The 72,089-nt window shown below is 41.6% G+C and overlaps 1 pseudogene across 1 annotated transcript; it reads left to right on the top strand.

Moving 5' to 3' along the window:
- The first annotated feature begins 26,737 nt into the window (after window positions 1–26,737).
- LOC307101983 (serine/threonine-protein phosphatase PGAM5, mitochondrial-like) lies at window positions 26,738–54,525 on the top strand (annotated as a pseudogene). Its single transcript has 4 exons — window positions 26,738–26,742; window positions 33,725–34,345; window positions 53,993–54,183; window positions 54,271–54,525. The product of its transcript is annotated as a serine/threonine-protein phosphatase PGAM5, mitochondrial-like (transcript).
- The last annotated feature ends 17,564 nt before the right edge of the window (window positions 54,526–72,089 follow it).

The raw sequence follows: 72,089 nt of genomic DNA, 5'->3' as shown, positions 1-72,089 counted from the left end.
AAAGAGAGAATATTAAAAGCAGCAAGAGAAAAACAGTTAATTACCTACAAGGGAGCACCCATATGACTGTCAGCTGATTTCTCAACAGAAACTATGCAAGCCAGATGCGAGTGGCAAGAAATATTCAAAGTGATGAATAGCAAGAACCTACAACCAAGATTACTCTACTTAGCAAAGTTATCATTCAGAATTGAAGGTCAGATAAAGAGCTTCACAGATAAGAAAAAGCTAAAGGAGTTCATCACCGCCAAACCAGTATTATATGAAATGCTGAAAGGTATTCTTTAAGAAGAGGAAGAAGAAGAAAAAGGTAAAATAAAAATTATGAACAACAAATACATATTTATCAACAAGTGAATTTAAAAATCAAGTGAAAGAAAATCTGAGGAACAGAATAAACTGGTGAATATAATAGAATCAGGGGCATAGAAAGGGAGTGGACTGACAATTCTCAGGGGGAAAGGGGTGTGGTGGGTGCGGGAAGAGATTGGACAAAAATCATACACCTATGGATGAGGACAGTGTCGAGAAGGTAAGGGCAGAGGGTGTGTGTGTGTGTGGGCGAACCAGGTGGAGGGGAGCTATGGGGGGAAAAAAAGAGGAACAATTGTAATAATCTGAACAATAAAGATTTATTTTTTTTTTTAAAAAAGGACCAACACAAATTGCATCCATTCCAACCAATCAAATTCATTTTAATGCAACATTTATTGAACATTTTCTAGCAGTCATTTGCCAGTCAACAAAAGGAAAATAGGTTACAAACATGATTCCTGTGCAAATTGTTCCAAAGCTAATGATTTTTTCTGATTGTATTCTTTGTTTGCTTCTATTTCAGAGAAAAAAATTTTTCAGGTCAAGTGGCTGTCTCAAGGTCACACAACTTTTAAGGGCTGGAAGTAGGAGTCAAATTCATTTTAGCATATACCTTTCAGACATGTTGACTTTTATATATTTATAAAAAATAACATCAGAGTGTGCATTCTATTTTGTAGTTTCAGTCAACATACTTTTCACATATCTTTTTAAAAACACCTATATTTTTGTTGATTTCAGAGAGGTAGAGAGAGAGAGAGAGAGAGAGAGAGAGAGAGAGAGAGAACACATCAACAAAGAGAAAGAATCATTGATTGGCTACTACCTGCATGCCCCACACTGAGGATAGAGGCCACAACTCGGGCATGTGCCCTGACCGGGAATCGAACTGTGACACTCAACCACTGAGCCATGCTGGCCAGGCTCACATATCTTTTCATTTCAGCAAATATGCTTCACAAAAAGCCTCTTAAGTAATTCACACACAAAACACTCTCTATTCATACACATTAAAATTTTTTATCAATAAAACGTTTATATTTCTAGTTAAATCTTTTTAAAAAATCTTTTTTAAAAATTGACTCTTAGAAAGAAAGGAAGGGAGAGGGAGACAGAGAAACATCGATGTGAGTGAAATATGGATTGGCTACCTCCTGCACACTTCTCACCAGGGATCAAGCCTGAAACCCTGACATGTGTTCTTATCAGGAATTGAGCCAGTAGGCCACTTTTTGGGACAAAGGATGACACCCAACCAACTGAGCCACAGAGGCCAGTTAAATCTTTTAACTTTAGTTAAATCTTTTAAAAATTGTTTGTTTGGAGGGGAGCTTTCTAAATAAACCAGTTTTCTCAGGCCCTCTGAACAGTGTCTAGTTCAGTAAATATGTGCTATGCCCATTGAGTCATAGCACTCTAAGGGCTTTTTGGAAGGAACAAATGCTTTAATCTGTAAAAGATCATTTAACAAGCTAAAATAATTGCTTACAGTTATGCACATGGAAATGCCAGTTTCTTCACAATGCCTCCTGCTACAAAAGGGTTATTTAGAGAGAGAAAAATGGCAGCCAAATAGGCAGTGGTGTCGTGCACCTCCTCTTAGGGCCAGGCCAGAAAAGCAACTAAATCAGAGAACATCTACCCTGAATTAACAAATTAGACACAGCTGAGGAGACAATTTTCAATAAGGAAGGGCAGAGGACACCTAGACAACACCACTTGCCAACCATAACCCACATGGAACCACCACCGTGCCTCAGCAGTGAGGGGTGCAGTCCCTCCCAGCAGGATCCCAGACATGTGCAGGAAGCATGTGCCATGAGAGTGAGCTCTCACATCAGGCTTTCTCACCAGCCCACTGGGACCCAGTGTCTTAGGATCCAGCTCCAAGACCCAGCAGTAAGTGCAAGCCAGGAAGAACTCTGTGTCCCACCCCTTCCTGGGCCCCAGAACTGTGTTGCTAGCTTGACCCAAAGCCACCTGGCACCTGTTCCACTCCAGCACTGGGACCTGCTGTCAGGGCAACCTGGAGCAACCCAGAACATGCCACACCCACTCCACCCAGAGCCCAGAGTCTTGCTGCTGGGGCAACCTGGAGTAATCCAGCATGCGAGCTGAACTCAGTCCACATGGGAGCTTGGACTGAGCAACCCATGGCAACCTGCCCCTGTTCCACACTGAGAAGGGGTGAACTGGAGCAACCCAGTGTATGTCTCACTCTGGGCTACAAGAAAGTGGAGACTGTGCATCCCACAGCAACCCACACCCACTTCTCCCCAGCCCCTGGTACAGTCCAACAGGGGCTATCTGGGGAAACCCAGCACACACATCACTCCAGGCCATAGAAAAGCACTGCCGGGCTGACCCAGAGCAAGCCAGTGTGCCTAGCCAGTGGCTTCAGGACAGTGTCACAGTGTGCTGCCAGAGGGACCTAGGGTGCCACCCTGACACAGGTGCCGGGTCGCACAGCAAACTGCATGCCAGAGGACTCTGGGCCCTCACAGGGAGTTGCACATCAAAGGAACTGTGCACATGCTCCCTCCACCCTGATAATCTGAAGCAGACAACGGAGGGACCAGATCAGTGGGAGAAGGGAATACAACTCAGAGCAGAGACAATAAAGGCATGAGACTCAAGGCAGACCCTGCCTCTGGGCTAACAATTTCTGTACCATTGCCTCGATAGGGTCTTCAACCTCTCAACCCCTAAGCAGGGTACACAAGGCAAAAAAGAGACTGCAAAAATGCGGAGACAAAGAAACAACACACAAGGAACAAAAGGAGAAATCGCCAGAAAAGGAACTAAATGAAATGGAGGCATGCAATATGTCATAAAAAGAATTCAGAGAGGAGACAAAATGGCAGCGGAATAGACGGATGTGTCCTGAGCCTTGTCCTGGAGCAAATAGAGGGAGCAGCTGAAATGAGTGGAATCCAGCCCGAATTGGTGAAGGAGACACAGCTGGTGAGACAGTTTGCAGCCGGGATGGGTACAGATCCCCTGGATAAAGGTAAAATCAAGGATCTGGGCAATAGAATATGCCGGACCTCTATGCCCAGAGGAAAAACTACATGGCGCCAAGCCACGTCCCTGAGGACAGGCAAAGCATCTGACTGTGAGAAAAAGGGTCCACAGGACTGTAGGAGGTAGTAGATTTTAGACCTTGCAGTCTGATTTGGGATCTGAGCTCAAAGGCAGCCCTGAAGAGCTATCTGCCCGACCGCGCAGTGCCGGCAAGAGAGGAGCTTGTAAAGATGTGGTCCCTCCTTGCACTGGGGCCTGCGTCTTTCTCCACTGAACCTAGTTCGTAGGACCTTTCAGATACAGACACTTACCCATGGCTGAGGTGCAGGAGAAGGGGTGGAGTTGTGGAATCTAGAGAGAATAGGCGGCAGACGGTCCAGGAGAGGTGGAAGCCCACCTAGTGCTGAGTCATATCTGGTCCCCAGTCACCATTTTCTCCTGAGACATAGCCCCTCCCTCCAGTCTCCAGGCAACTAATATAGCCACACCCAGATTCCACCCTGATTAACACCATAGAATCTGAATACTTCCTGAGGCCATAGGAACTGCCTGAAAGAAAAATCTTTAGAAGCTAGGCACCTCAATTATGTGGTTAAAATGCCAGGGCCCTTCAGAGTGCTTCAGGGTGCCTCATTGGCAAACTTACCGCAGGTGCTCCTGTGAGCCGCCACTGTGAGTAAGCACCTATCCACCACAGGTGCAGCAGAAAAAGCTGAGTCTGCCCACCCCACAACTACAAAACTCTGGGCAACACAGTCATGCCTTTCCAGAGTGCAGGCCCCCTGAGCCACATCACCCTGACAGATGGTTCCTTGGTGCCACTGTGAGTCCCCACTGGGCATGCGTGATTTCAATTTAGGGTGCAAGACAGCAAAAATTGGGATACTTCCCTCCATGACTGCTGACTTCTGGACACCGCAGTTGTGCCTCTCAAGCTCGCAGGCCTACATCAAGAGAACCCAAATAACTCAAGTAGGGAGCTACACTAGATTACCAAGCCCAGGAGAACTGAGAGATTACACCAGTAGCACCATTACCAAAAGAACCTGGGTAGCAAAGCAATTGGATCTACAATTAAAACATTACAGCCCTGGCTGGCTTGGCCCAGTGGATAGAGCATGGGCCTGCGGACTGAAGGGTCCCAGGTTTGATTCTGACCAAGGGCACATGCCCGGGTTGCGGGTTCGATCCCCAGTAGGAGACATGCAGGAGGCGGCTGATCAATGATTCTCTCATCATTGATGTTTCTATCTCTCTCTCCCTCTCCTTCCTCTCTGAAATCAATAAAGATATATTAAAAAAAAACATTACAGGAAAACATGGGGAGTCAAAAAAGCAATCCCCAAAGGAAAGAAAAAGAGGAATCACCAGAAAGGGAGTTAAATGAACTTGAGTCTAGTAGCTTAACAGAGAAAGAATTCAGAGTAATGGTTATAAGGATGTTTAAATGGATGGATGACAAATACACACAACTCAATGAGAACTATAAGGAGCTGAATGAAAATGTCACCAACACGAAAAGAAACCAAGAGGAGATGAAGAATGACATAGCTGCAATAAAGAACACATTGGAAGGCTTAAACAGTAGACTAGAAGAGGCTGAGGATCGCATCAGCGAATTAGAAGACAAGGTAGGAAAAAACACACAAACACAGCAGCAACTAGAAAGAAGACTTAAAAAGTAAGAGGAGAGCCTAAGGGAGCTTTGGGACAACACAAAACGAAACAACATTCAAAAAATAGGGATACAAGAAGGAGAGGAAGAGAAGCAAGGAATAGAAAACCCGTTTGAAGAAATAATCACAGAAAACTTCCCTTATATTGACAAGAAAAAAAACTATGCAAGTCCAAGAAGTACACAGAGTCCCAAACAAGTTGAACCCCAAAAGACCGACACCAGGACATATCATAATTAAATTGGCGAACACTAACGACAAAGTAAGAATCTTAAAGGCTGCCAGAGAGAGACAGAAAGTTACCTACAAGAGATCTCCTATTAGAATATCAACTGATTTCTCAACAGAAACATACCAGGCCAGAAGGGAATGGAATGAAATATACAAAGTGATGCAAAGCAAGGGACTGAATCCAAGAATACTATACCCAGCAAGGCTATCATTCAAAATTGAAGGTGGAATCAGGAGCTTCACAGACAAAAAAGGGCTAAGAGAGTTTATCACTACCAAGCCAGCAATGCAAGAAATGCTAAAGGGACTGCTATAAAAAGAAGAAAGAGAAAGTCAAGAAGAAACACAAACACTAAGGAAAAATATGTCAACAAACATGTACGTGTCAATAATAACATTAAATATAAATGGATTAAATGCACCAATCAAAAGACATAGGGTAGCTGAATGGATAAGAAAACATGACCCATATATTTGCTGTCTACAAGAGACCCACCTCAGAGCAAAGGATTCACACAGACTGACAGTGAAGGATGGAAAAACATTTTTCAGGCAAATGGAAATGAGAAAAAAACTGGAGTTGTGATACTTATATCAGATAAAATAGACCTCAAAGTAAAGGCCATAACAAGAGATAAGGAAGGCCACTACATAATACTAAAGGGAGCAATTCAACAAGAAGATATAACTCTGGTAAACATATATGCACCCAATGCAGGAGCACCCAAATACAGAAAAAAAACTCCTGGAATATATCAAGGGAGAGATTGACAACAATACAATCATAGTAGGAGACTTTAATATACCACTGACATCACTGGATAAATCCTCTAGACAAAAAATCAGCAAAGAAACAGCAATTCTAAATGACGCACTAGATCAAATGGACCTAATTGACATCTTCAGAGCATTTCACCCCAAAGCCACGGAATATACGTTCTTCTCAAGTGCACATGGGACATTTTCAAAAATAGACCACATATTGGGTCACAAGCAAAATCTCCCCAAATTCAAAAAGATTGAAATCATATCAAGCATTTTCTCAGACCACAATGGCATAATATTAGAAATAAACTATAATAAAAACCTGCCAAAAAACTCAAACACTTGGAAGCTGAATAGCATGCTATTAAACAATGATTGGGTGATCAACGAGATCAAAGAAGAAATTAAAAACATCCTGGAGACTAATGACAATAATAACACAACAATGCAAATGCTATGGGACACAATGAAAGCAGTACTGAGAGGGAAGTTTATAGCTCTACAGGCCTACCTCAAAAAACCAAGAAAAAATGGCAATAAATCATTTAACCCAACAACTCAAAGAATTAGAAAGAGAGCAACAAGAAAAGCCCACCGTGAGCAGAAGGAAGGACATAATAAAGATGAGAGCAGAAATGAATGACATAGAGACCAAAAAAAAAAAAAAACAACACAAAAAACAATACAAAAGATCAACAAAACCAAGAGCTGGTTCTTCGAAAGGATAAACAAGATTGATGAACCTCTAGCCAGGCTCACCAAGAAGCAAAGAGAGAAGACCCAAATAAACAAAATCAGAAATGAAAGAGGTGAAAACAGACCCCACAGAAATCAAAGGATTGTTAAAAAATACTATGAACAGCTGTATTCTAACAAACTACACAACCTGGAGGAAATGGACACATTCCTAGAAAAATACAACCTTCCAAAACTCACTCAGGAAGATTCTAAAAATCTCAATAGGCTGATAACTATGGTAGAAATTGAAGCAGTCATCAAAAAGCTTCCAGCAAACAAAAGTCCAGGGCCAGACGGCTTAACAGGGGAGTTTTACCAAACATTCAAGGAAGAACTAAAACCTATCCTCCTCAGACTATTCCAGAAAATCCAAGAGGCAGGAACACTTCCAAGCTTCTTCTATGAAGCCAGCATCACCCTAATACCAAAACCAGATAAAGATAACACAATGAAAGAGAATTACAGACCAATATCCCTCATGAACATAGATGCCAAAATCCTCAACAAAATTCTAGCAAATCGGATCCAGCAGTACATCAGAAAGATCATACACCATGACCAAGTAGGATTTATCCCGGGGATGCAAGGATGGTACAATATTTGCAAGTCAATAAACGTGATACAACACATAAACAAATTGAGAGATAAAAACCACATAGTTATATCAATTGATGCAGAAAAAGTATTTGACAAAATCCAACACTCTTGATAAAAACTCTCAGCAAGGTGGGAATAGAAGGATCATACCTCAACATAATAAAAGCCATATATGACAAACCCACAGCCAACATCATACTCAATGGGCAAAAACTAAAACCATTTCCCCTAAGAACAGGAACAAGGACAGGGATGCCCACTCTCACCACTCCTATTCAATATAGTGCTGGAAGTACTAGCCATTGCGATCAGACAAGAAGAAGAAATTAAAGGCATCCAAATTGGAAAAGAAGAAGTAAAACTGTCCTTATTCACAGATGACATGATACTGTACATAGAAAACCCTAAAGACTCCATCAAAAAATTACTAGACATAATAAATAAATTCGGCAATGTAGCAGGATACAAAATTAACACCAAGAAATCTATGGCATTTCTATACACCAATAGTGAACTTACAGAAAGAGAGACTAAAAAAGCAATCCTATTTACCATCGCACCAAAAAAATTAAGATACCTAGGAATAAACTTAACTAAGGAGGTAAAAGACCTATACGCGGAAAACTACAGGACACTGAAAAAAGAGATAGAGGAAGACGTAAACAGATGGAAGAACATACCATGTTCATGGATTGGTAGAATCAACATCATCAAAATGTCCATACTACCCAAAGCAATATATAAATTCAATGCACTTCCCATTAAAATACCAATGACATATTTCACATGCCTAGAACAAACTTTCGAAAAATTTATCTGGAATAAAAAAGACCCTGAATAGCTGCAGCAATCCTGAGAAAGAAGAACAAAGTAGGTGGGATCTCAATACCAGATATCAAGCTGTATTACAAAGCCACTGTTCTCAAAACAGCCTGGTACTGGCACAAGAACAGACATATAGACCAATGGAATAGAATAGAGAACCCAGAAATTGACCCAAATCACTATGCTCAATTAATATATGACAAAGGAGGCACGAATATACAATGGAGTCAAGACAGTTTCTTCAAGAAATGGTGTTGGGAAAACTGGAGAGATACATGCAAAAAAATGAAGCTAGATCACCAACTTACACCATACACAAAAATAAACTCAAAATGGATAAAGGACTTAAACATAAGACGGGAAACCATGAAAATACTAGAGGAATCCACAGGCAGCAAAATCTCAGACGTATGCCGAAAGAACTTCTTCACTGATACTACTCCTAGGGCAATGGAAGCTAAAGAGAAAATAAACAAATGGGACTACATCAAAATAAAAAGCTTTTGCACAGCAAAGGACACCATCAACAAAACAACAAGAAAGCCCACTGCATGGGAGAACATATTTGCCAATGATATCAAAGATAAGCGTTTAATCTCCAACATTTACAGGGAACTCATGCAGCTTAACAAAAAGAACATAAACAACCCAATCAAAAAATGGGCAACTGATATAAATAGACACTTTTCGAAAGAAGATAGGAGGAAGGCCAAGAGACATATGAAAACCTGCTCAAAGTCACTAATCATCAGAGAGATGCTAATTAAAACAACAATGTGGTACCTTCTCACACCTGTCAGAATGGCTATCATTAACAAATCAACAAATGACAAGTACTGGCGAGGATGAGGAGAAAAAGGAACCCTCATGCACTGCTGGTGGGAATGCAGACTGGTGCAGCCACTGTGGAGAACAGTATGGAGTTTCCTCAAAAAACTAAAAATGGAACTCTCATTTGACCCAGTGATCCCACTTCTAGGAATATATCCCAAAAAACTAGAAACACGAATCTGAAAGGATATATGCACCCCTATGTTCATAGCAGCACAATTCACCATAGCTAAGATCTGGAAACAGCCTAAGTGCCCATCAGCAGATGAGTGGATTAAAAAACTATGGTACAGGAGAAACCAAGATGGCGGCATAGGTTAAACACTTAACCTACAGCCGGGCACAACAATTTCAAAAACACAACTAAAAATCAAAACGGACATCATCCAGAACCACAGGAAAGCTGGCTGACTGAAATGCCCACAATTAGAAGGAAAGAGAGGACCACAAGGAAAATCAGGGAAGCCATAAAAGCTTGAGGTATGGAGACACGGGCGGAGACACGAGCCTGCACGCGTGCGGGGAAGACGGAGCCGGAGAGGAAGGGGCGGCTGACGGCCTGGCTGGCGTTCTCTGGCGGGAAGGAGATAAAAGCGCCAGATTGTGCTGAACCCCAGCTCCGACTGCACTGAACCCCAGCTCCGGGCGAAACCCTGGGAAGCCGGGCTCATGCTGGGGGAGTCTGGGCTGTGGGGCGGAGACATGGAGGAGTTGCGCCGGAGCCGCGCACGGGAATGTGCGCAGAGGAGGGTCTGTTGCCTGTGCCGCTGGATTGCCCTAGCGGGAGGGAGACAAGGGCTCCGGACTGTGCTGAACCCCCAGTTCCAACTGCACTGAACCCCAGTTCCGGGAAAGACCCGGGGAAGCCAGGCTCATACTGGGGAAAGCTGGGCTGTGGGGCAGAGGTGCAGAGAGGCGGCGAAGAGCAGAGCACCGGAGGCGCGCAGGGGATAGTGCGCGGAGGATGGGCTGCTGACTGTGCCGCTGCGTCGCCCTGGAGGGAAGGAGACAAAAGTGCCAGACTGCGGTGAGCCCCAATTCTGACTACATGGAAACCCAGTTCTGGGCGAGAATCTGGGAATCCAGATGCAGTGGGGGAGAGACTAGACTGTTTGGCAGCGCGCGAAACTCCAGGGCGCTTTTCTCTCAGAGGTGTTTGCTGGGAGTACAGAGGGACACAGGAACCTCATAGGGCGGGGCTGACGGGAAGCCAAGGCGGTAGGCTCTGCCCTGTAACTCCGTCCCATCCAAGCTGAACACAGAGGCTTTTACAATTTTGCAAGTCTAGTTGAATGGGGCTGTCTCCCGGCATAGACACAGCTGATCCTCACAGCCAATTGGACTGGAGGTCACATCCTCCCAGTGTACCAACAGCAATCAAGGCTTAACAACACCAAGACTTTGCACTCAGCCCACAAAGGGGGGTATCAAGAGCGACCACCTAGGGAGATTGGGGAAGCTGAGCGATAGGGAGGCAGCCAAAAGGGGAAGACACTGAAACAGGTCACGAATATAAGGGCTGCTGTAATTCATGCTGAGGGGCCACAGGCAGTAGCTGACCTACACTCCATTGGAGACCCAGAAACGAAGGCATCTAGTGGTCGGTGTGAGATGACACCAGATTTAAACCACTACCATAAGGGACACATTCAAGAGGCAGACGCAGTGAGCGCCAAAGCCTTGCTGCACCAAGACCCGGCAAATAAACGTGTCTCCCGCACAGCAACTCTTCCTTTATAGACACAGAGGGTCCGCACGACCAATTGGCCTGGAGGACAATTCCTCCCAGTGACACCAACAACAATCAAGACTTAACTATACAAACAAGGACCAAGATGGAGGCATAGGGCAGAAGCCTGATTGCTGCCTACCACAACAATTTTGAGACTACGACGGGAGAGCAGAGCAGACACCATCCAGAACCACCGGAGGGCTGACTGAGCAGATGCTCTACAACTAGAATAAAAGAGAGGGGTACACGGGATGAAGCTGATGCCAGTGACCCAAAGACCATACTTTAAAAACTACGGCTCAGGCGACACAATGGCAGCCTGGATCGTGCTCGGCGCAGTTCCCCCAGCGGTCTCCGGCTGAGGCGAAGGCTTCACTCGCTGCCGAGCACGGACAGACGAGCCCCTGGGAGACATGGGGTGGGAGACTACGCGCTTGCTGACCTCCGAGTCCTTCAAGAATCTCAACGCCCCGGAAGCGGCCAGGTGCGCACGCTTGGCGACCGGCCACCGCTGCAGACCCAAGGGCCGACGCAGCCACCCCGGACCAGCCCGCCGCCGTGCACCGGGCACACCGGAGCTTCGCCGAGCCTGCCGCCCAACGAGTTCTGCGGTGGCTGCCCTGGAACTCTGAGAAAATGGCCGAAGGAATTGCTGAGAGGGAATTGACCAACAGGAATTGGGATCAAGACGATGAAACCCCGCTGGGTCCCGGATCCGGGTGAAGCCGCGTGCCCCTGGGTCCGGGTGAGGCTGGGAACTGGGTCAGGGTGAGGCTGGGCCCCGGGTCCGGGTGAGGCCACGTGCCCCTGGGTCCGGGCAAGGCCATGCGCCCCTGGGTCCGGGTGAGGCTGAATCCTGGGTCCGGGCGAGGCCGTGTGCCCCTGGGTCCGGGTGAGCCTGGGTCCCGGGTCCGGGCGAGGCCGTGTGCCCCTGGATCCGGGTGAGCCTGGGTCCCGGGTCCGGGCGAGGCCGTGGGCCCCTGGATCCGGGTGAGCCTGGGCCCCGGGTCCGGGGGAGGCCGCGGGCCCCTGGATCCGGGTGAGCCTGGGCCCCGGGTCCGGGGGAGGCCGCGGGCCCCTGGATCCGGGTGAGCCTGGGCCCCGGGTCCGGGGGAGGCCGCGGGCCCCTGGATCCGGGTGAGCCTGGGCCCCGGGTCCGGGGGAGGCCGCGGGCCCCTGGATCCGGGTGAGCCTGGGCCCCGGGTCCGGGTGAGGCCGCGGGCCCCTGGATCCGGGTGAGCCTGGGCCCCGGGTCCGGGTGAGGCCGCGGGCCCCTGGATCCGGGTGAGCCTGGGCCCCGGGTCCGGGGGAGGCCGCGGGCCCCTGGATCCGGGTGAGGCCACGCGACCCTGGGTCTGGGAGAGGCCACGCGCCCCTGGGTCCGGGTGAGGCCATGCGCCCCTGGGTTCGGATGAAGCTGAATCCTGGGTCTGGGCGAGGCCGTGTGCCCCTAGATCCGGGTGAGGCTGGATCCCGGGTCCGGGTGAGGCCGTGGGCCCCTGGATCCGGGTGAAGCCGTGCCCCTGGATCCGGCCGAGACCAAACCCGAGGGAGTCGGACCTGCATTACCACCATTTGTCCACCATCCAGAGCTGAGGGGTCAGTGCCGACATGTACTCATAAGGAACTGGTGGACATTGATATTGGGTCTCAAAAGAACTGTTGGACCAGAAAGAAACTCACTACAGACTGATTCATTTGCCTGTCAGCATAACTATTATTGCTCGTCGCACACTCAATTCTTATAAGTATATCTCTAGTGACACATGATTTCGCTCATCTAGGGGAAATGATGAACAACATAGACTGATGAACAAGAACAGAACCAGAAACAAGGAGGCATCGATCGGACTATCGGTCCTCAGAGGGAGGATAGGGGAGGGTGGGGGGAGGGGGGAGAGATCAACCAAAGGTCTTGTGTGCATGCATATGAGCCTAACCAATGCTTAAGTTCAACAGAGGGTTGGGGCATCCATGGGGATGGGTGTGGGAATGGGGGGATGAGGACAAATATGTGACACCTTAATCAATAAAGAAATTAAAAACAAAAAACAAACAAACAAAAAACTATGGTACATCTACACAATGGAATACTACGCTGTGGTAAAGAAGAAGGAGTTCTTACCATTTGCAACAACATGGATGGAATTGGAGAGCATTATGCTAAGCGAAATTAGCCAGGCAGAGAAAGATAAATATCACATGATCTCACTCATTTGTGGAATATAATGAACAATATAAACTGATGAACAAAAATAGATCCAGAGACAGAGAAACATCAATCAGAACGTCAAACCTCAGGGAAGGTGGGGGTCAGTGGGAGTAAGGGGGAGAGACCAACAGAGGGACTGTGTGCATGCATATGAGCCTAATCAATGGACACAGACAATAGGGGGCTGGGGCATGAGTGGGGGGTGAGGGGTAATGGGGGAATAGGGACACATATGTAAAAAATAAAAATTAAAAAATAAATAAATAAAATATTTATAAGAAAAACATATATTAAATCTAATCTATACAAGTGGTCACCATAACCTTAAGAGAAATTGTTTCATCTGACAAAGATTTTTAAATGAAACTCTTTGTAGCCTGAAAATTATCTTGGAAGGAAATAAAGAGAGGTTTCCTTCAAAAGTCGTAAGGATTGTAATTGAAAGTCAATGTATTTGGCCTCTTGAACTAAAGTAAATAATTTGTGTGTTTGCCTCCCTGACAAAGTTTATATAAAGTTACAAAAAGAAATTGACAGCCAGTTTGAAATTGAATTGCCATGGCCTAGAGCAAAGAATATCCTTACATGATATTATCCTACAATGTCATTATAATTTTTGATATTTTACAACAGCATATTATTACCCCCAAAAAACGTACAAACTAATGCTCTGAATGTTTGGCAGCAATTTAAAAAAGGACATGAAATGCTTTAATCCCTTTAAGAAGGAATTAAGGCACTGGGAAGGCACTTGAGCATTCTACATTGGCCCCTCTTGCCCTTTTGGCCAAGAGGGACCCTCTTTTTATAATCCAATTGCCCACAGCTGTTGCCTGCTCTTTCTGTTCATGCTGAGGTTGAAACCTCGTGGTTGGCTGGTACCATGGGTCTGTCTCTCTCCCAATGGTGTGAGCTGGGCCCTCCCTGGAGAAGAAACCTGAGTCTTCCAAGATATGTGATCAGTGCTGGGGTCCACCAGTAGGCGAGGGGATCTCAAGACAGGAGCTGGGTGAGGAGGCCACGGGGGCATAGGCTACCAAGGAGACAGAACTGAACCTCAAATCACCCTGCTTGGCTCCGGAGGATGGCTGGTTAGCCAGAGACGGGTAAGATTCCTCAGGGAAGGAACAACCTAAGACAGGCACAGTCACAGAGGGGCCATCAGGAGAGAACGTGGAGATCAACAGAGGTGGAGCACAGACCCTCACCCCCCCCCCCACAACCTTGCAGGGACCTGAACCCTCACCCCTTCTGAGCAAAGTCTCCTGCCCCCATGGCTGCTTCTCTTTCCATGCCCAGCTCAGATCGAGACCCAGGTAACAGACAGAGACTTGGCCCAGCTCAGATTGAGACCCAGGTAACAGACAGAGACTTGGCTGACAGTAGCTGCCCTATATCTAAATCCATCCTAGTAGCAGGAATGCTCAGGGCCTACTCAAGAATGCAAATAATCCTTTCCACTAATATTTACAGGGTAAACTAAGATTGTTGTTAGAGTATTAAATTTGACAGTAAAATAGTAATAAAGTCAAACTCAAAGGCTAAAACGGGCCAAATAAATAAGGTTTATGTTTATGTGGGCCGCAAAACCCAAAAGCTTCAATTTTCATAGAAATGTAGGTTTATTTCGATAGAGACATGCTGAATACAAGGGGCTGAAATAAATGAGTAATCATTAACATAAAATAATAGAACATTTTAATAAAAATTAATATTTTTTCTTGAACATTAACTTACCAGACACTGAATAACTGCACAAATTAATAAGCGTAATGCAAATAAACCTATTTTTCTTGTTCTCTGAAAGCAAAATATTCCCTGTTGCGCACACCAAACAAGGCAGTCCAAGACTAATGACGTGGTAATCGGCTGTTAAAATATTCGCTGCTGGTATTAGTGGAGAGAAATGGTGTGCCTGAGCATAAGGTGCATAAGGGAAATGAATGCAGCACGATAGTAATAATCAGTTATCAGTGAACGTTGTAGTTAATCTCTCTATATAAAAGGCTAAGCGACTGGCTGGCCAGCTGACTGGCAGGTAGGTCTGATGCACACTGACCACCAGGGGGCAGACGCTCAATGCAGGAACTGCTGAGCAACAGCAACTTTGCAGAGTGCCCTCTCGCACTCTAGGACCACTCAGGGGATGTCAAACTGCCAACTTTGGCTCAATCCCTGCAGGCCAGGCCGAGGGACCCCCACCTGCCAGAGGGACCACGCTCACTCTGCAGACATCCTTCGAGCCCCAGCACCACCACATGTGTGGCCACCAGGGAGGGATTGCAGGAGGTTGGCTCCAGGGTGTGTCCAGCCCGTCTCTCCCAGTCCCGCCCCACTGGCCACCTAATAATTAATTTCCTTTCAATGTGCACAAATCTGTGCACCAGGCCTCTATTTATTAATAATTATGTATAACAGGATATCGTAAAAATGAAGTTATTAAATTTTTATTAAAATGTTTCTTACATACTGTTATATTGGCTGTGCCGCAAAAATATTCATTGTGGGCCGCATGTGGCCTGCGGGCCATGAGTTTGACATGCTTGTTGTTCAGTAACTCTGGTTTGTATACTTAGATTGCTGGTTTGGATATTTAGATTGGATAACAGATTGCTGAGGTTTTATACCTTAGTTCTTCTCCCAAAGTTAGTATGAAGTACTAACTAAAAAATCAGCCTTTCTCATTTAAAAACCAGGAGCTGGAAGACTTGTTTAGAATTGAAAGGTGAGTGATGTTCCTTTCTTGCCAATAATTTTTGACTAATACTAATAAAGGCTTCTTTGAGTTGCATTAATAAGTATGATATATAAAAATAACAAACGAGTATATAAAAAGTATTTCTTTCCCACTCACCCTTTTTAAAATAGCCAGTTCCAGTATCCCAATGGAGTATTTCTTTTCAGAGAACTACTGAGTTTCTTAAAGTTCATAATGAGTTTTTTCTCTAGACGTTCAAAGAGCTCAGTGACATATGCCCTTCAGTTGCTTTAGGTCTCAGTGGAGCCCAAAGTAATATCCATTTTTCCTCCCTCTGTTAAAAAATAATAAAATGTAACTTTCCCATTTACACTATTACTTTTCATTTATTACATAATCATTTTTATTTTCTAGAATGATGGACCATTCTCTCTGAACACATAAAACTAAATAGAGGCTTTTTGAGTCTGAGAAGTTTGAAAGATAATGTTGTTCCTCCTCATTTGAGCAGTCAGTATTAGTCCTGAGTTTAAACAATACACGCATTCACACAGAAGTCTCTCAGAGTTATTGATAGACTTGTCATTTTTTACATCATTATAGGACTTCATTCAAGTTCCCCAATGTCTGTCAGTATTTCCCCAATCTAGAAATGTCCCATTTGTTTTATGGCATTAAGCTGTGCTGTCCAATATACTAGCCAGTAGCCACATGTAGCTATTTAAATTAGTTAAAATGAAATAAAATCAGAAATTAATTTTTCAGCCACACTAGCTACATGTCAAGTGCTCAATAGCCACATGTGTCTAGTGGCTGCCGTACTGAACAGCACAGATATAGAACATTTCTACAAAGTTCTATTCAACAGTGATGATTAGAGAATATGATTAGTTTTTTTTCAAAAGGATAGTCAGGGAGGTAGTACAGGTTAGAGGGGGCCACATTTTGGTGATGGATGGATATTTGACTTTGGGTGGTGAACACACAATGCAATATACAGATGGTGTATTATAGAACTGTATACTTGAAACCTATATAATTTTATTTACCATGTCACCCCAATAAATTTAATAAAACATTTTTAAAAAATCAAGGTGTTATTAACTACTTTTCTTGTTCCCTCAATCCTTGGGGGACAGATATCTGTGCACCGGGCCACTAGTAAAAAATACACTATTAAAATTTATGAATGCATTTATAATAATGTAAGAAAACTTACTAATGCATTTATAATAATGTTAGTTGTGTAACTCCATCTATATGATCATTAGCTATTCAATTTTTACCATGTGTTGAGAAGGTCATGTTAACTAATTTGAGTCAAAATTAGTAACTTTCCATCAAAATTAGAATCAACAGAGATGGTTATCAACAACACAAATGACAAGAAAATTAATGGATCAGCGACCTCAGATTTTTGATAGGAAATAACTTAGGTTGAAGAAATTAACGAAGAGGGTAAGCATCACGTCACATGATCTTTCTATGCCCAGTGATAGAAAGTGCATATAAGAATTGTTTGAAAAACGCTTACAGATATTGAAATTCAGTGCAAATAATCACAGGATCTTTAGGGTCTTAAACTAATTGGAATTGAAAGACACGACTGTGGTAGAGAACAGTACTGATCCTTCACTATCTGCTCTCTCCCCTTTTCTTTTATAATAGGCCCTTTGAATTTCAGCTGGACACATGGGAACCCAAAATAAAGATAAAAATTACTAGCCTCCAGTGCAGGTAGTGGTGGCCATCTAAATTTTGCCAAGAAGACACGAGTGAGCAGGAGTGATGTGTGCAACTACTTTTTTCTTCTCTTTTCCTGCTTGGTCAACCGTGTGGGTGACGATGACGCAAGTACTGGCAGAGCAACCAGAAAGAAGGAACCTGAGGCTGTGACACAGTACTATTCCTCAGTTGCTTATGCTCAGATACTTCCTTAAAGGATAAATCAACCTCGATCTTATTTAAGTCTCTATTATTTTGAGTTTTGTTTTAACAGTTAATACAATGGAACAAATACAATGATCTATAGAGTACTGGAATATAAGGGGAACAGAATGGGAAAATGTTCACATTAAAAAGTGCATCTACCCTCATTGTTCCATGTGGATTTTATTAACCAATTTATGAAAAAACACACATTTCATCATGTGCAGTTTCCCGTGCAAAGGTCTATTTCCTCTCCTATCAGGGTTAATGGATTCTATTTATGATAATACTAGAGGCCCAGTGCACAAAATTTGTGCATATGTGGGGGGGTGTCCCTCAGGCCGGCCTGCACCCTCTAACAGGGGATGCCCGACTGATGGCTCATCCTTACCGCTGCTGTGGCCACGGCACTCGCTAGCCGTGAGCCTGGCTTCTGGCTGAGTGGTGCTCCCCCTGCGGGAGGCACACTGACCACCAGGGGGCAGCTTCTGCATTAAGCATCTGCCCCCGGATGGTCAGTGTGCATCACAGCAACCAGTTGTTCCACTGTTTAGTCAAATTGCATATTAGCCTTTTATTATATAGGATTTACAGATGTAACTTTTATAATTTGAAAAGTCACACTTAACATCTGTTATTTTAGTTATTGTACAAGTTTGATAAAATGTAACCATTTCCTTAATTTTATAGACGAGGAAACAGAGACTCAGAGAGTTTGAGTGACTTACAAAGTATATATAGCCCATAACTGGTAGGGCTAAGTGCCAAGCTCAGAGGTGAAACCCACTATGAATACAATTAATATATAATTACATTTGTGTTATTTATATAAAATTTATGACTTTAAATGAAAGTGTTATTGAATTGGTGTTAAAATAGGGCACTTTCTAATGTGGAGATGATGGCTTCTATCCCAATAGCTAGTGTTCCTGAAAAAGTTCCTTGGTGAGCTAGTGACTATTGTAAAAGGGATTGTTTGTCAGTTGTCTAGAGAAAGCTGCAAACTCTATTTCTCTCCAGAAGATTCATAATTCACATGTGTATATTAAAGGCCCTCAGCAATCCCACTGTAAAGAGGCCTTTCAAATTTAAACTTGGACTTTATCTAATGCATTCACTACAGAACTCCCTTTTAATGAACATATGAAGGGAGAACATTCTTTAGGAAGTTCTGTCTTATTACTAGACAGTTCAGTTTCTGATAGAGATGTATAATAGTGGTCTAAAACTTGAAGATTTAGAAACAATGATTTAATGAGTTTCTTAAAACACAAAATCATATGCCCACAAAGATGCTTGGGGATTTGAGGTATGTGGGAAGCGGACAACTCATTCATTCTTGGACTTTTATGGACCCCGATTCTTGGGAAGTTCTTTTTATGGATTTGGCAATACAAGTTACTCCTCAGGGAGGTTGTGTCTGCTCCACATCCCATTCTGGGTTACTAATGTTTTTGGACTTCTCTGACTCTAGGCAAGGCAAATACATTTAAGGTTACTTGCTGGAAAAGTCTTATAATGATATGCTTGCTACATGAGACAGGACACTACAGTGGTTAGAAGAAATTTTAAAGATTGCAAAAAAAAATCTATCAGTTTCACATATATCCTATATAATAAAAGCCTAACATGCAAATTGTCCCTTTGACTGGGAATTTGACAGGGAGTTCAACCACTCACTATGACGTGCGCTGACCACCAGGGGACAGCGCGAAACATGGCGGGCGTCGGTGACGCAGTGCTGGCAGCGGGCAGCAGTGGAGGCGCTGCCGGCACTGATGGGCCCTGACGAGAGCGGGACCATGGTGGGATGGTGGAGCAGGTGAGTGCACGGTGCCTGCCGGAGGCTAATTCCAGCAGGTCATAAATGCAAGAAGTTTCATCAAAAGGTTGATGGAACCTTGAGGCTTCAGCAGGGCTGAAGATACATATTATTGCCTGTTGGAATGGCCGAAGGCATTTCCCCAAACCTAAAGATCTGCATACATTATTGCCTGTTACCAGACAGCTGAGGGCATTTCAATTTACATGTTATTGCCTCCTGCTGGCCAAACACCTGAATAGCTGAAGGAAGTTCCCCCAAAACTGACAATGGATTACTATATACCAAACTAACCTTTGATATGTATATCTGCTTTGCCTTAGGACAATTTGTGTTAATAAAGAGCAAGGGGTCCAGAGATTCAGAGAACTTGGTTCCTACAGCTAAGCTTCCCCTATGGATTAAAAATGTATATTATATTGCTAGTCTCTTTATTAATTTACGCCACAGCACCATCTCTAGGTTCCTGAACCCTTCCCGATGCTGAGAAACACCCACTGGCATTAGGCGCCAGGCCAAGGCCGGTGCAAGCAGGGCCTGATTGCCCCACCAATTGCCTGGCAGATGGTGACCAGCAGTGGGTGGGGGGGCTGCTGCCCGGCTCCCAGGTACTAAGGGCCCGATCACCCTGCTGATCGCCCTGCAGACAATAAAGTTTTAAATACTTTATCACAAGGGAAAGTTATAAATACTTCATTACAAGGAAAATTAGTCAAGCACTCTGAAAGTGTTTTTACTCTTAATGTAGTATACAGGAAGATAGTAGAATAAGTTTACTCAATTTATCAGTCATTGTTTTTTTCAATGTTGTTTTTATATCATGTTTTTGTTGTTCTAGCATGCTGTTATTGTTTATTTATTAATAAATTTATATATTATTTTCATATACATTTTACTAATTTTCTTTCATCTCTGACACTTCCAGAGAAAGGGCAAATAGCAATATTAAAATATTTCTTCTAATTATTTTTCTTTCAATGAGCACGAATCTGTGCACCAGGCCATCCTACCTAATAATAGACAAATATGCAAATTGACCGTACCTTCGCTATGCCCGCGATTGGCCAGGAGGTGCGGGGGGGGGCGGGACTTGGGGTGGCCGGGGTGGCTGATTGGGCCGGCGGGACGCTGAGCTCGCATCGCCAGCAGCAGCTCGAGCTCAGCGTCTGCACCATGGCTGTGCTGCGGCACAGAAGGGGCCTCTGGGGCAGCGAGCTCATGTCCCACCGCGGACCATCAAAAGCGGGGGAGCTGGGAGCCTGTCCGCTCAGGCACCAGGCCTTTCAGAAGCCTTCACCGCGCTGGAGGCTTCTGAAAGGCCTGGTGCACCAGCGGACAGGCACCCAGCTCCCCCGTGATCGAAAGCGAAAGTGTGTAGGGAACCCTACACGTGCATGATTCAATCATGCACTGGGCCTCTAGTTAGTATATATACAAAAAATAAATAAATAAAAGACTACTAGTTCCTCTCAAAATTCCCCAAACTGAGGAATGATTATGTTTGCTTTAGATTTTTAGCTAGTTGATATATATTATTTACATATTAGATCATTTGCCACCAAAGAAGGATGGAGTTTCTCAATGTTCATGTTGGATACTGAATATTGAAGCCAACCTGAATATGAAGCAAAAATAAAGATAAAACCAAATTATTATTATTTATTATTTTCATTCACTTTTTAAAGGACAGTACATGACAACAGCCATGTTTTTTAGGGCTAAAGAAAAGACTGTAAAATGTTCCCTGGTAAGTTTCAATTTAGGCTTATAGATGAATACAAATAGTTCTGAATTAGAGTAAGATGATTAAAGGTTCAATGCTGGCACGGATGTCTAGAAGAGCAACTACATATTTTAAAAAATCTAATTCTATGTAAAATAATTCTAATATAAATCTCAATAGACTTTTGAGGTGTGAAAAAATCATTTCTAAAATCATCAGGAAGAATAAAAAGAATTTTGTGTGGGAACTTTTGATGTCCAAATATTAAAACATATTATAAACTTCAGTAAATAATGTACAATATTATTGACAAGAAAATAAGTTATATGTATAGATCTACAAGAAATAGACTCTAACATATATAAAATTTTATACCAAGATAAAGGTGGCATTTCAAATTGCGGTAAAAGGCAAGAATATTTAATGAACAAAACAGTGGACACAGTACCATCATTTGGACAAAAACATTTCCCCTCATACCCTTATTAAAGTGAATTCCTGAACGTCTAAAGAGTTCAAAGTAATATCAAGAAGCTATAAATATACAAGTGTAAGAGATTTTCAAAGCTTAAAAGCAAAAGAAAAAACAAAAGTGAAATACTCATAGATTTTACTACACAAAAATTTCAAAATTAAAAGGCATGCAAACTAGGAAAGTATTTGTGTCATATGTGACTGACAAAAGTTTAATATCCTTAATATAACAAAATTTTTATTAATTATTAAGAGATTAATTCATTAATAGAAAAATGGGCAAAGTTGTGAAGAAGACATTTGAAAAAGAAGAGATACAAATAGCCAAAGTGATATGACTACATATACAAATCAGTAGTCATAAAGTAAATGAAAAATAGTATAATAAAGTACAATAAAAAATACAAAGATTTTTCAAAAAACTATCTTTGGTGATGGTTAAGTAATATAGGAAATTCCTTTCATTGCTGATGGAAAGGTAGATTGGTGTAATCTTCTTGATGGTCAATTTGGCATTTACAGTATACCAAGAATCTTATACATGCTCAAATGGAGATTTGTTAGTTCTACTTCAAGCAATTTATCCTAAGAAAATATTTTAAAATATGTATAAAATTTATGTACAGAGGTTTTTATTGTTAAAATTTGAATATTACCTAAAAGATGAATTATTATCCCAGAGAATATTGTACTTAAAACCATTATTAGCCTTGGAGGATACAGACCTGGTTTGAATCCTAATTATTTTTTTAAATTTATTTTTATTTTTAATTTTTTGCTTTTTCTTTGAGTTTTCTTTAAATAAATATTTATTGTTCAGATTATTACAGTTGTTCCTCTTTTTCCCCCCATAGCTCCCCTCCACCTGGTTCCCACCCCACCCTCTGCCCTTACCCCCCCCCCACTATCCTCATCCATAGGTGTACAATTTTTGTCCAGTCTCTTCCCGCACCCCCCCACACCCCTTTCCCCCTGAGAATTGTCAGTCCACTTTCTTTCTATGCCCCTGATTATATTATATTCACCAGTTTATTCTGTTCATCAGATTTTTTATTTACTTGATTTTTAGATTCACTTGTTGATAGATATGTATTTGTTCATAGATTTTATCTTTACCTTTTTCTTCTTCTTTCTCTTCTTAAAGAATACCTTTCAGCATTTCATATAATACTGGTTTGGTGGTGATGAACTCCTTTAGCTTTTTCTTATCTGTGAAGCTCTTTATCTGACCTTCAATTCTGAATGATAGCTTTGCTGGGTAGAGTAATCTTGGTTGTAGGTTCTTGCTATTCATCACTTTGAATACTTCTTGCCACTCCCTTCTGGCTTGCATAGTTTCTGTTGAGAAATCAGCCGACAGTCGTATGGGTACTCCCTTGTAGGTAACTAACTGTTTTTCTCTTGCTGCTTTTAATATTCTCTCTTTGTCTTTTGCTCTTGGCATTTTAATTATGATGTGTGTTGGTGTGGTCCTCTTTGGATTCCTTTTGTTCAGAGTTCTCTGCGCTTCCTGGACTTGTAAATCTATTTCTTTCACCAGGTGGGGTAAGTTTTTTGTCATTTTTTTTAAATAGGTTTTTCAGTATCTTGCTCTCTCTCTTCTTCTGGTACCCCCATAATTCAGATGTTGGTACGCTTGAAGTTATCCCGGAGGCTCCTTATACTATCTTCATATTTTTGGATTCATTTTTCTTTTTTCTTTTCCACTTGGGTGTTTTTTGCTTCTTCGTATTTCAAATCTTTGACTTGATTCTTGTGATCCTCTGGTCTGCTGTTGGATCTCTGTATATTATTCTTTATTTCAGTCAGTGTATGCTTAATTTTTAGTTGTTCTTTTTTCATATCCTCGAGGGTCTCACTAAATTTATTGGCAGTTTCTAGAAGATTCTTGAAAAACCATATAACCGTGGTTTTGAACTCTATATCCAGTCTTTTCCTTTCCTCCTTTTCTGTCGTTTGTGACCTGTTTCTTTGTCTCCGCATTTTGGCTGCTTCCCTGTGTTGATAGAGTGGCTTTGTGTGCTAGGTGTCCTATAGGGCCCAGTGGCTCAGCCTCCCCAGTTACCTGAGGTGGACACTCTTGGTGCACCCCTTTGTGGGCTGTGTGCACATTCTTGTTGTAGTTAATCCTTGATTGTTCTTGGTATCACTGGGAGGAATTGACCTCCAGGCCAATTGGCTGTGAGGATCAGCTGTGTCTACGATGGGAGAACTTCTGTGCTGGAGACACCTTTATGAGGCAAGACTTGCTTCAATGGGCCTTTGGTGCTCACTGAGTCTGCCCCTTGAGTGTGTCCCTATGGATCTGAGGAGTTGTAATCTGGATGTTCCCTCTCTGACCACTGGGTACACTGGCTCTTGGATCTCCAAAGAGGTGCAAATTTAGCCTCTGCCTGAGGCCACCCAGCAGGAGCTATGGAGAGATCTGCAGATTCCTCTTCTATGTTTGGGGTTTAGAGGTGCCCAGATGAGGCCCAGCTGTGAAGCAATGCAAGCTGCTGTGGGGCCTTGGGCCTTCTTTTGGATGTTCTGGCGCTCTCTGACCCAGCTGCAATTTGTTAGGTAATTTTAGGTTGCAAAGGGCCAGGCCATTCATATGCAAAAGCCTCTGCAAACAGCTTTGGTGGGTTGGGGTCTCAGGGTATCAACAGGGCAGAGAAAACAGCTATGGCTGATCCTCAGCCCTGCCCTAAGAGGCCTCTGGGTCTCAGGGTCCCTCGGTAATCACTGCAAGCACCTCTGAGCAAAAACCGCCCTCGAGTTCTGCCTGAAACCAGACAGTCCAGTTTCTCCCTGTGTGAGTCTGGGTCCCCAAAGTCTCACCCGGAACTGGAGTTCAGAGCAGTCAGGAGCTTGTGTTTCCCTCCTGATTGAAAAAGACAACAGCGTACTCAGTTGCCAGCCCTTTCCGCGTGCACATGCCTCCGTACCTCTGCACTTTACTTCTGCACCTCCTCTGAGTCTCAGTGTGCTTTTCTCTTTCCTTCTAGTTGTAGAATTTCCACTCAGCCAGCCTTCCTGTGGTTCTGGATGATGACTGTTTTGTCTTTTAGTTGTTGTTTTGAAGTGGTGTGCAAGGCAGCAATTTCAGGTGTTTACCTATGCCGCCATCTTGCTTTCTCAATTCTAGGAAACCTTGAGAATCCTAATTCTTATTAAGCATTGTGTCTTGGAGCAAGTTACTTAACTTCTCTGAGACTGTTGCTTGATCTGAAAGAGGGATATAAAAATGCCTGCCTTATGAGGCTGTTCTAAAGATTACTTGACAATATATATAAAGTATTTGGTAGGATACAAAGAATTCCTCAATTGCAGAGCTTAATAAATGATAGTCACTACTATAATTACTATTATCCATAGATGAAAACATGTTTTTGGAGAATATTAATGCCACCAAGATATACCTATGATAAAATATTAGATGAAATATCCAGACAGAAAGCTGTGATTCACACACACACACACACACACACACACACACACACACCCACACACACACACCCCACACACACACACACAACATACCCATGGAGGAAGAATAATTGGTGTGTTAGAATTTTAGATGATTTTATCTTTTTATCTATATTTTCTGTGTTTTTATTTTTTAAAGATGCACCTGTTGTCATTTATAATCTGAAAAAATGTTTTTTAAAACTTTTAGGGAGTTGCTTTAATATTGTATTAAATGGAATTGAGATAGACACTAATCACTTCTCAGCCTTTTGGCTAAGGTCAAGTGGAGATAGATGCTAGAAAATTACATCTAAGAGTTCTAGAATGAAAGGTAAAATATATACTTTTAGTTTATATTTATTGTCATAGAATGTTATTTAACCTATTCAAATGTTATGATTTACCTGTTTTATTGTTGGCTCTTTAAGATTTGATGATTATTTTGGCCACTTTGAAGAGTATTGTAAGAGGCTTTATCAAAATTTAAATGTGTACAATGAGAAAAATGTACACCATATAAATATACAGACAGGTAGACACATAGACAATTCTTTTATATTTACTCAGCTAACCCCTAATTACCCATAGGTATAGTAATCATATTGTATGCTATTTTTAGTCCTCTAAACAAGAATTAATTACCTCCAATAATACAAAGTATCCGATAACTGAAATACTTCTTGCAATATAAAAGGTATCTTAATAGGCTGCTTCTTTTCATCAGCTTTAGAACAATGTTCCCACTTGTTCACATGTGTGTTAGGATGCGTACTTTCTTCTCTTACAGCATATTTATCATCCTTGAGATTATCCAATATCAACACATAAACAAAGGAAGAAAATGTGTACTCCCCATCTTCAAATTCTTTAAATTTGTTATTGTACAAAAAAATATATATCTAATTAAAGAGCTCTTTCACATGTCTTCATCAGTTAGGATAAGTCATGTTTTGCAGTGGTAAGAGCATTCTTCAATATCTAAATGACTTAAAACCATAGAAGTTCATTTTGCTGTTGTTCCTGCTACATGTCTGATGAGGATCAACAGATATGAGCTCCTCATGACATACTCCACTTTGTTCAAATTTATTGGCCAAAAAAGTCACATGGCCATGGTGTCAGGGAAGTATAATTTTCTTGTGTGACTAAAGGAGAAAAAAATCCCATGTTGCTGAAAAATTAGTAATGTCTACCACACATGTCCAATAATATTACAACATCGGTCTTAAAGTGAATTATAATTTCCAACATCACAAGGGGAGAAAATGGTTATTGGAAAAAAGCAATAGATTGCTTTTGATCGAGGTATTAACTAACTTTATTGTGGTAATCATTTCATAATATATATGTGTATCAAATCATCATGTTGTTCACTTAAACTTACACAATGTTACATGTTAATTATGTCTCAATAAAGTTGGGGAAAACACCAACTTTAAAATGAAGCATTGTTTTGTGATGTGCCTAATAAAAAAGTAGCTATTGTATATCTCAAAGTTAATAAAAAACTTATTTTTTAAATTACAAAAATACATGTTACCCATTATGCAGGAAAGGATTTCTTTTTAAAAAATTCATATTTATTCATTTTGAGAGGGAGAAACAGAGAAACATCAATTTGTTGTTCTACTTATATATGCATTCATTGGTTGCTCTTTGTATGTGCCCTGACCAGAGATGTAATCTGCAACCATGGCGTACCGGATGATGTTCTAACTAACTGAGCTACTGGGCCAGGGCAGGATTTCTCAAATATGAAATTTAAGCAGCAGGAGAAAAATGAATGAACTTGTAGTACAGTCAAGATAGCAATTTTTCTTTCCTTCTTTACATTTCCTTTTGGTGAATTTCATGCTTATCATCCAGCTATTCAAAACCAGAAGATGGGGCCGCACAGCCCCAACTGGCCTCTGGTCCAAGGATGAGACGTGGAGCACAGCCACCTGCTGTCTCACAGACCAGCAGCAGGAACGGAGCCTCTCCGGCCACTGCGGCCTGAAGCGGGCCGCTCAGCCGTGAATCAGCTGAACCCCAGCCAACCCTCAGGCCCAGAAAAATCAATTCTTGCTGCTACATGCCACTGAGAACTTGGGGTTGTTTTTATCTGATATGATTATAGCAATATTAAACTGATATAGCAGTCAAGGTAATTTACCTTCTAATCCTATATCATTAATCATCATATGTAATCTGTCTCTAACAGCTAGAAGCTTCTTTTCAATACTTTAAAATACATTCCAACTTATTATTAATGAATAATAAACATTAATAAAATAAAAGATGTAATTTTAAAAGATAATAGAGGAGAAAAGCAATTGATAACTATTTTTTAAATTTCAGCTTAAATATCACTTCCTCAAATGGGCTTTTACTGACCCTCCAATTATATTAGGTACCTCTTGTTAGATTCTGTCACAGTAATCAGCCCTTTTCCTTTATAAATTGTCCATGTTGGACTAATTCCTGAAGGTGAGGTCATACTTTCTTTGTTTATCACTCTCCCTTAAAATCAAGCACCATATTTGAAAAAGAATAGGTACTCAATACATATTTGTTCAATAGGTAAAAAGAAACAATTTGAGGCTCTAACTATGATTAGGGCATGTGGGATATTATCTGGTTAAATTCTCTTATACCACACTTCTCTGACAGACTCCTCTCTGTCACTATCTCTGTCAGGTGAAGAAACAACAACACCTTATATGCTAGTATCTCTGGGTGGGTTATAAAATTCACACATGTTCACTCTCTAAAATTAATGTCTTCAATGCCATTTATCCCTTGACAACATAAGGTGGGTTCTCCATATCACACAATGATGTAACATCTTTAGTGTCCTGTTTTCACTGCACAGGCTTCCTGATGATGATTATTTTTTGTTTCATTTTATTTATATTTATTTATGTATTTTTATTTATATCTTCATTGTTGAAATTATTGCAAATGTCCTTCATTTCCCCCCATTGACCCCATCTCTTGCCCCAGGCCTTCACCACACTATTGTCTGTGTTCATGGGTTATGCATATATGCACACACGTTCTTTGGTTGATCTCTTCCCACCCACCCACCCTCCCCTGCCTTCCCTCTGAAGTTTGACAGCCTGTTCCATGCTTCTATGTCTCTGGATCTATTTTGTTCATCAGTTTATTTTGTTCATTTGATTCCACATATGAAATCATGTGATACTTGTCTTTCTTTGACTGGCTTATTTCACTTAGCATAATACTCTCCAGATCCCCCCATACTGTCCCCAATGATTTTGGAATCTAAACCATATGCAGATATTTTCATCCACAAGTACAGATGGAGCATATCATATCAATAGAGAATCAGAGTAATTCAGTGGAGAAAAACTGGGCTTGGGAATGAGAAGTGGAGGATGTGTGTGTGAGTCCCAATTCCACAACTTTCTCATTATGCTGTTAACCTGAAAAACTGGGATGATAACATCTATTCCATGGAGTGGCTGTGAGGGTGAATGAATTAATTATGAAAAATTACCAGTGAACTATAGATTATTATATAAATATTAATAATTCTAGTATCTATATATTTTATAAAATGCATGTAGAATACGTTAAATCATACATTAAAATCGTTCATAATCACTGCTAAAAATGCCCACTGCCATGCATTCTGGTTTATCTGAGTGTTTTTAAATTTAGTTCGTACAATTAATAACTACAATGGCCCATATGATATTTTCTTTATTTCTAAATCTCTGGAACTGTGTTTGTACTTACTGAGGGCATTCCCACTACCTAGAGTGGGGATGATTTTTGTATAGAAATATAGAAGCTGAAGATTGCTGGTCTAATACAGTACCTGAAATAAATGCTGAGCATTTAATTATTAGACTATTTAACCTTATTTAATGTTGCTAAATCCATGAATTGTGTTATTTTGTCACTAATACATTGTCAAACTGTGCTAATCATTTTCAAAATTAGAACTTTTATGAAGAACATGTGGGTTTACATATTGAATCTAATTTTTCTTAGTGAATTTGATAGAATGGATCAAATACAGAGTTTTTTTTACAGCACAAATCCATTGATTCAGGTTGCTAATCCATATTCACAAAGCCAAACTTCAGCTGAGAAAAACATTATGTCTAAAATTCCTGATACATTTTGCAAATCTTTGACACCTGCATGAAGTTTATATGTAAACTCTTCTTGGCCTCATTTAAAAGAGTTAGAAGCAAAGTATTTCTCACACACACTGCTGCCTTATGAAGGACATACTTACTGCTATAATTCTTGTAAATGGAGAAAAATATTTTATCCAGAGCAACCAAGTCACATAATATCGCGATTTCTCCATTTTGTTGCCATTTAAAATTGTAATCACTCATAGATATTAAAGGGAAACATGAAGGGTGGCATGCAATGTGGAGGAACTCATGCATGAATTATCCCAAACTATTCAAATTTCTTACAGAAAAAAGCAGATTAAGCTGAATTTGTTATGTGGGGAATAATGGTTCAAATAACTTAAACATTTTTGATCTTCCCATTTGCTTCTCTGGGTAAAAGTATATATTGTCTTTTTCTTTCTTTCTTTCTTTCTTTCTTTCTTTCTTTCTTTCTTTCTTTCTTTCTTTCTTTCTTCTTTCTTTCTTTTTTTTTTTTTTACCATAGTTAATTGAATGAGTGGATGTATTCAGCTCCATAATAAAGAAAATTGTACATTAGATGATGCTTTGGTATAAATGTTAGCAATTTTCAGGAGCAAACCCAGATTTTTGTACTTTGGTGAGATGTGCCATGAGTTGCACCTTTGGAGAGTCCAGTTAAAAGTGCTGATATTGGGCCCTACCTGGTTTGGCTCAGTGGATAGAGTATTGGCCTGCAGACTGAAGGGTCCTGGGTTCAATTCCAGTCAAGGGCACATGCCCCGGTTATGGGCTCGATCCCCAGTGGGGGGTGTGAAGGAGGCAGACAATCAATAATTCCCTCTCATCATTCATGGTTCTCTCTCTCTGTCTCCCTCACCCTTTGTCTTTGAAATCAATAAAAATATATTTTTTTAAAATGCTGATATTGGAGCATCTTCCCATACACCAAAAGGTTGCGGGTTTAGTTCCCAGGCAGGGCACATAGCCAAGTTGCAGGTCAATTCCTGGTCAGGCATGAATGGGAGGCAATTAATCAATGTTTCTCTCTCTCTTTCCCTTCCTCTCTCTCTAAAATCAATAAATATATCCTCAGATGAAGTAAAAACACACACAAAAAAATGCTGATAAATTGTACCTGGAACAAAGCGGCTGCTCGCTAAAGGTTAGAGCTCGCCCTTTGCCCATGTTCTCCTGCTTTTTGAGGACTGACATATATTTTTTCTTTGGATTGCTTGTGGTGACAGTCGTTTAAATTGTAACTACAATGTATTTTTCAGCCCTAGCCAGTTTGGCTCAGTGGGTAGACTGTCGGCCTGCGGACTGAAGTGTCCTGGGTTTGATTCCGGTCAAGGGCATGTACCTTGGTTGCAGGCTCCTCCCCACCAGGGCCCTGGTCAGGGCTCGTGCAGGAGGCAACCAGTGGATGTGTTTCTCTCACATCAGCGTGTCTCTCTGTCTTTCCCTCTCTCTTCCACTCTTCCTAAAAATCATATTCCTGGGTGAGGATTAACAACTACAAAAAATAAAAAATAAAAAATAAATAAAATGTATTTTTCATTCATACCATCAATATGAACTTAAGGTTGAAAAATTTGCCTTATTTCACAGACATCTTATTAATTTTTTTCTGAGGTGGTTTTGTTTTAATTTTACATTTGTTTGAGAAATTTCTCCTGATTTGGAGAATGGACTCATATTTTTCTTTGGTGTAGGCTTGCTTATTTGTAGTAACAGTCATTTAAATTAAATTACCACTAAAACTCATTTTTCTTCATGGTATTCATATGAAATTGAGGCTGGGAAATTTGTTCCATTTCACAGACACTTTATGTTTCTTCTGAGATAGTTTTTATTTTATACATCTGATACATGTGGTGTGGACTGAGTTTACAGACACTCTGACAACACATCAAAGACTTTGAAATATCAGAGTTTAAAATAAAACTAGATAACTATATTTATTTATTTATTTTCCATTTTTTATTAAGGTATTATATGTGTACATATTTCACCAGATAACTATATTTAAAATGAAAAAACATTTATGACTATATTTATCCTTTAAAATCTCATGTTAGTCCTTTTAACTTCAATTATAAAGTCAAATTAAAGCTCCCACTGATGTGATAGAAGAATTCAATTTTAGGATACTTCAGTGTAATATTTCCTCATGAAAAATAGAACCAACATTAAAAAAAATGGAGTGAGGATGACTAGACTAATTAAGTTAATGCATTTAATATATTTTAAAAGTGGGCAGTAAAATTAGTGCTGGGTTTTATGGCTTAGTATGTAATTGTCTGAGTAATCCATTAAGACAAAATTATCCTCTGTGCAAGCATCTCTTTATTAGGAGGCCATTTATTAATGGTCTTTTAAGCTCTTGGAACTTTCTCCCAAAATGTATTTTTTTAAAACAATTTTTCTAGAGTTGTGTTTTAGATCCCTCATAATATCATGCCACTTACTAAAAAATTATTTCATCTCAGTTTTCTCAGAGGTAAAATATGAATAATCATAATATCTAAGGTATAGCATTTCTCTCTGGTAATTGAATGATACTCCATGTAAAGCACAATAGTTGTACATAGTATATACTCAATAAATAGTAGCTATAGTTAATATAATCATATTGTCTTTCATTTCTAGCTCCATCCTGAGTCTTATCCTCCTTTAATAAGTAAAGAAATTAAGATTAAGATATCAAATTCAGAGATAGCAAGTCCAAGTTCACAAGGCTAAGGAGACCCATGAGAATACAAACCACAGTCTCTTACCATCTCTGCATGCCATATCCCTTAGTAGGCAAATTATATTTTAAAGAACTGGCCAAACCTAAACTTCCCAGGATCACCTTCTTATCTTTTCCTTGACTCCTCTTTCTTCAACCTCATGAACCAATTCTTGTCTCTGTTCACAGCAGACCCCTCATTATCCCTGAATATGTGATGAATTGGCTCCTACATTCCTTTGATCTCCCTGGCCTCCAGGTTTGCCCATTTCTTGAAGTTCAATGCCATTGTCATCTCCTGCCCTGCTCTCTGCTGCCTCTCCACCTCCTGCCACCACATCTCTTTAAACAGATGTGAGTGTAAGAACAGTATTTGTTTATCTTTCCAGCTCACTGAGTTTCTCTGGGACACAGATCAGAATTTACTAATTTTCTAATATGCCTGAAGCCTGGCATATGATTGAAACTTATTCTGCGTTTCTTAAAAAGAAGAATAAATGAATGACAGAAGGAGTGAAATAAATGCATTTAAAGGCTTTTGAAGGTGAGAGAAAAAGAGATGAGAGTTGGGACGGTAAGTGTTCCATCTCTTCCTTGCGTTTTCTGTGCAGAATCTTCCACTGGCTGCCTTGTTCAGAGAGTCTCCTGTGATTATCAGCACAGCTCCTCATGCCGTGGTTTACAGAAGGCTATTTCCGCCTTTGTTTCTAAATGATCACTTAAATGACTCAAAGGAAGTTGGGATAGCTTTCCTGGGTAGACCTTACTGTGCAATTTCTTATGTTTTCCCAGGTGACTGCATCGGTTGCTGGGAAGTCAATTGTAAAAGCAGAGCTTATCTGGGCTGAGTGACGCACATAACCTTTACGTAATCAGAGTCTACAAACTTGCAGAATATATATTTTTTGCCTTGGCAGGCACTGAAGTGTTTTCCAGCCTGGTGAACAGAGACATGCAAAAGAGGAACACTGGGCCATGGGACACAGGACAATTTTAAGCAATTTAAAAAATGTGTCAAGGGCAACGTTATAAAGCCATAATCATGACCTGCAAAGGAGACATCAGACCACACAACCGAGGACAACTCAACAATGTGAAATCAAAATATAAAGTGTGAAGACAATCCACATGAAGAATATTCAAGGGGAATTAAACTAGACAACACAAATATTAAGAAAATTGGATTTCCAGAAGTGGCAAAACATGAGCAATTTAACAGGAACAGTTTGCGCAAACGAGCTGAACCCCCAGCACTGTGGTATATAAAATAAATGAAGAACTGGTATTCTCACCCTTTACTGCTACTCTCCCTGGGAACAATAATTACTAGACAAAGTAAAAAAGAAGGGATTGACATCTTAAAACCTCTACACTGTGGCAGGCAGTATATGTAAAATATCTCACTGAGTCCTCCCAACAGTTTATGAGGTAAGTATGATTCCTGTTGGCTCGGGTGGTCAAATATGTGTAAGGTCACATGGTGCAGTAGCAGATCCAGGATTCAAACCCAAATCTGAACTCAAATTTTACCCATTTATCTCACTGTGCTACCTGTCAGAATCTTCCGGAATAACCTCATTATAGGAAATGCCCCCTATGATTTGGTGCCATTGCATGGAACCCAAAGACAGAACGACAGTGATGTTCCTAAGTAGTGATATGGTTACATTAGCAGTTATAGAGCAATGTATTTTCCCTTAAAAGAAAATTTTAAAACTGAGAAAAGTTATCATGAATATTGTAACCACACTCATGTACCTACAGAACTACTCATTATGAACTCCTGTATTTTATTTAAATAATTTTTTCCCTGTAAAATAATACGAGGACGTGGCATCCAGAAATAGACAACTACAAAGCCAAGGCCCCGCGGCACTCCCAGCGCCACACGGATGCCTCCCGCACCCTGACACCCCGGGGTCGTGAACAGGCTGAGCTCACTGGTCTCCGACTTGCAAGCTTAGGGCTGAGGTTTAATAAAATTGTCCATTCCTCCATGACCTGCGCCGTGGAAACTGCCGACACCGTCAGCAAACACCTGCCAGGGGTCTCCCCGGCCAGCACCGACCTGCCGGGGGGGAGGCGCCCCCATGGAGCCTGACGCCCGCGTCTCCCTGGAAGCCGGGAGCTGTGCGGTACCATGAAGACGGGGCCGGGATCGAGGCCGCCTTCTGGAACACATCCACCAGGCAGGGGTCCAGCAGCAGGAGGACAGGTACGAGACCTCCACCAGCCACGTCAGCGTCTTCTCTGCCTGTGTGCGGGGCGCTGCGGTTCCCTCCCGAAGGCAGGCTCCGCCTCTCCCTCAACGTGGCAGCATCGCCCGCCTGGTGGTCCCGGCTGATGGCCGCGTGGCCCTCAGGGCCCTCGGGGACACGGGGTTCATGCCTCCGGACAAGATCTCCCGCTCCCGAGGCCCCGCTCTCCGCACCCCTGCCCAGCGCTGGCGTGGGAGCCGCCAAGAACACGGAGACCTTGCCTCCGTCCGCTCCGCGGGCTGCGCTGGGTCACTTCGTTTCTCTAGGACCAGGCCGAGGTGGAGGGAAGTGTCTCAATCCCGCGGGTGTCATTCTGGCCCAGGGTGGAAAGGGGGAACGTCCTGGTGAACAGGGTGCCACCTGCTGGTCTCACGGGAGAGGGGCCAGGTGGGGACAGCCAGAAGAGAGTCCTGTTTAAGGAACACAGCTAACTGACAGCTCATTCTGTTTGTCTCTGGCTGCTAAACTTTTATGCTTATGGATTAAAGTATTTGGACACTGATGTGTCCATCCCAAATATTTACAAAAACAGTACAATTTCTATGAAGCGGTTATGAACATTTTTTTTGCAGTGCAACTAAATGGGATATCTGATCCATGTCTCTGCCATCTTTGGAAATAACTACAAAATAAAACTTTATTTTCCTGGTTAAAAAAAAAAAAAAGAAGCGTGCTCCCTCTATATCTTTTTTCCCTTCTGTTGGCTGGATGCAGAGGATCGGGCCTAAACAGGCAGTCGGACATCCCCCAAGGGGTCCCAGATTGGAGAGGGTGCAGGTTGGGCTGAGGGACACCCTCCCCCAGTGCATGAATTTCTTGCACTGGGCCTCTAGTAATAATAATAACTTCCTTACAGGGTTATTGTGAGTAATAAACTATATATATGTATATTAGAGGCTCGGTGCACAAAATTTGTGCACAGGTGGGTGGGATCCCCTCAGCCCAGCCTGCACCCTCTCCAATCCGGGACCTTTTGGGGGATGTCTGACTGCCGGTTTAGGCCCAATCCTGGGGATCGAGCCTCAACCAAGAGTCAGACATCCCTCTCACAATCCTGGACCGCTGGCTCCTAATTGCTCACCTGCCTGCCTGCCTGGTTGCCCCTAACTGCCCCCACCTGTTGGCTTGATTGCCCCTCACTGCCTCTGTGTCCTGGCCTGATTGCCCCTAACTGCCCCCACCCCCCGCCGGTCTGGTCACTCCTAACTGCCCTCCACTGCCAGCCAGGTCACCCCCAATTGCCTCCTCCCTGCCAGCCTGGTCACTCCTAACTGATTTCCCCCACCACCAGTTTAGTCACCCCTCACTGCCCCTTTGCCAGCCTAATCACCCCCAATTGCCTCCCCTGCCAGCCTGGTCACCCCCAACTGCACACCTCCCACTGGGCTGGTTGCCTCTCACGGCCCCCCTGCTGGCCTGGTCGCCCCACGCAGCCTGCTATTCAGTCATTTGGTCGTCCCTCACTAACCCCCGCTGCCGGCCTAGTCATAGGCAGTCATCTTGTGAGGGCGTGAGGGTTAATTTTAATATTACCTCTTTATTATATAGGATATAGAGGCCTGGTGCACAAAATTCATGCATGGGTAGGGTCCCTAGGCCTGGCCAGCAATCAGGGCCAATCGGGGCCTTCTGGCTGCTGGCCTGGGCCTCCCTTCCCCAGCTGCCGGATGCTGGCTGGGGCCTTCCTTCATTCCGCGCCGCCCCCTGGTGGTAAGCACACGTCATAGCGAGCAATAGAATTCCTGGTCTCCTGGTCAAACTCCCGTGGGGACACTTTTCATATTAGTCTTTTATATATAAAGAGATATACATATTACTTTGAATGATAACTGGCATATGGTTAGCTATATATTTATTAGTCATTATTGTATCATGTTACATCAATAATATTCTTTGGAAATAAGCATGTATCAAAAATCTTTAAATGAAGAGTATACAATTTTAATGGGAAGTACATATTTTCATGATCTACTAACCCAACTAAAGCTGGCCCTGTCAAGGGCAGCCATTGTAGACTTGTTCTGCTCATTGAAAATAACGAAATCACATCTGACATGAGTAATATACTAGTACATAAACTGCATAAACATTCTTTTGTGTACAGAAACATGGAAAGCATGTGATAATGTCTTTGAAAAAATGATTGACTTAATATTATTTAGCATGAATGAAAATGACAGTTGAGGAAATATCAAAATATCTAGCCTTCAAATTCCGAAGTTCTAAGAGATACCAGCAATTACGTCTGAATTTGACAAAGTGATGGAAATTGCAGATGGAGAGGGGAAGCATAGGCTTATGATGACTTATGGGCAATGAGAAATTGAAACAATAATAGACACCAATCAACAGAAATGAAAGTTGGGACAAAGGCTAAAAGAATATAAAATTGGAAGCAGCCATGGCTCATAGGTAAGTTGCATCATTCTAGGTCTCAGACATAATAATGGCAGAGGAAAAATTCAAACCCACGTTTGTCTGACTTAAAAATCTGAGCTCTTAACTATACTAGATCCCCTCTTAGTACAGAATGTGAAAAATACATGAGATGAGGCATCAGAAAGATTTAGATTTGAATCTGTCTGCACCACTATTAGATCTGTGACCTTGCCTAGTTTCCTTCCCACTAAATTGGGAAAAATAATAACCACCTTTCCTTAGTTGTTGGAAGAATTGAGATAATGTTTGTGATGTTCCTGGCATGTCCAGGTGCCAAAACAATGTTCGTTCCTAGCTCCTTCCCTGAGAAATCATAGTCTGTATGATTAGCAATTATATCGAACCATCCTCCACTTCTCTGTACAAAGTACTTCTACAGAAAAATTGCACTCACTTAACTTTGTACCCTTTTAAGAAGAAAAACTTTCAGCAAAATCAAGGGTGATTTTGTGACTTGGAGACGGAAACAGCAGCCTAATTCTGAGCACACATAAGCAGACGCACATGCATGTGCACATACATCTGGTGTCCTAGACATAGTCCCCCCAATGCAGCCCCAAGGTTCTGTCTCTTTATCAAAGCATGTGCTCAGATTATTAAAAACTAGAGACCTGGTGCACAAAATTCGTGCACGGGGGTGGGGGTGTCCCTCAGCCCAGCCTGCACCCTCTCCAATCTGGGACCCCTCAATGGACATACCTCTCACAATCCAGGACTGCTGGCTCCCAACTGCTCGCCTGCCTGCTTTCCTGATTGCCCCTAACCGCTTCTGCCTACCAGCCTGATCACCCCCTAACCATTCCCATGCCAGCCTGATTGATGTCTAACTGCTGCCCTGCCAGCTTGTTTGCCCCCAACTTCCCTCCTCTGCCAGCCTGGTCACCCCTAACTGCCCTCCCCTGCAGGGTTGATCGCCCCCAACTGCCCTCCCTTGCAGGCCTGATCCCTCTCAACTGCCCTCACTTGCAGGCCTGGTCCCTCCCAACTGCCCTCCCCTGCTGGCCATCTTGTGGTGGCCATCTTGTGTCCACATGGGGGCAGCCATCTTTGACCACATGGGGGCAGCCATCTTGTGTGTTGGAGTGATGTTCAATCTGCATATTACTCTTTTATTAGATAGGATGCCAGGCCTACCCTAGCCAGTTTGGCTCAGTGGATAGAGTGTCAGCCTGTGGACCAAAGGGTCCCAGGATCCGTTCTGGTCAAGGGCACATATCTCAGTTGCAGGCTCCTCCCTGGCTTGGGCCCTGGTCAGGAGGCAACCAATCCATGTGTTTCTCTCACATTGATATTTCTCTGTCTTTCCCTCTCTCTTCTACTCTTTCTAAAAATCAGTGGAAAAATATCCTTGGGTGAGGATTAAAAAAAAAAAAAAAAAAAAAAAGCCAGGCCTGAGATGATTCCACCTTTAGCAAGTATCAAATATTCTAGAACGATGAGAAACTGTCATGATGCTAGGCTTATATTTTATATATATTTTAAAATTTCTTTATTGATTATGGTATCACATAACTGTCCTCATCCCCTCATTCCCATCCCAACCCCTCCTCACGTATGCCCTCACCCCCCTGTTGCCCGTGACCACTGGTTAGGCTCATATGCATGCATACAAGTCCTTTGGTTGATTTCTCCTCCTTTCCCCCACCCTCCCCCTACCTTCCCTCTGAGGTTTGACAGTCTGATCGATGCTTCCCTGTCTCCAGGTCTGTTTTTGTTCATCAGTTTATGTTGTTCATTATTTCCCCTAGATGCGTGAGATCATGTGATACAAGAAATACACTTATAAGAACTGAAAATGAGACAAGCTAGGCTTATATTTTAATTATAGGTACTAGCAAACAGGTAGGGATAGTAGTTGAAGGGAAGAGAAGGTTCCCCTGCAGACCTTTGAAAAATATGATTTCAAAACTCCTTTTCAGACAAGAGCAAACTTGGGGTGGTTGGACCTGACTTAGATCACAGGGAACCCCAATTATATATCACACTGCAGATGCCCCAAGGGACAGAATTTGGAGCATAAATCCAAGAGGATAGTCTGAACATTTTATTAGCATGAAGATGCTAGGCAGGGAGACAATCCAGGTCTGAAGAATGGGACAGAAATTAAGCAAGAGGGTTCATGATGGAAGGGAAGAGGTAGGACAGGAAACATATCCTGAGTCTCCGGAGTGTGTCCTCATAGAGCTCTGTGGGGAGAGGACGCCAGGAGGCGCCTCAGGTACCTGGGACGTACTACCGCTGAGTCAGCTGCCTCTGCACATCCTATCTAATAAAGAGGGAACATGCAAATTGACCATCATGCCACAATGGACAAGATGGCTGCACTCACAGCGGAGGCCGAGTTCCTGTAACGAGCCTTTACGAGCAATCAGCAGGGACCTGAGGCTGCGTGGCGCTGGGATGGGACAGGGGACCTGAGCTGCACCCCCCACCTGGTGGGGCTTGACAGGGGACCTCAGGTTGCACCCCCTGCCCCAGCGCCAGGCTGGGGGACCTCAGGCTATGCCCCCCGCCCAGTGGGGCTTGACGGGGGGCCTCAGGCTGCGCCCCTGCCCCAGCGCCAGGCCAAAGGACCTGAGGCTGTGCCACTCGCCCTGGCACCAGGCTGGGGGACCTGAGGCCACGCCCCCCCGCAATGTGGAGCTTGATAGGGGACCTCAGGCCCGCCCCCCTCTGCCCACAGGGCTTGATGGGGAACCTCAAGGCGTGCCCCTTCCCCAGCCCAGGCCAGGGGACCTCAGACCATGCCCCCACCTGGCAGGGCTTGATGGGGGACCTCAGGCTGCATTGCCCACCCTGGCCCTGGGCCAAGGGATCTCAGGCTGTGCCCCCAACCCTGGCGCTGGGCCGGGGGACCTGAGGGTGCGCTGGAGGACCTGAGGGTACACCTCCCACCTGGCATGTGCCGGGGACCTGAGGCTGCGCCCCCTGCCCGGCAGGGCTTGACAAGGGTGGGGCTGGCCAGGTCTGGATCTCGCCCAATGGGGGTGGGGCCGGCTGGGTCTGGGTCTCCCACGATTTTGAGGTGCCGCGGGTGGGCGGGGACTTGACTCTGGGTCCCGCGGCGCACCCCAGACTCTGAAAGGAGGAAGATCTTCATATACATTTTACTAATTTTCTTTCATCTCTGACAGTTCTATTATAGAGAAAGGGCAGACAGAAATATTAAAATATTTCCTTTCTTTTAATCCCCTTTTAATGGGCACGAATATTGTGCACCAGGCCACTAGTAGCACTATAAAATGGCATGAAAACTGTCAACTCAATGTTGGAGAACACAGAGCGCATCCTTTCAGAATAAAGAACTTGTAAAATGAAATAGCAGAATGTTTGCAAACAGCTCCTGGAACAGTGAGCGCATATTCTGAAATAAGTGCAATTGTCCAAACAGCAATAATGATGTTAAAAAGACTTCAGGCCTGTTTTGCGTTCCGTGATCACCAACCCCCCGTCCCCGTATTAATTTTAGTGAGTTAATCACATCACAGGTTTGTGTCAGAGTTGCACTTTTTGTGTCCAGCATGTGTCAGTTCACAGCTGGGACTTTTAAAGACATTTGTTGGCAGCATTATGCAACTTTATAACCACAGATTTTTTTTTTTTCAGATGAAACCCAGCTTATTTGTATTCAGTGGACATTCTGTCTTTTTTATGTAGGAGCTTCCCCAGAATTGGAACTCTATATCCGTGTGTGTGTGTGTGTGTGTGTGTGTGTGTGTGTGTGTGTGTGTGTGATTCTTAGTTAAAAACAAAAAGGATGAGGCAGGAAAGGGTGAAATAGAGAAGCCTGAGGCCTGGCCGCCAAGGAGGAGGGCAACGTGCTGTCAGAAAGTGTCCGTGTTTCAGTTCATGCTGCAATTCCATTTTCCAGTGGGGCACCAAAGTGGATATTGCTCTTCCACTAAAAGGGGTGGACAGTAACTTCACTCATCAATAAAGTGCACGCAGAAGAATAAGAAATTTGCAGGAGGAATTTTGCCAAGAGCTGGGAGAAAACAAGCACCCTTAGAAACACAAGGGAAGACAATTGTTCCTAACGTGAAAGTTGAACAGGTACATCATTAGAGACAGAAAGCAAGGACCCTGATCTTCATAGAGCAGGGGCCGCGTGAAACACATACGAGGGGAATCAGCAGGATGTGGGCTACGCAAGGAGAAAGAATATGGGCTGCATCAGAACAGAGGCAAATCTTCTATATGTGGCTCATCTTCCACTGTCTAATACTCAGGCTAGCTATTTAATAAAAGTGGGTGTATTTCATATTTCGTAGCATTGTGTCAGCCATCCTTAACTAATCTAGTATTTTCATTAAAACCTCAAACATGAATTTTGAGCTTGCTTCTATTCTGTGTTTGTGTGGGGGAAATAATCAATTTACTACATAATGGACCTCTGAGTATTGAGTGTTTTTGCTTTAACAATTGCCATGCCAGTTCTGACACAGAGAGTGATCTGTTTCTACTAGGAAAAAAATTAAATATGTCATTATGATATGAACATTAATTTTCTCTGACTGAATTTTTTTCTGCCATTTGAGTATCTCAAAAGAGCATAATGAAAATCAGGATCTAATCACATGCTAGCTTCAAATATCTTTCCAGTGGAGTTTTATATTTGTGGGCACAACAAACAGGATGACAAATGCAAAATTGGGGCTACCTATCTCTTATTAGAGGCACAATGGAGGGTCCATCAATAAAACTTCCATTAGTTTTGAGGTTTTATGGACAATGTTCCTTAGAAGTATGGATTGGCTCACAAACCACATGTGAGATAGTTGTCCATTACAAGAAACCCTGTACAACATATTGGTCTTCCTTAAGGCACTTACCACCTTATACACGTTATGCCTCCCAGTATACTTATTAGGTCCATGTCTTGCTTCTCTTCCTTCACACTTAGCACAAGCTCACAGAGGCCGAGACTTTTCTTTATTCACCCTCTGGCCTAGCCTCGGGATTACAATGCACCCTCACATGGCACTGTGTGCTCTTTCTATTGTAGCAATTAACGTACTGTTTTACGACTTCCTATTTAAATACCCAGACTATACGGCAAACCCCTGAGGATAGACTTGTTCACTCTTGCATACTGCCTGCTACAGGCTAACAATAGTGAAAGCTATAATTTGTTAAGCACTCACTGCTCAATGCTCTATCCTTCACAACTTGGAGAGAAGATACATTATTATTCTCAATTTACAGATAAGGCAAGTGAAGCTTAGGAAGCGTTAAAAGTTTGCACAAGGCTATTCAGCTAGTACTGTCAGAATTAACATTGAAAACCAAGCATGTCATATTCCAAAGACCATGTTCTTAATTAAGGATGAGCCCGGGCACACACAGTTAAGGCAGTGTTGGTAGAATTTAAAATTGGCAATGTAGATTTAACATTAACACAAGTATCATAGACTTGTTACTCAAACCAATTTATATCTATTCATAAATACAGACTAAAATATCTCATAATAATTGCTTATTTTTCTCTAAAAATAGATACTATTTTCCTATTTTCTGATAGTGACTATTTGTAGTTTTTTTAGTTAAAATAATTCAAATGATAGCTACTATTTATTGAGCCCCTACTAAATAGTATCCTGTACCTGTTTTGTTGGATGCATCACTTTTTATTTATTTACTTATTTTAATCCTCACCCGAGGATATTTTTCCATTGATTATTTTAGAGAGAGTGGAAGGGAAGGGGAGCTACAGAGAGAAACATCGATGTGAGAGACACATTGATTGGTTGCCTCCCTCACAGGCCCCAGCCAGGGTCGGATTGAGCCTGCAACCAAGGTACATGCCCTTGACCAGAATCGAACCCAGGACCCTTTAGTCCTCAGGCTGACTCTCTATCCATTGAGCCAAACTGGCTAGGGTTGCATTACTTTCTAAATTGTTCAATGTTTGCCTTTGAGGATGGAGACCACGTATTTCTCACTTATTCCTATTTCCATCTCCCTTTTCCTCCATTCAGCATGGTGGGCTTAATAGGTGCTCAATAATTATTTGTTGAAAGAATCTGCCAGTCGTATATTTTCATATTTAATATTCACAGCAATCTTGGGGTGTTATTGTAGATAATTTAAACAACTTGTGCAGGGCCACATAATAAATGCCAGAGCTAGAGTCCACTCTCATTCTGTTTGGTCCTGTGGCTCACTCCGGGACCACACTACCTCTTATGAGCAGGCCTTTGTCGGTGAGGCCCTTTGAATGCAGACTTCCAATTTTCTATGAGTGTACACCATATATGATGTCACAGTAATAGCTGAATACTATTTTCTCTCTCAGTTGATATCAATTGCTATGGGGGAAGCACTGTTTTTGAACAGCATATTTCTGGAACTATATTTCCTAAGACTATCTTGGTTGACTTGTTCTTGAGAATCATAGACTAGTTTCAGAGGTGACTGGTTGTAAGTAATTCTGTTTTGCTACCATTGACAACAAACTATCTGGTTCACCAGTTAATTCCCTCAAAGTTGTATTTTATCAGATAATAAGCAAATAGAAGAAAGCAAAACAAAACAAAAACACATAGAAGGGGGGAGGAAAGGGAATTGATGGATAACTAGGGTCTGATTTTTCCCCCCACTATTCCAGCAAAACAAAAAATCCTATCTTATTAGGTATTTAGTATTTCTATAGAAATTTCTGGGAAGAAGGTTACTGCAAAATTCCAGGACAATTGGATGGCCCCCAAATGGCCCAACACAGGAAAGCCAATCTAGGCTGCGCTGAGTTCTTCCCGGCTTTGAGATGGTGCTGACCTCTGAGTAAGCCCCATCTGGACAGGGAGTGGGGAGACAGACTCTGCATGGAAGGAGCCGTTCCTCCAGCGTCCGTCCTCCCTTCCTCCCCATACACAGCAGCTGTCACCCAGATTCTTAGCAAAAGCATTGCTGAGCGGGTTTTAAGTGCCACGCCCATTGACACCTGGAGAAATCTAAGTAAATAAAAAGTAAGTTAAAAGTAATACTGTAAAAGGAGGATAATAACACTGCTACCCAATTGGACTAACTCCTTGTGAGGAGTCAGTGATACTTTATAATATGTAGTGCATTGCCTGGAACAAAGAAAGAATCCAATCATTTTGTTTTCCCTTTTCCCAAGCCTCTACCTAAATCTATTCCTTAGCTATATGAATTCAGTGTTTCTGAACTGGGTTGCCTGCTTTTTGTTTCTCCATATTCAGATCAATTCTATAGAAGAATATAGCTCAAATCATGTCACATTCCTAATCAATAGTCTTCCATTGTTTTATTGCCTGAAATAATATTGAGAATGGAAGCCAAACTACTTTGCTAGGTATTAAAAGGCGAAAGATTTATGCGGTCTGAAGAGAAACCAGAGCATACTTTGCTAGGTATTAAAGATATCAGTATGCTTCTTGGATTTTATTTTTTTCTATTTCATGACTCTCATAGGTCAGCCAAACTGAATCTCTTGTTCTTTCAAAAGTGTTTGCTCGGACCTGGCCAGTGGTGCTTGGTGGTTAAATGTCAACCCAGGAACCAAGAGGTCTTCTGTTTAATTCCCAGTCAGGGCACATTGCCTGGGGTGTGGGCTCGATCCCCAGTAAGGAGTATGCAGGAGGCAGCCAATCAATGATGTATCTCTCTCATCAATGTTTCTCTCTATCCTTCTCCCTTCCTTTCTCTCTTAAAAAAAAAATCAATAAAAAAATATAAAAAGTGTTTGCTCCAGCCATTCCCTTTTCCTGGAAGGTCCTTTCTTCCATCAATTTTACTCAGGTAAAGCTTTTCTATACATTTAATGTATATCTTGCTAAATAATGAGCCCCTTAAGAACAGAGGCTAGCTTTTTCTCATCTTTACATTCCTAGTGCTAGTAGTGTTACTGATATGGAGTTATGTATACTAGTACATTAGTCAACTCAAATATTTGCTGAATAAATGAAAAACAGAACAAAACAAAACACAACAACAACCCACAGACAAACTTCCTTGTATTCCCCAAGTGCTTTGAAATGCTTGGTTTTGGTCTTTTGTTCTTCCACCCACACCATTCCCAAAATTACTAGATGAAAAAACACACTATTGTTTCATTACTGGAAACAATGACTACACAATTTCCAATATGTTTTGACTGTTTAATTTTTATTGCCTTTTCATTCAAGAAGTTTTCTTTTCTGGGTTTAATTAAAGAAATAAAAATCTAAAGCTTTTGCCATGAGCCACAATTAATTTTTAAATTATTCATAAGACTTGGTTTTCTTAATTTTTAAAAAATCCTCACTCAGATATTTTTTCAATTGATTTTCAAAAATAGGGATGAGGTTAGCATATTCTAAGAACTAACAGAAAATAAATATGGCTGAAGTGTAGTGAGTGATGGGGAGAGAGATATAGAGGTTGGAGTAGTTGTAAAATTATATTTAAGAATTGAAGTAGGGAGACCAGTTAAAAGACTGCTACAGTAGGGCAGAAGACAGATAGATGACTAAGCTTGTGGCTACAAAGATGGAGAGAAGCAGAAGTATTTGATATGTACTTGATTTTGAAAGAAAAAAAATCAAGGGACTTGTTAATATACGCAGGAAGTGTTAAAAAGAGAGAAATACAAGATGATTTTTAGATTTCTAGGTTAGCATCATGGTGGAGTGAGAAGACCACTTGTATTTCCCCTTACATTTACAACTAGTTGGACATCCATAATCCAGCAAAGGTTCTTCTGCTCAACACACAAACATGCCCGAGAGATCCACACTTGGGTACACCTGAAGGTGGGTGTATTGAATTTATTGGGGAGGAAACATAGGGGTGGGAACAGGGATAGTGCATGGATGCAGATCCCAAGCATGACTCCAGCTAATGTGGTAGCAATGGAGGAGTGGGAATGTGGGACAATTCATCAAGAATATTATGTACCCAATCTAGGAGCACCAAAATATATAAAGTAATTTTAACAGACCTAAAGGGAGAAATAGGAAGAGAAACAATAATTGTAGGAGACTTTAGCACTCCACTTACACCAATTTAAAATGTGTGTTTATTGATTTTTAGAGAGAGAGGAAGGGAGAGGGATAGAGAGGGAGAAACATTGATGAGAGAGAAACATCATCAATTGGCTGCCTCCTGCACACCCTCTTCTGGAGATCGAGCCCGTAACCTGGGCATGTGCCCTGACCAGGAATCAAATAGTGACCTCTTGGTGCCTGGGTCGATGCTCAACCACTGAGCTACACTGCACTTACACCAATTTAGAGATTATCCAGACAGTAAGTCAACAAGGAAACATTAGCCTTAAGTGACACCTTAGATAAGATGGACTTAATAGATACAGAATTTTCCATCCCAAAACGACAGAATACACATTCTTCTCAAGTGTACATGGAACATTCTCAAGGATAAACCATATGTTAGGACAGAAAACAAGTCTCAATAAATTTAGGATCAAAATCGTGCCAAGCATCTTTTCCAATCCAAATGGTATTAAACTAGAAATCAACTACAAGAAGAAAGCTGGAAAAATTGCCAATATGTGGAGATTAAATATCATGCTTCTTAACAACTATTGGGTCAATGTAGAATAAAAGTAGAAATTTGAAGATAAATAGAGATGAATGAAAATAAAAATAGGACATACCAAAATGTTGGGAACCTAGCAAAAATAGTACTCAGAGGGAATTTTATAGCAATACAGGCCTCTCTCAAGAAACAGGAAAAAAATCTCAATTAAGTCATTGAATATTACACCTTAAGGAACTAGAAAAAGAAGAATAAATGAAACTGAAAGTCAGTAGAAATAAATAACTAATTAAAATCAGAGCAGAGATAGATAAAATAGAGAGTAAAAAGACAATAGAAATAAAAATGTTATTTTTCTGAAAACAAATGATAATAAAAAACAATTAATAAAATAAAGAGCTTGCTCTTGAAAAGATAAAATTGACAAAGCTTTAGCTAGCGTCACTATGGAAAAAAGAGAGAAGACAAATAAAATCAGAAATAGATTTCTAGTTTTATGGATTAGATAAAAGATGATGGTACAAAGTAGCAATGAAAAAAATAGATTACATCTTTTAAGAACTTCATGGAAATAAATTTGAAAATTAAGAGAAAATTTAAAATTGTCTAAAAAATGTAAATTATCAAAATGGACTAAAGGAAAACAGAAAAATAAGAGTAGACTAATAACTATTAAATGACGACTAGTTAGATATCTTACCCCAATCCATATTTCAGATAGTTTTTATAGGCTAGTTTTGCCAAATCTCCAAGAATGTGTAATTTATACCTAAAAAAACCCACAACAACTCTAAAAGTAGTAGAAGAAGATTACCTAACTTATGAGGTTGCTATAACCTTGAAACAAAATAGGTAAGTACTATATAAGAAAAGATATTAGAGGCTTGCCTCACATATAAACATAGAAAACATTGTGAGTAAAATAACTGAATTAAGTAATGCATTAAAAACTCATTATAAACAACTGTGGTTTATTCATGTATATTCGGAAGGTTAACATTAATATGTACTTTTATGTAATTTTCGAATTAAGTAAATTTAAGGAGAAAAACCATATGGATCATTTCAATAGATTCAGAAAGACACTGAATAAAGTCCAGTACTGAAATGTTAAAAAAAGAGAAAAATACAAAGTGTTGCCTCCACTCTTGTCCCAGCCTCCATTCTATTCTCAACCTGTAGCTAATAGGTTTAGTATAAAAGTCATTAAGATTATGTCATTCCCTTGCACAGAACCCTTCAATTGCTTCTTATCACATTTAGCAAAATCCTCAAGATTCTTGCTATGACCGAAGAGGCCCTGCAGGATGGCCAAAAGAAATAGGTCTGCCTTTCCAACCGTCCTTGACATGCTAATAAGCTCTCATCTCAGGACATTTGCGCTGCGTTCCCTCTGCCTAGAATGCTCTTTCTTATATCTGCATGATTTGCTCAGGTCTTTGCTCAAATGTTACATCTGTTTGAAGAGACCTTATATAAATAACTATCCTCCACCCTCCCTCAAATCCTTTGCTTCATGCAGCTTTTATTTTTCTGAAGAAAAACAACATTTATTACTACCTTATATCCTGTTATATGTTTATTTACTTCCTCTCTCTTTTTCCCTTTAAAAGTTCCACAAGGATGGGGACCTTATTACCACTATTATTCCTAATGTGTTCAGAAGAGTATCTGGTATATTGTAGGGTCCCGATACATATTTGTTGAATTAATGAATCAATATATGAATGACCTACTTCTAGGGTTATTTGTTGTGAAGCTTGAATAAGATAATACATGGTAAGTGTTTTTTAAAAAAGTTGCTTTTATAAAAAGATTAAAAGAGACTGTAATGTATTGTAAAATAGTGCCCAGGGCCAGACCTGTACATACATGCATTCATATCACATAAGGCCATTACATTTTTGTGACTTCTTTATAAAATAGATTTTTCTCTAACCCCTTATACACACAGTCGTTTCGTGGTTACGTCGCCATCTCCCATTTATTTCTAAAAAAAAAAAAAGTTCTGTACATAGGTGCTTTATGTTTTTTATTTATTTACCACAAGTAAAGGTCAGGAATTGTTATCTTTCTTTTAAAATTTTTTTTACTGTTTCACTTCATTACTGCTGTGTATGTGCTCCATGTGAGTGATGTAGGTGCTTATGTAGGTGGGTTCCTACTTACGGCGAAAATTGCATCACGTTGCTGTAGGAACGGATCTCCGACGTAACCTGAGGACCTACTGTATTGAAATAAAAGTTAAAAGTCTTATGAACTTTCTTAGGCCTGTGAATCTATATACTAAGTTTTGTTCCCTCAAGGTATACATAATCTAAGAGGAAAGACACGTCATTGTAATGTGGGGTAGAAAATCATACAGCCGCTAAGAGGTTAGAGAGAAAATGCTCGGGTGTTCAGGCTGGGTGGAGACATTTCCTTTCGGAAGGATGGAGTGGGTGCGTCACTAGTCCCTTGCAAAAGAATGTCCGTTCAGCCAACCAGTATAATATTTAAATAAGAAACACCCTGTCCAACCTTTCTGAAACCTTTGGCAAAGGAGGTTAAAGAAAAGGGGGGACTAGAAAATGTGTGGCTGACCAAGGAACGCTAGAGCAGAGGCGTGAAGTGCTCTGAGGAGCTAGACCAAATCAACATTTTTACGTGAAAGTTCTGAGAAAGTTCACAGCTTAATGACTTCCTAGAACATCAAACAGAAGTCTAAGAATTTTGAATGAAGTTCATGCCTAATCACAGTGTGTGGTTCTGAATGTGCTCTGGCTACAAACCTTATTATCATTAATAAATATTTTGTTTAATTGGCCTTTTACAGGTCACGTAAGTCTGCAACTGAGCCAAAATGAGAAATAACTCTTGGTTCTTAGCCCTTTGTTTAGACAGATGTATTTTGTCATAAGGTTTCTTTGCAAACAGTGCTACTCATGATGTTGGGCTGATTTCCAAATTTTAAAATGAGCCAACCTCGATAGACTCAGCTAAGATCTACTCAACACCTACTTTGCTCCAGGCACTATTGAGCCCTCAGCAAATACTATTTTTAAGTTACAAAAGTGCAAAAGAGGCATCCCAGTCCACATTTTTTTTTTTCAGATGAGAAAATGGAGGATTAAAGTTTCTGTCTAGTATCACATGGCTTGTAAACCAGAACTTGAGCCCAAATAGAAACGCTACACTATAATGCTCTACCAAGTGGACCAAATACCCATTTATTGAGATCCTACTATGTTGGAAGCATTTGAAAAGTCACACAAAAACCGGCAACCCGTTTTTGCTGTAGTGCAAGCACCGCTTGCTTTCTGGCTTAGAACCTGACCCATTGGGTCTGTAGGCTGCGTGAGGCCAGGGCCTGTGCTGTCCACCTTGGTTGACTCATATGTGGACTGGGTTCCAACACAGCCTTCTCTCCCTGTTTACTAAGCAAAGAAGGAGAGCAGTGCTCTCTTATGTTATTCGCAGCCAGAACATATAGGTGATGCTTATTGGTATTAATAGTAAAAAGTAACATTTATCGAGTGTCTGCCATGTGTCAATATTGTTCCAAGAATTTACACATTTAATCTTCACAAGAACCCTATGGAGTAGGTATTAATATTCCCTCCCCCATTTTCCTATGAGGACTTGGAAGTTTTGAGAGGTCTAGTAACTGGACTAAGATCAGACATCTGATAAGATAGAGTAGCATTTGAATCCAATAGCCTGGTCCTAGAGATTGGGCTATAAATCACTGCTCTACTCTTAGCAAAAGAAATCTAGATGAAGGCAATGAAGCTTCTCAAGGATAAATCATTATTAAAGAGGCCAGATATATCCTACCCCGATATTCTAATTCCTGATGTATGCAGAAGTTTTACTGCCCTTCCCTTTTCTTTCTTTTCTTTTCTTTTCTTTTCTTTTCTTTTCTTTTCTTTTCTTTTCTTTTCTTTTCTTTTCTTTTTTCTTTTCTTTTCTTCTCTGTATTGTTTGAAAATCCTGCAAATAACACACTAATACTTCTTTGTAAATATTTATTATTATAAAAGTACCTAAAGAGTTAATCCTCCCTCTACCTCATTCTCTACCCTCTACCTCACCCAGGGGTGAGGTTCCATTCAAAACTTCTAGGAATACATACTTCTATTTCCCCATATGCCAACACTTATTAATATCTGTTTTTTAATGTGCTCATCTAATGGCCAATAACGTCATTTTTACAGGATTTTTATCCAGTTGAATATCTTATTGGCTATTCCTTTTTCTATCTTTGCATCTTTTCTTTGTATCTTTTGTCCATTTTTCTATTATTTTGCTTCCTTTTATTTATAGAAGCTTTTACATTTTCTAGATATTAAATGTATAGTATTTATTAGTATATTGCCAATATGTTTTCCCACCAGTTGTTGGCCTTTTAATGCTTTTCAGCTTTATTGAGTTATAATAAAGGTCCCTTCCTGACCTCAACATTTGGGATTACGTGGTGGTATTGAGCATCTCATGTGCACATGGAGAGTCCCTCTTCTGTTGCAGGCACAGATTTTAGTTCTTTTAAAATCTGTGAGTAAAATATAGTGGCCTGTGGGTTGGTTTTCCTGACACTATTTGAGTGTTACAGTGTGCCAATGATTGCTTTCTGAAAGTAGCCAGAAATACTTTCCAGTAGAAATGGTTCTCTTTTGATCTGGGAACCGTGGGAAGGATCATGTCTCAGGGTAGTTGTCATAGTCAAACTAATCTGAGGATGGGTTCATGAAAATGACTTGATTAAATGAACACAGACAGTAGGGGGGATGAGGGCATGTGCTGGGGGTGGGAGCGGCCAGGGAGAGGTCAATAGGGGAAAAAGGAGACATATGTAATACTTTAAACAATAAAGAATTGAAATTAAAAAGAAAGAAAATGACTTGATTCATGATTTCAAGGGCCAAGTGCCTTGGCTGCTCGAGGTATTCCACCAACGGTTAACAACGGAAGGGATCTTCTTTGTCTGGTTCAATGACTGTAATTCCCTATGTCTGTAATTATAAGTGGGGAGACCGAGGTAGGAAAGTATCATTTGTCTAAGACCATCCAGCTAGGAGGACAATGATAAAAATAATGTACAGATGATGTGATAAACAGAGAGCTTTGTTAGGCTTAGCAACAACCTCTGCGGCTTGCTGTGCTGACCTTTCAGCATTTCTGACATTTGGGAAATATTTCAACTTTTGAGGTTATTTAGAATTCCATCCCAAAATATAAAAAGCAAACATAATCCTATAAATGCCCCCATGAACTCATTTTGTGACAGAGAAGTCCTCATTTTTCTCATACCCTAAAGGAACTACAGATATCTCAGATTTTACCTTACATTAAAATTGTATTACTTATTCTCATTTTCAAAATACTTTCCCCTGAATGATTACATTTGATGTTCACTCTAATTTGACTCAAAATTAAAATAAATAAAAACAAATAAAAAATAAGTGAATAATGTCCTTTGGGGAGTATCGCTAGAACATACTATGATCACCACATAGTACTGTTTTTTCAACATCCCACTACCTTAGACTTTTTATGATGCAGCATTTTATTCCTTCAGGCAGTTTATTGGTTCTGTCAGTAAAACACTAAAGCACTGCCTGGCATAGTGTAGGAAATCAGTAAACTTTAAGGATTTGTCTGTCCTTTTATAAGTGTGTTTGTTTGTTTATTTATTTATTTATGAACAGGTGCTATTTTTACAAAAGGATATACTATGAAAAGTTACCCTCAACCTTGTCCCCAGACCATCCAGTTCCCTTTCCACAGGCCAACTCCTAGGCGGGCACCTGGCAGCTAATTGAGAACTAGTGTGTGCCTGGCAGTGTTCCAGCTCTGTCATCCAGGAAACTGTCAGTCTCTGCACCTGAAAGCCCCACTCTGGCCTTTGGGAACTCATCAGTGTTTATTTGAGTGCTTTTTAAACTTTAAAATAATCACAACCCACAGTAAGAACTACATTTAAACACATGCATTTTAAATAACATAACATAACTCCTGTGTTGAGTCACTTTCCCTTACCAAAGACACCATCTTTCATGGGTGGAGCACTTCCCTCCATGTGGCATCGGCCTGGGAGAAAGCTGTAGCACCACCCTCTGGACTCCCTCCTGCCCTACCCTATGAAGTTTTGCCCTGATGAGTAGTCAGCAGCTTTGGCCAAGGATGTAGAGGTCAGAGCAGGCTCTGAGGTGGGGGCCACCCCCTAACATTCCCTGAAATCTGAAAGTCACATCCCCCTCACAGGAGATCCACTAGCCCCCATCCTCATGATTCCTAGCAGTCCCACTCTGTGTTCTCCTATCAGAATTTGGGACAGACTGAGTTTTGTGGTTCTAGAACAGGAGCCATTTTCCCCTCACACACTAGACCAAGTAGATCCCTTCCTTCCCATAGCCAAATATTGGTTTATTTGGGCCTGAAAACTCTGCTGGCATCACCCTGATGACTCACTGAGACCCCACCCCAACACTAAGTCTAGGCACCACCAGTGGGTGGTGGCTAGACTTGATATACCCAGGGACATTTGCTGAGTGGCCTCAGACCCAGCACTGGCACTAGGTTTAAACCTGCATAAATCTGGTGGACACCACTTGCCCCTACCTGGTGACTCACTGAGAACCTACCTCATGCAAATTGAGTCCTCCCAGATGCCCTTTCAGTGACTGAGCCTAACAGGCAGCCAGCAGGTGGAGGCACCTGGAGATGGATCTCAGGGTGCTTTGGGACTTTTGCTGATCTGTCCCTGTTACTGGTTATGGTAAAAGCTGACCTTGGTGTACAGCTTGGTCCTTCCTATGTGCATGCAGGTCCAGCAGAGGCAGCCACAAACTAGATTGCTGAGGGCCAATCACAGGCAGTGTCCTGCACCAGCGCACTTCCCAAGAGGCCCAGATACAACACACCCAGTGGCCAGCTTCAGAAAACTGGAGCAGGATCCAATAAGCTTCACAATAACTCAAAATCTATGGGACACAGTGAAAGCAGTGCTAGAGGTAAATTCATAGCATTACAGGCCCACCTCAAGAAACAAGAAATATCTAAAAAAAAACCACCTAATTTTATACTTAAAGGAACTATAAAAAGAACAACAAAGCTCAAAGTGAGTAGAAGGAAGGAAATAATATAGATCAGAGCAGAAATGAATGAAATAGAGTGTGGAGAGCACCTGAGCAAAGTTCGTCAGCTGAACCCTGCAGCGTTGGCAAAGCCATACCCTGGAAACATACCTTGCCAAAGGCGAGGAATGTTGTCAGTCCTGACCTTTAGTTCAGGCGCCAGGGGTGGGTGCCATTATCTAGGTTTACTCAGGCACCAGGGGTGGATGCAATTATCCGGGGTCAGCCAGGCCTGACAATTACGAGAAGCCACAAGAATGATGAATGCAGCCTGATCTTTAAGCATGACTTAACATAATTTCCCTTTGTCTTGAACTCTAGTAAAACTCCTGGTATCATGCTATATATAATAAACTCATTGCACTAGTTCTGGGTCACTGTCTCTCCATCCGAGAATAGTGTCCCACCTGGTCCCAGCTTTACTTGTATAATGTCTCTGTGTCTGTCTCTTTCTTAATCCCCAGTTGCCCCTACTCAGGTCTTATTCACTCTCTAGCTGCGCTGGATGCGGAAGAACTGGCGCCAGAACAGGGACTTGAGTACAGGGGAACTTGAAGCAATAAGGTGAGGAGATGGTCCGAGGTGCATGCAATGAATTTAAGAAGTAAGGTAAGGAGCGGATTAATATAGCTGGGTGTAAAACATGGGAAATACATTGTCTCAGGAGAGAGACCTATATGCTCAAATGCTTAAGACAATGCTCAAAGCTAGAGGATGCTCTATTAAGCATAGTCAAATTCATGATTTCTTGAGTTTTGTTAATGAAACTTGCCCTTGGTTTCCTGAAGAGGGAACCATCAACTTACAGACCCGGGAAAAGGCCGGAAAGCAGTTGCTTGACCGATACACGGCAGAAGGTCCAGAAAAAATTCCTATTCCTACATTTGCACGATGGTCTCTAATTCGTGATTGCCTTGATCTGGCGCAGGAGAGTTTAAGAATGTCTAAGCAGGGTGTGCCCACGGCTTTGCAACATACAGTAGAGGGGTGCTAATCCCTAAAAATACCACTTCCCCCCTCTGTGCCACCTCCTCCTCTGCCTGTCACTCCTGCGACTGCCGTCAAGAGCACGCCTGATAAAGTTTTACCTCCTAATGATGAGCGGGAGCTAGAATTTAAGGCAGAGCAGGACAAGTGTCACCATGAGCGGGATGACTCAGATGATGAGGAAGGTTTTGCTCACAGTTTCGCAGAAATGACCCTAGCCACCCTGCCTTTACGGCTGAAAGTGAAAGCAACTTCATATTTCACTTTGCTGGAGGCTCAAGCTACTTGTAGTAGGCTGAACCACATAGAAGGGATTGAAGGAAGTTCCCAGTAGCTGCCAAGAATTCTTTATCTTAGAGACCTTTCTCTCCCTCCCAGACCACCAGAAACTCTTAGCTAGTAAGATTTCTGTCTGTATGTCTGTCATGCAATTTTGGCTTTCTAACTTTTAGGGACTATAATTTGCTCTTCCCTGATTTATGATTTTGCTATGCTGCGTTAAAATTTTAAGATTCTAAGATTAATTTGAAAGTATTAAAATTTGTGAAGGTTACAACCCAGGGAAGTTTAAACAAAGGCCAGCTAATTCCAAGCCTGTCTGTGATTAACAAATCATTATCTTCCCCACCTGAGGCAAAGTGGGAGGGGGAAGGGAAAAAACAAAACAAAACCGAGGTTTCAATATTCAGGCCAGGCAGAATGAGAGGCAGTACTTGCTGAACTCAGTAGGGTGAGGGAAATTTGCAAAGCCCTGCCCAGCATCACATCCATTAAACATCCAGTAGGCAGTGTCAGTATTACCGGGACTGGGTGACCTGATGCCTGCCTGTGACATCACAAACCTGAGTTGGCCAGCCCTGGGGACATGAAACAAGGGAATAGGTGAGTGGTAGGCATGTTCCCCCCAGCGTTTTCTCTATAGTTCAAAGTACAGTCTGTACTTCTGTGGTATTACTAAAATATAAAAATATAATGGCCAAATTGAAAATGATTAATTCTGTAGTCAAGACCAAATATTTAATGTTAAAACCAGTTTAAGTTTTAATAACCTTTAAATTGGGTATACTTGACAGCTTTTCCAAATCTAATATTTCAAGAATTTAACTGAAAGACAGCTTTGTGACACCCCGAGGGCCCTGAGGTGATGCAAAGATTTATTCTCTCTCCCTAAAAGAAATATTTTGAACTAAATTAGACCAATACAATATACTTGAAATTACATAAGGAAGTAAGCTATGCAGGCTGGGTTGGACAACAAAATTAATGCTTCCATGATAATGGGCGGTTCTTGAATGAGGATAGACCGCATTCCAAGGGTGCCTCCCAGGTCCCAGGGGCATACAACTCCCAGCCAGATTAATGTGTCCTTTCCTTGAGCAGAAAGGGCAATTATGGTTAACAGCATAATTAAAATAAAATAATACTCACATTGAGTTATTCCTGGTATAAAATTGGTCAAGAAAATACTTTAGGTAATAATTGGCTTTAAAATCTCAAAGTTGTTAAGATATAATAAATAGATGTAATTAAAATGAAGAATTTGTGATAAAGCTTTTCAGTAATAATTATAAATACATTAATAATAAAAGTCCAGTCACTCAATAGGAGACTGACTGTGCTCTCTGTTGGAGGAAGGGGCCAGTTGCCCTTCTCCCTGTAAAAGTAGAGAAGCCACAGCAGTAACCTTAGATGTTATCTCTAAGGAAAAATGTAGCAGTTTAAATCCAAGTCTCCATAGGCTGAGAACAGGCTGCTGGACCTGCTCCCTCCTCCCCCTGCCTTTTCTCCAGCCTCATATGCCTATACATAATTTTCCAAAGTCTTTGGTAACTTAAAGACTTTGGAGCATTGCTGGGTTAAATGATAAGCTTCTAAATATTTAAAAATAACATAAAAGATGGAAACATTGATTGCTAGACAAGTTTTAATTCTCCTGCTCTTAGTTTTTATTACAGAAGATCTTTTGTACTTTGTTGAAGGTATATTTTCTTGAAAGTAAGAGTTCATTTAAAGTGTGTTCATAAACGTTAATCTAAGAAATGCTGGCTCTTTACTTTTTTTGGTTATCATTGAAAAAATTAAGGTTGAAAGAAAAGATCTGTACAAGTTGCTGAAGGTATGACAGAAAGAAAGAATATTAGAGTAGAAATACTTAATAGAAGGTCTAAGGCATGGTCATGCATTTTGAAGGAAAAAGAAGGTGGTTTCTAAAGGTGGTTATTTCTTAAAGTTGTAAGAATGTTTCTGAAAGTTGTAAGAATGCATGTGGAAGTTATAGGAAGTTTGTAGAAAGAAATGTTAAAAGGAAATTTATTAAATGACACAGTCCAGTAAGCCAGGACAAGCAGAATAGGGAAACTGAGATAGTAAAACACCAATTTGGAGCCATCTAGTAAATCCTATCTTCCCTAAACCAAGGACACTTAAAAGTAAATGATTTGTATTTTGCCTCCCTAAATAGAGGGTAAATAGCTTATGTCAATGTACTCAGGGAGAGCTGGCTTTCATAGTGTAAAGGATTCTAAAGTATTTCAGACAAATTACTCCTCTACACAATGAGTAGAAATCCAAGCCTTCATTTATGCTTTAGAAAATTTTTCCTCTGAGCCCATCAACATCTACAGTGACAGTGCTTATGTAGTAGGAATGGCTACCATTATTGAAACTGCTACCATTGGGCATACAAATTCTCAAGAGCTATTTCATTTGTTTACCACCTTGCAAAGGGTTATTCAAAAATGGCACAGTTTCCATGTTTTATTGGCCATATTAGATCCAATTCTGGCCTCCTGGGTCCCCTGGCTACAGGTAATGAGGTAGTAGATCTCCTCGTTACCTTGATAGAGTAGGTCACTCCATTTTCCATGGCACAGGCCTTGCATGCCCTGCATCATCAAAATGCCTCTGCCTTCTGCAAGGAATTTCATATTTCCTGAGAGCAGGTTCGCCAAGTCATTAAGCAATGCCCCCAGTGTGCTATTCACCTCCCTGTGCCGCCATTAGGGATAAATCCCCGAAGACTTAAACCTAATAAAATCTGGCAGATGGATGTCACTCATATACCTGAACTTGGCAGATTTTGGTGGATCCATGTCTCTGCAGACACATGCTCATGCTTCATTTTCACTACTCCCCAAACAGGGGAAAGTGCAAAGCATGTAATTAATCACTGCCTAGCTGCTTTTCCAGTCATGGGATGGTCCCTAGAGATAAAAACAGACAATGGACCTACTTATGCAAGATCCTCCTTTCAGCAGTTTTGCAAGCAACATCAAATAATGCATAAAACAGGAATTCCCTATATCCCCAGGGACAGGCAATTGTAGAAAGAGCTAATCGGACCTTGAAGACTCAGTTGCAGAAACAAAAAGGGGGAGATGGGTATTATCCTACTCCACAGAATCAGTTAAATTATGCTCTTTACACTTTAAATTTTTAAAATTGTGACAATGAGGGTCGCACAGCAGCCGAGAGGCATCAAGCTCCTGGTGCCATGGCATCTGCAGGTATGGCCGATGGAAGGATTTACAAACAGGGCAGTGGAGAGGGCCAAATCCAGTGATGATGTGGATAAGAGGCCATGTTTTTATCTTTCCAGAAGGCACTTCTAACCCCATCTGGGTGCCAGAGAGGGCGGTACCTCACGACCATGGATTCGGGAGAACAACTCATTCTGCCATTCAAGAAGCTGAAGATCATGCCTCCGGTGATGATGCCAGCTCAGCCACTGACCCTGAAGAAGGAGGAGAGCAAAGGGTGGGTGACCAAGGCCACCCAAGAATCTAGTGTCCCCACATAGGGTCAACTGAAGAAGCTGACCATCAATGCTCGGCAAGTGGTAGAAAGACAGGGGGTTTAGGTAACCCCCCTCCACCCTTTTTGTCACTATGCTGGCACTTGTCAGCTGCCAGGTAGGCATGGCTACAGCAGAAACTTACTGAACATATGTTCTAGACCCCCCAGTGGTTAATCCAGCCACCTGGACCAGGGAACCAGTGCCAGTTTATTAACAACAACCAATATGGTCGGGGATAGCTCCGACCAACACATAACTCCTTCCTCCCAAGGTAATTATACTTATAATTACCTATCTGTCTCGAAACGGGGCTTCAGGATGTTTGCAGGTTGGCCAAGAAAATATGACGTCCTATAGGGATGCAAGCATTGCTAACATCGCAGGCCCCTGGGATTTGAGAAAATATATTCAGACAGTTACTAAACTGGGGTTTCCTAATACCACCCAATGGCTGTCTGATAAGCATCTCCTGCTTCCCTACTGTCCTAATAGCACCACTATTGAGCTAGGGGCATTTCCTCAATGGCAAGATTGCGCCAATCCTGTACCAGCAAGACATAATATTTCTGGCTTTGACTTGTATGTATTGGATTGGTCTCAGAGGCTTGATGCTAAACATCCCTGTCATGAGTCTATGTCTCCAGGAGGGTTTGTAGGTAACGCCCTGACCACAAAAACAGGAGGTTTGCAGAAAGATCTTTTGTGTTTAGCCACTGCCCTTGACTTTCTTAATTTTACTAGCTCTTCCTCTGCTGATATTAAAGGAGTGTGTTCATCGAGCCCTTGCTATGGTTTATAAGCCTGTGTTCAGCCCACACATGTATTGGTGACTGTAAATGTCAACATCACCAGATTAGGCACCCATTATGGTGTCCAATGTCATCACTATAACCTTACCAGCTATGTTTCCAGGCATAATCTGAATATATTAATTTTAAAACAACCCTCTTTTATTATGCTTCCTACCAATATAACAGGAAAATGGTATCATGATACAGGCCCCCAGGCATTGCAGGAACTGCACAATCAATTGTCCCAGGAAAAGTGTGCTTTGGGACTTATTATTTTTGGTCTTGTTACCCTAGTTACTGTTATCGCATCTGCTGTGACTGCATCTCTCACATTGACCCAGCGCATCCAGAATGCAAAGTCTGTTAATGAATTGGCTCAGAACACCTTGGCTATACTTCATGATTAAGGAGATATAGACAGAAAGCTAGAAACAAAGCTAAATGTTTTGGAAGCTGTAGTAATAGGACTAGGCAATCAATTAGAAAGTGCCAAGATTAGACAACAGCTACAATGCCATGCTGCTTTTACATATAATTTGTGTAACTTCAGCCCGCTATAACAGTTCTCTACGTAATTGGAATAAAATCAAAATGCACCTACAGGGAATATGCCATCATAATAATATCAGTATAGACGTAGTGCAGTTACACAAACATGTTCAAGCCATTCAGAATAGTCATGATGAGATTATATCTCCTGCAAAGCTACCAAAAGAATTGCTAGATGATTTAAAAGGATTTATTCTATGGAATATGTTAAAACACACCACCTGGTACCTAATATGATGCCTTTGTGCACCACTAATATTACTCTGCTTTCTTTCAGTCACCAGCAAGCTCCCGTGATCCCAAGTTTAAAGGCTCTAATTAGATGCCTATAAACTACATTTAAAAAATAAAAAAGGGGGAGATGTGGAAAGCACCTGAGAGAGCACCTGAGTAAAGGTCGTCAGCTGAATCCTGCAGTGTCTGCAAAGCCTTGCCCTGGAAACATAGCTTGCCAAAGGTGAGGAATGTTGTCAGTCCTGACCTTTAGTTCAGGTGGTGGGTGCCATTATCTAGGTTTACTCAGGTGCCAGGGGTGGATGCAATTATAAGGGGTCAGCCAGGCCTGACAATTACAAGAAGCCAAAAGAATGAAGAATGCAGCCTGATCTTTAACCCTTTGCACTGGCTTTCTTTTTTCTCGATTCCTTTATTCTACTCGGGATTTAATTTTTTAATTTCCCCAGATTTTACAAAGCATGGCATTAGAATAAAAAACTGGAGTTTCTTTTCATACAAACTTATTTATTTGGATTTTTTTATATTTCAAATTATTGATACATTCAAAGAGTAATTTTAATCTCTATAATTTTTCATGGTGTGATATTTTTTGAAACATTCACCCTCATGAAGACCTGGTTTACATTCACATGTTTCGCAAATATAAATCGGCTCTCTTCTTCCTCCTTTGATTTTTCTGTTAGAACAAACAACACAATCTTTGTATTTTTTGTTAGGGTGAGGTGTGATTATATGGAGCTTTCCATCTAAACGTTGCTCTAAGTTAGTGGATAATAATCTATCCCTGGAAGTTAGTGTACCATCTCTGAATTCTCCAACAAGATCATGTACTAGTTTCCTAATAAATTTCACATGCGTTATCGGTTTTTCATTTTTTCTTTTTTAGCATCAGTTGAGACAGCATTTACATTTTACTTGTCCTTTCATGCTAATGAAAAGATACTGGAAAAATAGACAAAAATCCCCCTTCCCCCCTCGGTGAAACTACGTGTCAAGTGTGGCTCGACATATGAGCTGCTACGGATGCTAACCGTGTCGAGTCACACTCAACATCCGAGTGCAAAAGGTTAAGCATGACTTAACATAATTTCCCTTTGTCTTAAACTCCAGTAAAACTTCCTGGTATCATCCTCTCTAATAAAATGGTAATATGCAAATTAACCATCACTCCGCTACATAAACCACGCCCACCAGCCAAGCCACACCCACCAGCCAATCAGGGTGAGTATGCAAATTAACCCCATCCAAGATGTCTACAGCCACAGAGAGCAAGGTTTCCCAGGTAACAGAGCAAGCCAAGCTTTCCATAGCCGTTGCAGGCCTAAGCCTCCACTCAAGCTACAAAGTTTCAATAATAGAAGGTAAACAAATTCAAACAAATGACGGCAGAATGGAGCTTGAGAGAGCAGGCCAGGGTTGCCGGCGGCAACAGGGGAAGCAAAGCTTTCCGCACACCCTGGCCGGGCTCACCCGCTTAAGGCTACAAAGTTTCAATTGTAGAAGGTGAATTAACTGCCACAGAAATAGCTGCCGCCCCGGAGGGAGCAGCAGGCTTGGCTCCGCTCCAGGCTACAAAGTTTCAATTGTAGAAGGAAAATAAATTCCAGATACCAAGGCCTCCGCTTGGGTTGCCAGGGGGCGTGGCCAGCCTGCAAACCACCACAGGCCCCTCGCTCAGGCCGCCCCATGCCCCAAGGGAACCCCACCCTGATCCGGGACACCCTTCAGGGCAAACCAGCTGGCCCCCACCCGTGCACCAGGCCTCTATCCTATCTAATAAAAGAGTAATATACAGATTGATCATCATTGCAACACACAATATAGCTGCCCCCATGTAGTCAAAGATCCTGCCCCCATGTGGACACAAGATGGCCACCACAAGATGGCCAGCAGGAGAGGGCAGTTGGGAGGCACCCGGCCTGCAAGGGAGGGCAGTTGTGAGGGACCAGGCCTGCAAGGGAGGGCAGTTGGAGGTGATCAACCCTGCAGGAGAGGGCAGTTAGAGGTGACCAGGCTGGCAGAGGAGGGAAGTTGGGGGCAAACAGGCTGGCAGGGGAGCAGTTAAGCATCAACCAGGCTGGCAGTGGAGTGGTTAGGGGGTGATCAGGCTGGCAGGCAGAAGCGGTTAGGGGCAATCAGGAAGGCAGGCAGGCAAGCAGTTGGGAGCCAGCAGTCCTGGATTGTGAGAGGGATGTCTGACTGCCCGTTTAGGCCCGATCCCACCAGGATCGGGCCTAAACAGGCAGTCGGACATCCCTCCATGAGTCCCAGATTGGAGAGGGTACAGGCTGGGCTGAGGGACAACCCCCCGCCGTGCACGAATTTCGTGCACCGGGCTTCTAGTGTTGTATATAATAAACACACTGCATTAGCTCTAGGTCAGTGGTCGGCAAACTCATTAGTCAACAGAGCCAAATATCAACAGTACAATGATTGAAATTTCTTTTGAGAGCCAAATTTTTTAAACTTAAACTTCTTCTAATGCCACTTCTTCAAAATAGACTCGCCCAGGCCATGGTATTTTGTGGAAGAGCCATACTCAAGGGACCAAAGAGTCGTATGTGGCTCGCAAGCCGCAGTTTGCCAACCACGGCTCTAGGTCACTGTCTCTCCATCTGAGAATAGTGTCCCTCCTGGTCCAGCTTTACTTGTATAATGTCTCTGTGTCTGTCTCTTTCTTAATCCCCAGTTGCCCCTACTCAGATCTTGTTCACTATCTAGCTGTGCTGGACCCAGAAGAATAGAGTATAAAAAAGGCTCCCCCCCCCCGCCCCCACCACACACAAATCAATGAAACCAAGAGCTGGTTCTTTGAAAGGATAAACAAAATTAGCAAACCTTTAACCAAACTCATCAAGAAAAAAAAGAGAGAGGACATCCTATCTAATAATAGAGTAACATGTAAATTACCATCACTCCGCTGCGCCCACGATTGGGCGGTGGGAGGCTGGGGGGCGGGACTCGGGGTGGCCTATCCGGCCATTGAGAGGCACGGATCTGCTGCCACTGAGGGGGGCTACCCTGCTGTTGAGAGGCGCAGGGGGCAGGACTCCCGCCCCCTGCACCTCTCAACGGCCAGATCTGCAGCCGCTGAGGGGGCCTGCTGCGGACACCCAGCTGCGCCTCTCAATGGCAGGGTAGCCAGGTGTCCGCGGCAGCCCCCCTCCCTCAGCGCCTCTCAACTGCAGGGTAGCCCCCCTCAGCAGCCGTGGACCATCAAAAGTGGGGGAGCTGGGTGCCTGTCTGCTCTGGCACCAGGCCTTTCAGAAGCCTCTGCCGAGCTGGAGGCTTCTGAAAGGCCTGGTGCACCAGCGGACAGGCACCCAGCTCCCCCACGAAAAGCGGAAGCGTGTAGGGGACCCTACACGTGTCTGATTCAATCATGCACTGGGCCTCTAGTAAGTAAATAAAATCAGAAATGAAAGAGGAGAAGTAACTGACACCAATAAAATACAAATGATTATAAGAAAACATTATGAACAACTATATGCCAGGAAAGTGGTCAATCTGGATGAAATGGCTAAATTCCTAGAGACAAAAAAATCTTCCAAAAATGAATAAGTAAGAATCAGAAAATTTGAACATACAGACTACAACTAGTGAAATTGAAGTAGTAATAAAAAATTCCCAACAAACAAAAGTCCTGGACCACATGGCTTCACAGGCAAATTTTACCAAATATTCAATGAAGTACAAACACCCATTCTTCTCAAACTATTCCAACAATTCAAGCTTCCACGCTAATTTTACAAGGCTAGCATTATTTTAATTCCAAAACCAGATAAAGATACTACAAAGAAAGAAAATTATAGGCCAATATCCCTGGTGAACATAGATGCTAAAATCCTCAACAAAATATTAGTAAACCAGATCCAGCAATACATTAAAAAGTTCACACACCATGATCAAGTGGGATTTATTTCTGGGTTGAAAGGTTGGTACAATATCCACTGTATAGGAGAACATATTTGCCAATGATAAATCTGATAAGTAGTTAATATTCAAAATTTATAAAGAACTTATACAACTTAGCACTAAAAAGAACAAATAATAGAATAAAAAATGGACAAAGGACCTGAATGGACACTTCTCCAAAGAGGATATACAGATGGCCAAGAGACATATGAAAAGATGCTAAATGTTACTAATCATCAGAGAGATGCAAATTAAAACCACAATGAGATATCACCTCACAAATGTCAGAGGGAGTCTCATCAATAAATCAACAAACAAGTGTTGGCAAGAATGTGGGTAAAGGGAAACTTCATGCACTGTTGGTGGGAATGTAGATTGGTGTATCCATATGTTCATAGCAGTGTTATTTATAATAGCAAGACGTGCAAGCAACCCAAGTGCCTATCAGTAGATGAGTGGGTTAAAAAGCTGTGGTACATTTACACAATGGAATACTACTTACTCTTTGGAACAGCATGGATGGACCTGGAGAGCATTATGCTCAGTGAAATAAGCCATTCAGAGAAAGACAAACATCATATGATTTCACTTTTATGTGGAATATAATGAACAAAATAAACTAACAAACAAAATAGAAACACACAGAGAAGAGGCTGACAGCTGTCAAAGGAGAAGGGTTTGGGGGGCTGGCTGACAAAGGTGAAGGCATTAAGCAAAAAAATAAATAAAATAAAGACACAACAAAAAAACTCATAGATAAAACAGTATGGTGATTACCAGATGGAAAGGGTGGTGAGGGAGTTAGAAGCGGGTATAAGGGGATAAATGTTGATGGAAGGAGACTCGACTTGGGGTGGTGAACACACAATACAATACACAGATGATATATTACAGAATTGTGCAACTGAAAACTATATTATTTTATTAATCAATGTAACCCCAATAAATCCAATTTAAAAGCTTAAAAATGAATCTTATTTTCCTTGTTGTAAAGTTATAGAGACTTTTGGTTAAACATAGGACTTGAAAATACAAATTTGTGGGAGCACCCTAGTAACCTTGCTCCCCCCCCCCCCAACACTATGATAAAGGAATTTAAAGGGCAAAACACAAAGGCTAAGAGGGAAAAGTAGCAACAACCATTTAAAAGTTGGACATTAGATGGACAAGTGATAACAGATTTAACAAGAAGCTTTTCCCTGGGCAAAGCACAGAAGCCCAACGTTTTCTGCTACAGAATCTCAGGAAAACTCCAGAAATGGAGTCTTGAGCTGCCTCTGAAAGAAGCACTGAAATCCAGCCCTGCCTCCCTTCACCAATGCTGCATTGGCCAGGAGCCCAGGACTTTCCATCCAGGAATTTTCCACCTGGGCAGGAGGAGGGGTACGAACTGGATGTCCAAAGAATCTCCCTGTTGTCTTCTTCACTTCTCATTCCTGCCCAGCAGAGCTGACATTTCCCTGGGCCAGATGTCTCCATGGGTTCTGTGGGGGCTGTCTCTCCTCAGATTCATGCTCTGCTCCACACACGTTTTGGCTATAGCTCCCCCCTCTGGCCCTCCCCAGTGTTCCTTAGCAACCCTCTCCATCCAGTTTCTGTCTTAGGAGCCAGTAGAAAGCTTTTGTTAGCTAGTGGCTCTTCTTTTTTTGCTTTGTGTTTTTCTAAAAATGATATTATTATTATTGTTTTTTATTTATTTTATTTAATTTTCTTTATTGATTAAGCTATTACATTTGTGTCCTTATCCCTCCAATCCCTCCCCCACCCCCCGCTCATGCCCTCACTCCCCCTGGTGTCTGTGTCCATTGGTTAGGCTTATATGCATGCATACAAGTCCTTTGGTTGATCTTTCCCCCTTACCCCCACCCTCCCCTGCCTTCCCTCTGAGGTTTGACAGTTTGATCAATGCTTCTCTGTGTCTGGATCTGTTTTTGTTCATCAGTTTATGTTCATTATATTCCACAAATGAGTGAGATCATGTGATATTTATCTTTCTTCAACTGACCTATTTTGCTTAGCATAACGCTCTCCAGGTCCATCCATGCTGTTGCAAATGGTACGAGTTCCTTCTTTTTTACAGCAGCGTAGTATTCCACTGTGTAGATGTACCACAGTTTTTAATCCACTCATCTGCTGATGGGTACTTAGGCTGTTTCCAAATCTTAGCTATGGTGAATTGTGCTGCTATGAACATAGGGGTACATAATATCCTTTCTGATTGATGTTTCTAGTTTCTTGGGATATAGTCCTAGAAGTGGGATCACTGGGTCAAATGGGAATTCCATTTTTAGTTTTTTTAGGAAACTCCATACTGTTCTCCACAGTGGCTGCACCAGTCTGCATTCCCACCAGCAGTACACAAGGGTTCCTTTTTCTCTGCATCCTTGCCAGCACTTGTCATTTGTTGATTTGTTGATGAAAGCCATTCTTAGAGGTGTGAGATGGTACCTTGTTGTTTTGACTTGCATCTCTTGGATGATTAGTGACTTTGAGCATGTTTTCATGTCTCTTGGCCTTCCTTCTGTCTTCTTTCAAAAAGTGTCTATTTAGGTCCATAAATAGATCCATTTTTTGATTGGGTTGTTTATCTTCATTTTGTTAAGTTGTTTGAGTTCCCTGTGAATGTTGGAGATTAAACCCTTATCGGTGATAACATTGGCAAATATGTTCTCCATGCAGTGGGCTTTCTTATTGGGTTGTTGATGGTTTCTTTTGCTGTGCAGAAGCTTTTTATTTTGATGTAGTCCCATTTGCTTATTTTCTCTTTAGTTTCCATTGCCCTAGGAGCTGTATCGGTGAAGATATGGTTTCGGCAAATGTCTGAGATTTTGCTGCCTGTGGATTCCTTTAGTATTTTTATGGTTTCCTGTCTTACATTTAAGTCCTTTATCCATTTTGAGTTTATTTTTGTGTATGGTGTAAGTTGGTGGTCTAGTTTCATTTTTTTTTGGCATGTATCTGTCTAATTTTCCCAACACCATTTATTGAAGAGACTGTTTTGACTCCATTGTATGCTCTTGCCTCCTTTGTCAAATATTAATTGACCATAGTGGTTTGGGTCGATTTCTGGGTTCTCTATTCTATTCCATTGGTCTATATATCTGTTCTTGTGCCATGTTATTGCTTTTGTTATCAGTATTTTTCATTTTATGAGACTCTAGAAAGGAGATCAAGTAGAGCATGTGCTTATACTGAACAGGAGTGAGGTAAAATTTTCCTTGGTTAATATCTGTACATACAAATGAATAGTGATCATACATATGCAAATTACAAAGCACATTATTTAACCCACCCCAACCTGAGAATTAGAATGTGGGCAATTTGGGTGAAGCTCCCAGATGTCCCTCCTCACCTGTACCTCCCTCCACTCCAGAGGCTACCATCTTCTAGTCTAGCTTATGTTTTTTACAGTATTTTGCTTTTTTTTAGTGGCTTTATCACATATGTATATATATTCATTTGGCTAATTTGGAGGGTTTTATAAACATTGAATCATATATAGTCTCTTCTGACTTTTTCATTGAACATTTTGTTTCTAAAGCCATCTCTGTTGATGTGAGTGGTTGTATTCTTTTATTTTTTACTGCTGTGTACTGTGGATGTACTGCCATTTATTTATCTATTTCCCTGATGGTTGGTCATCTCAAAGTTTCTTTTTTTTTTCTTTTTAGAAAAATCCATGAACAATGCTTCTATGAACATTTTTTGTTTTTGTTAATCCTCATCTGAGTGGGGGAAGGAGGAGGAGGAGAGAGAGAAACATTGATGTGGGAGACACACATCAATTGGTTGCCTCCCTCATGTGCTGCAACTTAGGTGGGAGATCAAACCTGCAATTCAGATACATGCCCTTGTCAGGGACTTGAACACGAGACCCTTTGGTGCATGGGTCGACACTCTAATCACAGCCACACTGGCCAGGGCTGGACATTCTTTTTTATGTTTTCTGCTACAGATATGTAAGAATTTCTCTGGCTTAGGAATGGAATTAAGTAAATTGCAAAATATGCACATGTTCAGCCTTATAAGATAATGCCAAATTGCTTGCCAAAGATTTTTTTTTTGCCAATTTCCATTTCTAAAAATGACTTCCCATTTTCCCCATTCTTGATAAAACTTTGCTTAGTCAGGCTTTAAAGTTTTTATTATTCTCCTGAGTATAAAGTTGTTTCCCATTGTATCATTAATTTTTTAACTTTATATTCCTCATTGTGTATTACTATATAATACAGAAAAGTGGACAGATCATAAGTGTAGTTAAATAAATCTTCACAAAATGAACAGTTAAGTCAAGAAACAGAGTATTACAAGCATCCATATTCCAATCCATGCTCCTTTCAACCCACTCCAGTCCTAAATAACCACTATCCTGACTTCTATCAGCATGAATTAGTTTATACTGGTATATGTACATTTTTTATGTGTGTATGTCTGGCTGCTTGTGTCAGTGTAATGGTTTTGAGATTCATGCACATTGTGGCGTGTGGTATTAATTTTGAATTCTCAGAAAGCTCCCTGTAACTCCACCCTTTTCTTTCTTTTTTCTCTGTGACTCAACACATTTGGGGCACAGAGGTTTAGAACTGTTGCCCTAAGCAGCTTAAAAATCTGGGTTCTGCTGTCTTATCCAGAGGGAAAACACAGACTGAGAGATGAGAGATGGAACCAAAGAGACTAGATGCCAGATGGACACAGCATCAGAATGAGGAGAAACAGGGCAAGAGGGCCCAGGAGAACTTCTCTCAATTGTCTGGGAGTGTCTGAGCCTCCTGGCCATGTTGTTGGTCAACTTGCTCTAAGTAGACTTAAATAAGTAGGGCTTATAGTCATTCACTACATAGGGTGCTGGGGATTGAATAGTACACAGATCTCACCCTCAAGAAACTCAGAATATGGGAAGAATACTGACACATAGACAAACAAGTAAATTACAATATGAAGTAATAGGAACTTTGAGATAAGTGTAGCATGGGAGGAGGGAGCTATCATCTCTGGTTTGGGTGGGTTGGTGGGAGGGAAGTTCAGGAAAGACTTGTCCAAGGAAGTGCCCCTTGCCTTAGTTGCTATGTAAACAAAAGTATAAAAGTAGGAGACTTTCCAGACATAGAATAACAGGCAAGGAAAGACATCTGAGAAAGCAAGTTTAATCATGGGATCTGAAAGTCTTTCACTAAACAGACAGCAGAGTATGTATGCAGGCACTGAATGTTGAAGGCTTAGGAAGAATTTTGATCATGAAGCCCCTTGCATACCACAGGAAGGATTAGGACTTATCCACTAAACCACTAAAGTTTTTTGTGTAAGGAAATAATTTTGTATCAGTGTTTTGGAGGGACTGAGGAACATTGATTGGTGAGTAGGAGATTGGACAGAAATTTTCTTGCTTATTTAATTCTTGCTCTTTGGCTAAGTGTCCTTCTCACTGGATGCTTTTATTTAGGACTTGACAACAGAAAATGGCTTCTATGATTTAGGAAATGTAGATGAAGGAAAGATAATGAATTCCATATAAGGCCTAGGACAAATTTCCTGTTTGTAGTGGCACTCCTCTTGATTCTCTAAGCGGCTCCTTTCCAGATTCTCAAGCTTTGACCTCAAGTCGACAAACACCTGAGCCCAGATACTGTCTTGAAATTCTCCAAATCATCAATTTGCATCCATTGGAAACCATTTAATTCAAAACTACTGTAGACTATTACATCAGGATACTTAATTATTTTCATGGTCTGTTCTAGACTTCTAAATTGACTAAATCTATCACTAAACTGGTCAAGTAACAAGTCTAAAACATGCTGGTACTTCATATGCAAGAGTTCCATTTCATTTTGTACAGCTGCACTGGCCTTCTCAAAATACTTTGTTACTCGAGGAAAATACTTATAAGTTTTAGTTTCTACATCTCGCTTGAAAATTTTAACTTTACTTTCAAAAGCTTTTATGTATCCAAACATAACGTCAATACTTTTGCCAAAACCTTGTCACTTTAAGTTCAGTTCATTAATATGAACAGAGAGATCTGTAAAAAACATCAGGGTGTTGGCCCACTTATCATTATTAATCTGAGGAAAGTTTCCCAGATCCTTATTATCAAGAAATACCTTAATTTCTTCAAAGCACTCCACAAAGCGCTCAAGAACTTTGCCTCGGCTCAGCCATCTTACATTATTGTCCATCAGCAGTCCACTGTAGGTGGAATCAACCTCCAGTAAAAATGCCGAAAATTCTCGCTTGTGAAGGGGGCGAGCAGCTATTAAATTAATTATTTTTGTAACAACTGACATTAAGTTGTTTAAGTTGGTGAATCCTGCCTTGGCACATAAAGCCTCCTGATGGATAATACAATGAAAAGGCACAATCGGATGTCCAATAGCTTCTGTAAACAATTTGACAAATTTGACTTTTTCCCCCACCATATTTGGTGCCCCATCTGTCGTCACTGACACAACTTTAGAGATATCAATGCTTAGGTCACAAAATGTTTGTATAACAACCTTACATATTTTGCTTCCTGATTTACTTGTTGACACTGATACTAACTTTATCAACTCTTCTCTCATTGTGAGACCATCAGAATATTGACCAATAATGGCCATCTGAGCATGTGATGTGACATCAGTAGTTTCATCAAGAATATTTACACTTCCTTATGTCTCTCTTTAATTGATGTTGTACGTTTGTGTTCAGTCTCATTATTCGGTCTTTTATGATATTTCTACTGAGTGGTAACTCAGATATTCTCTTAATAATTGCATCTTTATTCTGCATAACGTGAAATAGAACTGGTGCACATCTTAGGAGAGTTTCTTTAATAAATTCTCCCTCACTGAGCGCTTTTCCGTGCTGAGCTATAGAGTGAGCAATGCTCAAACTTGCAGATGTTAAATTTGTAGAGCCTTTCATAAATTTAAGGATGGAATTAGATTGGCTCTTATAAAGGTGTAGCTGCCTGGAAATGTATTCCTTCCTTTCATCCTCACTTTTTTTCCAAGAGCTGGGAATGATTAGTTTCAAAATGTCTATTTATATTCCACGTTCTGCTTACTACCGTTTCAGTACTTAGAACGCAAAATGATCTGCCATTTTTTTCTATAAAGCCATACATCTCGGTCCATGTCTCTTGAAAGGGTCGGCCACTGCTACTACCACTTCCTTTACTTAACCTTAGTTTTTTATTTTTTGGGTTCTCCATCAGGGGGGCAGTGACAGAAGATAGAATTATAGATAGCTTGTTAGGCCTGCAGGCAATTAGGGGTTAACTAGCCTAACTAACCACAAAATGGTGCATATAACTGTCTTTTAGGAAAGGGCAGGGTTAATAAGCAGAAATAGGGGTTAATAAGGATGCACAACAGGAATAGTGGTGAAATGGAGTCTGCACTATGGAGCAAGATGGTGTTCCTTATGTGAATTAAAATGGCTGCCGCTATTTCTAATGGCAGGAAACAGCACCCATAGCACGCCACAAACCCTCGCCTCTCCCAGCCTCCCCCTCACTTATCTCAGTAATGATGGATTAGAAATCCATGACACCCCAGAACAGTAGATAATGGTTGCTGTGGTTACCTGTTATTTGGTTACTGGTAATGGCAGGGCCCCCAGAGATGCATCCCCCGCTGCGTTCCGCTGCTCCCTGCTCTGCTGGCGGAAGTGAGGGCAAAGATCCCGGCTTAACCGGAAGTCCCAGAACTAGATGCTCTGTGTCGGACTTCTGTTGTTTTGGCCTACAGACCTCCGGCACAGAGTGTCTAATAGGGGAGGATGAAACATTTGCGACTAGAGTCTTGGAGTTAGAGTCTAACTCCAAGACTCTAGTCGCAAATGTTTCATCCTCAGGAGCAGCAAATGTTTCATCCTCAGCATGCGGCAAATGGCTATGCGTGTCAGTGCTGACACGTGTGTCATAGGTTCGCCATCACTGGCCTAGGATGTAGATTGGATGGCTGAAAACGAGGTGGAATGAAATCTTAAGAATCAAGGAGATGACAAAACTCTTTCCTTCCTTCCTTCCTTCCTTCCTTCCTTCCTTCCTTCCTTCCTTCCTTCCTTCCTTCCTTCCTTCCTTCCTTTTTAATTTTATTTTATTATTTAAAGTATTACAAATAGTAGTACATATGTCTCCTTTTTTTTCCCCATTGACCTTCCCCCAGCCTACCCCCCAGCACATGCCCTACCCCCCAGCACATGCCCTCACCCTCCACCCCCAGTGTCTTGCATCCATTGGTTACGCTTATATGCATGCATACAAGTCCTTTGGTTGATCTCTTACCTCCCACGCCCAACTCTCCCCAGCCTTCCCACTATAGTTTGACAGTCTCTTCGGTGCTTCTTTGCCTCTGTACCTATTTTTGTTCATCAGTTTACAATGTTCTTTATATTCCACAAATGAGTGAGATCATATGATATTTTTCTTTCACTGAATGGCTTATTTCACTTAGCATAATGCTCTCCAGTTCCATCCATGCTGTTGCAAATGGTAAGAATTCCTTCTTTTTTACAGCAGCGTAGTATTCCATTGTGTAAATGTACCACAGTTTTCTAATTCACTCATCTGCTGATGAGCATTTAGGCTGTTTCCAAATCTTAGCTATTATAAATTGTGCTGCTATGAAC

The sequence above is a fragment of the Cnephaeus nilssonii genome (genome assembly GCF_951640355.1).
Source record: "Cnephaeus nilssonii genome assembly, chromosome: 6".
Taxonomy (NCBI): domain Eukaryota; kingdom Metazoa; phylum Chordata; class Mammalia; order Chiroptera; family Vespertilionidae; genus Cnephaeus; species Cnephaeus nilssonii.
Note: the sequence above shows the minus strand (reverse complement) of the source record. Positions and strands in the feature narration are given on the sequence as shown.